Source organism: Ruditapes philippinarum, unplaced genomic scaffold (assembly GCF_026571515.1).
Source record: "Ruditapes philippinarum isolate M1 unplaced genomic scaffold, ASM2657151v2 ctg14378_1_1_1_1, whole genome shotgun sequence".
Taxonomy (NCBI): Eukaryota; Metazoa; Mollusca; class Bivalvia; order Venerida; family Veneridae; genus Ruditapes; species Ruditapes philippinarum.
The window spans coordinates 179-72,267 of NW_026858489.1; the positions used below are offsets into that span (position 1 = coordinate 179).

A 72,089-nucleotide genomic window follows, 5' to 3' on the forward strand; every position below is an offset into this window, starting at 1 on the left:
CTAGCAAAGAGCTCTCTACAAACAGTTCCGAGACAGACATTTTCTGACAAATGATCAAAAATTTCAATTAAATCATATTGAAAATGCAAGCACCTGTATGCAAGATGGTAGTAAAATAAAGTTTTGAGTCTTTGTAGAATTGTCCAAATTCGAAACTTTTTAAAACTGATAAAGAGAAATCATGACAAGACTCTCAAAACTTTACTGGGAAAAATTATCTAATTCTTCAAACCCAAAACTACAATGTCATGGTCAAACTCCTCACAGCGGTTACGTCACGCTTTGCTACTTTAACCACTGCCACCACTGAAATCACGTGATGATAGTTGTATCATGTGACAAAAACATGGCGGCCAGTTTCAGAACGCCAGGGATCACATATCAAACTGGCAGATTTATAATTACATCATTACCAGACAAAATAAGTTCAAGAATCACAATTTGTTATCACTTTAAAAACAAGTGCCGGATCAAATCTTTTTGTGCAATCGTTCAATAACTGTTTATATTCTTCCATTGTTTTTACTATGCATACGGTGTCACAGTGAAAATATCTTTCGTTATGTTTACAAAATAATTTTATACGTATATATTTTTTTACTTTCTTGTACATTAAGCATAACTATTTAACGAAAGAAAACTATAATGATATAAAGTATTATATTTTAAAATTAAAAGTGAAAAAAAATATATCCGGCTATATTCGACCGAATTTACTTGTGGTGGCAGTGGTTACTGTACAGATCAGGGGAAGTAACCGCTGCGAGGAGTTTGTGTCATGGTAATGAAAATAAAAATGCAAAGGTGTGAAACAATATATGAAAATAATCATGACATATTACATATTTTATAAGTGAAAAAAAAAAACAGCCCAAAGAAAGTAAGTTTATAAATAAAGAAAATAAGTCTTAAACAATGTAAAGGTAGTCATGCATTTAAGAAAAATAGAATTCAAACCATGTAAAAATAATACCTCAAATTTGAAGAGTTTCATAAGAGTACTATTTTCTATGTCTACAAGAGTTACTACCCTTTTGCTGGGTAGGGAACTTTCCTCAATGGTGGAGAGTGACTGGAACTCTCCAAAGATGAAGTACAATGTTTGTGATGACTCCAATAGAGCTTTCACTAGGGAGGAACAGAATCTGTTGAACTGTCTAACAATCTTTCTGGCGACTGACTTGTACGCTCGTATAAACTTTCTGATGTCATGTCATCACTTAAAGGTTCAACACCACTATCTAAATCTTCTTTTGCTTTTACTTCTTCACTAACATCAGGATTAGTAACATTTTCAGAATTGTCTTTAGCTGTCTCATTATTTCCACCAATCTCCTTTATTGCCAACTATATCTGCCACCTTTTCAACCACTGTCTTTAGGTTCCACTATTTTTGGTGTAGGCTTAAGAACACTAAATTCCAATTTTGGAGCGTTGCTCTTTGGTTTGTATTCTAAGAGAAGGAGGGGTGAAGTAACTTTGTCTTATAATCTTGTCTCTTTTCTACAGCAGACGTTGATCTCTGTAGGTCTGTCAGATTGGGGTCTCCTGAAAGTAAAGTACAAATGTATAAGATAACATCATGTTTTGAAAAAGCAAAGAAAAAAAACATCATAAAAATTTAGATACCTTTTTTTTTTTTTTTTTTCTGATTTTTAAGTCACATCATAATTGTAAAGGACATACAAGGATTATACAGGAAGATGTGAGATGCTTTCCAAGATACCAATTTTCGAAGTACGCTGTTTAACCATCGTGAGTAAAACTTATGACAAATAAACTATAATTGTAATTAACAAAAATATATACCATAATAAAATCATCCTTGCTTTTTTCTAAACATTCCTCAACACCTTTTAGTCTATTCCAAAAATCTCAACACAACATTGAGACTCTTCAATTAATTAAGTAGATATTTTAATCCGTATACATACTTCATATAGGATAGACACTTTAGAATATATTATCAATCAAATCATAGTTATAAGATTGACACAACTACAGAAATTCCTTTGCAACAATATTTTTTTCTATCCCGTCAATTTATTAAACACATAATAGTAATGAAGTTATAACATAAAGATTTTATATCGGCCCAACATGCAATTTTATTAATTTCCTTGTTACTAATTGTCAGACTTATTCCAAAGAATAATATGTTTTTTACACATTTATTTTGTAAAAGCCAAAAAAAAAAAAATGACTTTTTGTATAAATAAATATAATATACATGTACATGATCTATAAGTAATTGCACAATACATTAAAGGCTTGTCACAAGGATATCTTTTACATATAGGGAAAGAATATTCATTCACTGGCTTATCCAAACAATTCTACTTGAATATTTGAATAGTACTTTAAGAAAACTATGTTAAATTATATTTATTAAACAATTTACTATACTTCTAATAAAATAAGGAAGAAAATCAATTCACAAATTATATTCTTTTATCAATAACTACCACTCGTAAATTTTTTGACGATTTTTTAAAATGCCTGAATATTGTTTATATCAATGCAAAAACTAAGGAGTTATAAAAGCTTAGCCCAATATAAAAACGAAAGGCCAGTTCAAGCAAATGTATGCATGTTTTTAGGTGTCTAGAAAAAGAGGTGTAGAAAAAGACCTACCAGAAGGGGAGTTAATTATGATTTCATGAGGCATAACTCCTGATGCTGTTGCAATGGTGAAGGATTTTGGTCTGCTAGGTGTATCAATGTCCTCGATCACTAACAAAGGTCGTGAGAGTGTGGGGGAACCACCGCTCACTGTGGCACGCCGCTGTTTTGGGTCGGACTGGACCGGCAAAGTGAACTGTGTAAAAAATTGTGGAGATTCAGAACCGCCTGCGGAAAACATCATTGTCAGTATCGTTACATCATTTGTCTCTCTGAAAATATACAAACATATACATAATATACCATCAGAATGTAAAAGTCAAATCTTAATAGTTTTTTGTGATATAATATAAGAGCCTTCATATCAAATGGTACAATTCAGCATCATTCAAATAAGTTTTATATGCTAAGTTCTCTATTTAAAGATGTAACAGAGGATAGTCAACATCATTTCCATTAATCACCACAAATATTGGTATTCTTTTTAAAAAACACATGTACATTGTAAATTATTTTGTATCATTTGAATAACCTCTTCCTGGAAAAGCTGTGTAGGTTTGAAACTGCAGATTATTTGAAGATTTCAGGACATAACTGACTTTAACTAAAGAATCAACAGCAAATCAACGACATGGCTGGACTTCATGCTTAGTTTAACACTGCTGACAAAGGCCTGCCATGGCCTTAAAGATTTAAACCTCCTCATAATATACTTAAATTTTCAAATAACTCTTAAGAAAATATAGAACTTACAATTAAAGGTAGACTAGCAACACAATATTCAGCCTGTTAATAGGCATAAATTAATTTGAAAAGCATTCTCCTAGGGATTCTTAAGAATTTCAATCTTTTCAAAACTCTTGCCATTTATCTGGTTTGTTTAGACTTTATCAAAAGTTTTATAATTGCATTTTTTTGTATTATATATATATATATATATATATATATATATATATATATATATATATATATATATATATATATATATATATATATTATATATATATATATATATAAAAATGTATCCATCTATTGCAATTGTGGCATGTTTAATTAGTATAAAACCAGTTGCAATGAAACAGTAACTTTCTAAACAACATATTTAGAACAGTTTTATAGAATAAATTCACATATAATTTACGTTATCTTAAAAAGGGATATTGAATGTCAACACACTATTAATTTACACTTGTTTGAATAGTTAATGATAACGTCAACATAGCCCCTGTAAATATAAATGAGGAAGTTTATGAATAGATCAAAAAGATAAGATTATAGATGTGTAGCATAAATACAGCCAAGGTTCATCTGCTTTACATACTTTATAACACATAAAAGCTGCTATCCAAAGTACAGGACTAAAATAAATAATATCCCTTACAGACACAGATACAGGTTTTTTTACCAGACAGGGTCCCAAAATTTTAACAACCGGTAAATTAGCATATATGACAATACGGAACAATTCGGAACACAAATAAATATCAATAACTAGTTTTAAGTTTTGCAAAACATTTTCTACACACTTAGAAAGAAGAACTAGAAATGTGTCATCATGCCACGGATGCCCCCGCATGCAGCCAAAATTTCAGATGTTATAATATTTAGTTCCAAATTTGTTTGCACAAATTATTTTTTTCATTTTAAGTTCAAAGCCCTTAAAACTTTTCAATGTTAACACAAACCATTTCCATACAATGTTTAAGGCACTGAAATTATTCAGTCTTAACCTTTTAAAAATAGCATATTTCATATTTGTAGCCAAAATAATGGCTACATACATTTCCACAAAAGTATGAGTGCTGAAACTGAAAGTTCAAAATTTTTCCAACATTCAAGAAAGATAAGTTTGTCCAAAATCATTGAACCACGACCAAATTCAAACTTAAACTGCTTATTCCTAAGATGTATCTATATTATTTTCAAAGTGAAAGGGACATAACTCTGCCAAAAATCATCGAACCATGACCAAATTCCAACTTGACCTGCCCATTCCTTTGACATATCCATATGTCAAATTTGAGTTGAATATGTAACACTGTTGGGTAGATAATGAAAAGAAACTGTAAATTTCATATTATTTTCAAAGAGAAAGGGGCATTACTCTGCCAAAAATCATTGAACCATGACCAAATTCGAACTTGGCCTGGGCATTCGAAAAACATATCCATATGTCAAATTTGAGTTGAATGTGTTGTACCGGTGGGGAGATAATAAACGGAAACTGAAAATTTCATATTATTTTCAGTGAAATGTGAAAGGTGCATAACTCTGCCAAAAATCATTGAACCATGACCAAATTTGAACTTGACCTGCCCATTCCTTTGACATATCCATATGTCAAGTTTGAGTTGAATGTGTTGTACCGTTGGGGAGATAATGAACGGAAACTGAAAATTTCATATTATTTTCAAAGTGAAAGGGGCATAACTCTGCCAAAAATCATCGAACCATGACCAAATTCTAACTTTACATGTATTTTATTATGACATATCCATATGTCAAATTTGAGTTGAATGTGTTGTACCATTGGGGAGATAATGAACGGTAACTGAAAATTTCATTTTATTTTCAAAGTAAAAGGGGCATAACTCTGCCAAAAATCATTGAACCATGACCAAATTCGAACTTGACCTGTATTTTAGCATGACATATCCATATGTCAAATTTGAGTTGAATGTGTTGTACCGTTGGGGAGATAATGAACGGAAACTGAAAATTTCATATTATTTTCAAAGTAAAAGGGGCATAACTCTGCCAAAAATCATTGAACCATGACCAAATTCGAACTTGGCCTGGGCATTCCAAAAACATATCCATATGTCAAGTTTGAGTTGAATGTGTTGTACCGGTGGGGAGATAATAAACGGAAACTGAAAATTTCATATTATTTTCAGTGAAATGTGAAAGGTGCATAACTCTGCCAAAAATCATTGAACCATGACCAAATTTGAACTTGACCTGCCCATTCCTTTGACATATCCATATGTCAAGTTTGAGTTGAATGTGTTGTACCGTTGGGGAGATAATGAACGGAAACTGAAAATTTCATATTATTTTCAAAGTGAAAGGGGCATAACTCTGCCAAAAATCATCGAACCATGACCAAATTCTAACTTTACATGTATTTTATTATGACATATCCATATGTCAAATTTGAGTTGAATGTGTTGTACCATTGGGGAGATAATGAACGGAAACTGAAAATTTCATTTTATTTTCAAAGTAAAAGGGGCATAACTCTGCCAAAAATCATTGAACCATGACCAAATTCGAACTTGACCTGTATTTTAGCATGACATATCCATATGTCAAATTTGATTTGAATGTGTTGTACCGTTGGGGAGATAGTGAACGGAAACTGAAAATTTCATATTATTTTCAAAGTAAAAGGGGCATAACTCTGCCAAAAATCATCGAACCATGAACAAATTCGAACTTGACCTGTATTTTATCATGACATATCTATATGTCAAGTTTGAGTTGAATGTGTTGTACCGTTGGGGAGATAATGAACGGAAATTGAAAATTTCATATTATTTTCAAAGTAAAAGGGGCATAACTCTGCCAAAAATCATCGAACCATGACCAAATTCGAACTTGACCTGTATTTTCTCATGACATATCCATATGTCAAGTTTGAGTTGAATGTGTGCAACCGTTACTAAGATAATGAACGGAAACTGATGATGACGGAATGACAGAATGACGGAAGGACGGAACAGGGTAACACTATAATGCCCCGGCCATTACATGGCGGGGGCATAAAAATGGCAAGAACCCTATATTATGGTCCTTACCTGTTTTTTTATTGTAATTTTTCTTTAAGTTTCCTTATTTAAGTCTTATTAGCTAATGGTCATATGGCCCAAATTAATTGCGGAGGAAAACCTCAGGTGCAACATTTTACCCACAAATGTACTGGCACCAGAATAAATCTACTGACCTTCCCTATACTTATATGAATAAGATTTCTAAAATAAAAGAATTCAGCTTCTGCAGCGGGATTGATTTGAATTGTATTGTACTATAGTGTCAGCTTCTTTAACCAATCAGCCATTTTGTTTTTACTAATTAGTTACTTAAACCAATAGTAACTGTAAAACAAACTTAAACCTAGGCACCAAATCCAAAAAGAATACACATGTAAATATCATCCAGTAATCTATGAGGCAATAATTCTTCAACAAAATCACTTATAATAATTGCATTTAAATCATTTATTAAAAGCTTAAAATCCCATCTGTACAATAATGTACTAAAATTCCCTTTATTTTCATCATTCAAAAGTAATGTAAATAGAGAAATCCAAATGAGATGTATAAAATTTATCGAATATATTTCTATACTTATTTAAGATATAAGAAAGATGTATTTAAGATAACCACTATTAAGAGGTATATACCTATAAATCTCACATGCCTTCACTAAATATCAACAACCAATACATCCACCTTGCCCTTGTCAATTCACTACTGTTTCATACATATATAAACATATACGTCATATTGCTCTTGTTCTAATACATACATACCATTCACAATCTCAAAACAAAATGTACATCCAAATACCATTTTAGATCCGTAACCTAGATACCAGTATAAATCTCCAAATATTTCCTTTCCTGATACAGCATCTACTTGGTGAAAATACTCAATTTTACAAAAAATTCCCCCCCCCCTATATAATTTAGATTCTTAGAGTTTATAAACAACAACACTTAAAAGTAAAAACATGGTGGTATCAAAGATTGTGAATCTTGTTTGTACATTACTGGACTCAACTTCCTAGTCCCTGCACAGTATGTGAATATAGCCATCACCAATACCCATCATAAAAGTGAGGAATATACTGCAATGAATTATCAAGCTAGCTTTACCCTGTTATTTAAAGCAAGTCATTAATATTTCTAAAACAGTCAGCACTTAAAATGCCTTTTTTTTCTTATCTACCATAAAAATGTAAATAAATTTACAAGTTTTAGCTAATACAAGATGACAAGAGGATAGTTTATCTCCATCAGTTAATTACAAATTCCCCTTGCTATCAAACATGGCCAAATTAACTAATTTGATATAAACATATACCCTAACTTCCTGAATGGGGAAAATCCCTTACATCCCTTTACTTTAGCTGTGAAAAAGTTGTGATTCAATGGTTTTTTTAATAATATTGTTATTTATTCAGGCTCTTTTATGTCAAATACAATATGTAAACTACCAATACACTACAGTCTGATCTTTAAGTTTTGAAACTTTGCAAAATAAGTGCAAAAAAAAAATATAAAAAATAAATAAATAAATAACGTGAAGTGACATACTGGTACATATACTTTAAATACGCCTACTTTTAAGACCAAGAACATATAAACTATGAAGTATAATCTTAATTATTTTAGCCAAACTTTTTTGTCAAACATTCTAGCAAAACCTTATTAATTAATGCAGCCCACCTTCATTATTTCCTCACAAACGATCTCCAAACCAACTAGACCTATCACTGAAGGTGATTAATACCCCCACCAGCAACTTTTTGAAAAATAAGTAGTCTGAAGAAAAATTTCAACACAAACTATCAACTGTGTACAAAGAAATATTTCAATTAATTGTAATCCCAACTGGGGTCTCCAAATAAGCTTGCTTTGCACAAAGTTTGATTACAATATCTCATTCCGAACTCTAGTTATTGTCCCGGAAACCATTTTTCTATTTTTAGGAATGGTGACTTTGACCTTGACCCCAGGGGTCAAATGCAATACCAACCCAGGTCTTCATATAAGCTTGCTATACACAAAGTTTTGATAACAATATCTCATTCCTAACTCTAGTTATTGTCCGGAAAACCATTTTTTCTATTTTTTAGTAACGGTGACCTTGACCCCCAGGGGGTCAAAAACAATTACCCCAGGTCTTCATATAAGCTTGCTATACACCAAGTTTGATTACAATATCTCATTCCTAACTCAAGTTATTGTCCGGAAACCATTTTTCTATTTTTAGTAACGGTGACCTTGAACCTTGACCCCAGGGGTCCAAATGCAATACCAACCCAGGTCTTCATATAAGCTTTGCTATACACCAAGTTTGATAACAATATTCATTCCTAACTCTAGTTATTGTCCGGTAAACCATTTTTTCTATTTTTAGTAACGGTGACCTTGACCTTAGACCACAGGGGGTCCAAATACAATACCAACCCAGGTCTTCATATAAGCTTGCTATACACCAAGTTTGATTACAATATCTCATTCCTAACTCAAGTTATTGTCCGGGAAACCATTTTTCTCTATTTTTTAGTAACCATGACCTTGACCTTGACCCAAGGGGGCCCTAAATGCAATAACCAACCCAGGTCTTCATATAAGCTTGCTATATGCAAAGTTTGAATAACAATATCTCATTCCTAACTCTAGTTATTGTCCGGAAACCATTTTTCTATTTTTTAGTAACGGTGACCTTGACCTTGACCCCAGGGGGTCCAAATACAATACCAACCGGAGTTTCCACATAAGGTTTGCTATATACCAAGTTTGATTACAATACCTCATTCCAAACTCTAGTTATCGTCCGGAAACCATGATGTGGACCGACCGACGGACCGACCGACCGACCGACCAACCGACCGACCGACCGACCGACAAGCTGACTCCTATATACCCCCCCTAAACTTCGTTTGTGGGGGTATAATAAAGTACACAATGACCATGCCAAATATTGAATAATAACAAGTGTACAGGTTTATGGACTACTGAATGAACAAGCAAAATACATATCTTCTGAATAAGACAAACCATACTGTATAATTACCAATGGACAAGTAATAATTCCCACATAAAAATGTTAACTATTGACCTATCAACTATCAATCAGTCTGTTAGAAAGTGGTATAATAATATAGGTACACTGAATTAATGAATTGATTTGATACAATAGTATCATAAAATCACTTTTGTTTTTACTGAACTTCATAAAACAAGATGCCAAAGGGCAACATGTCGAGCCCACTGTCAAATCTGACCTTGAGGTATGACCTACTTAATCGGGCGCCCGGCATGCTATCTCATGATGTTGAACATTTGTGCCAGGTTATTTGAAATTCCACGTTATGATATAGACATTCTATTTGAGACAATTGTTTTGCATCTGACCTTAAAGTATGCCCTTGACCATTGACCTTGCTACAACGTAACACGGTTCTTGCACACAACATGCTATCTCATTATTTCATTACATGCTTTTCGGTGGTTTATAGAAATATATCAGTGATATAAAATGGTAATTTCACTGTTTGAAACAGTGAAATTACCACTTTGATAATTTCACTGTTTTGAATTTAAGCCCCTTACGTTTTTCGTAAATCCGGTGCACATACTGGGAAACCAATTAAAACGTGACGCGTAAATGACGTCACTTATTTTATTATTTGGCGCGCTTTTATTCAGTTTAGGTTTAAAATGTTTTTTAAAACTTTTCTTTCATATAAAAAAAAAGAAAATTTTTTTTTTTTGTAGATTGAAATATTTTACCTTGTGAACCAAAAAGTTATTTTTCACTCGGGGGCGGGCCCCACTCGAAAAAACCCCTTTTGGGGCTCACTCGGTGAAATATATTGGTTTAAACATATTTATTTAAGCTTGATTGCGAAACAAGTTCTTGCAACTTATATTAATCACTTTCGAGTCCGCTTCCTGGAACCAACCAGTACTGGTGTCATATGGAGAAACATGGTCGTGACCCGAGTATATTCCGATCTTACACTGAACTAAACAAATATCCTCTATATAAACATTGTGCTAACTTAGTTATTTGAAATTCTGCCTATCAAATATCAATGATAGAGCTATGACTCGGACAAGTATATATGGACAGATGCATTCACTAACACACATATGCATGTATATACACTGAACTGCTATTAAGACAACTATGTCAACATCCTCACAAGCAGGCTCCACAAAAATAAAACTGCATCACTTTCAAGTATGATGAAAAGGATTTTTTTGTTTGACATTTTAAGTGTGTCTTAAAAATAAACATTTTTTGTATCATTGCTATGCATATTTATTTTATGCATGTAAAGGAACACTTCCTGCTCTCCATTCCCTGTTTTAAACATTTCAGACTATAACAAAAATTCTAGTCATTATTTCTATAAAATAAAACAAGAGGGCCATGATGGCCCTGAGGTCGCTCACCTGTATATAGCCCCCCCCCCCCCGGGCCAATTTTTACCCAAGGGCTTTTTTTTGAACAGACTTGGTACACACCCATAAAAAGATGTTTCATGCTAAACATCTAAGTTCTAGCTCATTGGGTTTTTTAAAAGAAGATTTTTTAAGTTTTTACTATACACATATAGTTAAAAACAATGACACCCCAGTTTTGACCCCCGGGCTTTTATTTGAACAAACTTATTTACTTAAAGATGTTTCATGTATAATATCTAAACTCAAGCTATTTGGGTTTTTTCAAAGAAGATTTTTAAGTTTTTGCTATACACATATAAGGAAAATCAATGACCCCCGGGGCGGGCCAGTTTTGACCCCAGGGCTTTTATTTGAACAAACTTGGTATACATTCAATAGAAGATGTTTCATGCCAAATATCTAAGCTCTAGCTTTTACAGTTCTTTAAAAGAAGATTTTTTAAGTTTTTACTATATGCATATAGGGAAAATCAATGACCCCCCGGGCCGAGGCCAATTTTGACCCCAGGGCTTTTATTTGAACAAACTTGGTAGACACTCACTAGAAGATGTTTCATGCCAAATATCTTAGCTCTAGCTCTTTGGGTTCTTTAAAAGAAGATTTTTTAAGTTTTTACTATATGCATATAGGGAAAATCAATGACCCCCTGGGGCGGGGCCAATTTTGACCCTAGGGCTTTTATTTGAACAAACTTGGTAGACATTCACTAGAAGATGTTTCATGCCAAATATCTAAGCTTTAGCTCTTACGGTTCTTTAAAAGAAGATTTTTAAGTTTTTACAATATGCATATAGGGAAAATCAATGACCCCCCGGGGCGGGGCAAATTTTGACCCCAGGGCTTTTATTTGAACAAACTTGGTAGACACTCACTAGAAGATATTTCATGTCAAATATCTTAGCTCTAGCTCTTTGGGTTCTTTAAAAGAAGATTTTTTAAGGCTCATAGGGAAGACTGGGCATGCCCAACTATGTTGCCTCTTTAAATAAAGTCTTTATTATTATTATTATTATTATTACAATATGCATATAGGGAAATTCTATGACCCCCTGGGGCAGGGCAAATTTTGACCTCAGGGCTTTTATTTGAACAAACTTGGTAGACACTCATTAGAAGATGTTTCATGCTAAATATCTTAGCTCTAGCTCTTTGGGTTCTTTAAAAGAAGATTTTTTAAGTTTTTACTATATGCATATAGGGAAAATCAATGACCCCCTGGGGCGGGGCCAATTTTGACCCCTGGGCTTTTATTTGAACAAACTTGGTAGACATTCAATAGAAGATGTTTCATGCCAAATATCTAAGCTCTAGCTTTTACAGTTCTTTAAAAGAAGATTTTTTAAGTTTTTACTATATGCATATAGGGAAAATCAATGACCCCCGGGCCGGGGCCAATTTTGACCCCAGGGCTTTTATTTGAACAAACTTGGTAGACACTCACTAGAAGATGTTTCATGCCAATATCTTAGCTCTAGCTCTTCTTTGGGTTCTTTAAAAGAAGATTTTTTTAAGTTTTTACTATATGCATATAGGGAAAATCAATGACCCCCCTGGGGGGGGCCAATTTTGACCCTAGGGCTTTTATTTGAACAAACTTGGTAGACACTCATTAGAAGATGTTTCATGCCAAATATCTAAGCTCTAGCTCTTACGGTTCTTTAAAAGAAGATATTTAAAGATTTTTCTTTCGGTTGCCATGGCAACCTGAGTTCTGCATGAAATGGAATTCTTTGAACAATCTTGATAGAGCTTCATACAAAGAGTATTCCTGCCGAGTTTCATTAACATTGGCCTTGCGGTATCATAGAAGATGTCCTTAGAATATTTAAAATGTGGACGGACGACAGACGACGGACGCCATTTGGTTGGCCATCCTAAAAGCTCACCTGCACTTTGTGCAAGGTGAGCTAAAAACCCATTAAATTCTCTTTGTTATAGAAATTTAAGGTCCATGCCTCTGAATAAATACAATTTTGCAGTATAAAAATCAAAATTTTAACAATAAATTGTTTTATTTGAGTTTTAGTATCTTTCTTCACTTGTTGGTTTGTCTGTTAAGTCTCTATAGCAGGTGAAGAGCTACAGTGTTAATGTTACAGAACCAAGTAAGATCAATATATAAAATATCTTATATCACAACTGTTCAATTAGGCCTCAGGTGTTGTAAGTTAAACAGTGGGAGGTTAGTATATGAGATATTAAAATATTGTGTTTATTTCACTGAGATTATATCTTAAACATGAATAAATGATTATTCAAAATATACTCAGGTTTTGTTGAAAGTATTCTCGGCATTCTCCTTCTATTTTGGGGAACTGTGCCTAAGAAATTTGGGGCAATTTGAGTCACAATATAAGCCAACTCAGAGTAGAAAAAATGTTTTTTGACAGACAAAACATATAATTTGGGAAAATCCTCTTCATAAATGTTTTTTTTTTGTTGTTTTTTTTTTACAAAGTATCAACTTGGCAAATAAACAATCATTCTTATGGGGTTATCTTTATTAAATAAACTGTTTATATAAATAAATTGTTTATATAATAAAAACAGATAGCTCAATTTTTAACAGATGTTTTCATGTAGTGTGTAAATTTCTAATCTAGAATTGGGAATATTTGTCCTTTGATTAGGAAATTGAAATTTGCCATTGGAAATGAGCAAGGCAGTCTGAACTTTTACATAAGTAAAAAGAGGCCTGGTAATGTACTATTATTATGTAATGTTCATGAAATGGTGACAAATATACTTTTGCAAAGTAAACTACCTAACACTAGAACAAAATAAAAGAAATTTTATCTTTGCAAAATATTTCAGAATTCACACAGTATGACAGTAAATTTGTGAATTATGTTAGCAAAACTATATCTTGCATACCAGTAATTAAGTTAAGAATAAAACATGTTTACATATCCTAAATAATCACCTATTCATGTCAGTCACAGAATTTCAAGAAAACATTAACACTATAATTTTATTATAGTATATATTCCACTTATAACAATAACTCCTCCTGTGTCTTGCATTCACTTTTAGCATGCATTTTCTGCAGTCACAACAGGGCCGGCAAAATCTGATTTTGACTTACTTGTCTGTTTTTATGTGAAGCATTTTTTAACTTGTCCATATGATAATATTTACAAAAATATTTCTCAAAAATTTTCACTTGTCCATACAGGCTGTGGGACAACCTGGGCAATACTGACAAATGATTTTGCCGGCCCTGCACAACAAATAAAATCTCCTTACTGCAGCTATTCCTATTTTGAATTTATATCATTCAGCTTTAAGTACATTTATCTCCCATGTATATTTTACACTGCAATAGCATATTCTTTATATCTTTGCATTTAACTTAAGTAAATAATCTTTACAAAATACCTGTACAACTCCACTTAAGGTAAGTTGACAAAAATAAACATCCTAAACATTAATTTATTTTGATGTTAATTAATTAAGCTGCTTCAACCACTATTTAGCATATCTAACAACAAGGCTATGATGAAACTTTTAACCATCTTTCTTACACACAATCTTTAAATATATCTACTTCCTGTTATCTTGAGAAAGGTACAAGTAAATATTAATATAAAGGCTCCCAAAAAAAGGTTCAGTGATTGGAAATAACACATGTTTGAATTGTATCAGCTCACAACATGGGGTACAATGAATTTTGTTAACCTATTGATCTACTATGTAAAATGAATGACAGAATGAATGACAAAAAGTACAAATAAAAAGCACATATTTTAATATTGGTGAGCATTGCCTTGACGGAAGTGTACTCAATTCTAGCAAAGGTGCCAAATAAATTTCATATAATTATGGTCATCTTTAACAATTTCCATCTTAAATCTACCACTGCTTTTTTGTTCAAACATGATTTATATACAACATACACAGTTCTGGAGACCTCTTTCAAATCATAAGCATTTAGTTTGAAGCATTATAGTTTAAAGTCCTTTTACTTCAATGATAAATATAAATACATAACATTTACTCTATAGAAAAAGGTTTGTTCTTTTTTCAAAAGAAAAAGATTGATATTCGAGAAATCCATAAAAATAAAACATCTTACCTAAAGATTAAGGCTCTGAATTGCAACAGATAGTGATATTACATTGTAAGCTTCCTGTGTTATTAAAGTACATGTGTGTCAATGTCCATTCCTGTCACTACTAAGGTATTTTGGTACAATGTCAAACAAATTAATGAACTTATTACTGTTTATATTTCCCACTCATCATATAACAGTCATAAAAATGAGCACACTACATGCACTTCCCATAATACAAGGTATACATACCTTTTCTTTAAAAGATATGGTAAATTAATATATTCATATGTAAAAGTGAAATTTAAAATGCACAAATTCAATTGTAATGCTTAATATAGAAATAAATATTGCCTATACCAAGGAAGTTTATGTACTGACTTTGTATTTAAATATGATTAAAAGGGCGGACATAGTTTTTAATTCATGATTGAATGTATTGTGGGTAAAAAAATGAATTTATCCAGGTTAGGTACAAAAAATGAAAAAAGATATAAAAACTATAGGATGGATAAAAGGGTGTACAAAAATTGTAGAAAAAAATTATAACACCACCTTTTTTTTTTTTTCAGGGAATTTAGGAGGCGTGGATTGTTGGATAAAGTGCCCCTTCCCGACTTACGGGTCACAATAAATCACCCAAATTTTTTTTTAAAAAAATTGGGGTTTTTTCAGCAAATAGTTTTTTTAAGTTAGTGTTTCTTTTCTTACAAATTTTATAACCGAAAAGCCCTTATTCCCCCTTTTTTTAGAGTGATGCAATCGGTGAATAGATGTTAACAAAAAAATCGCTATCAACAATCTCGGATTTGACGAATACTCGTACTTGAATTGTTTAATTTAATTTGTGATTACCAGAGTAGTTGAATACTCGCCCCAGCCGTAGGTATTGATAAGGCAAAGAGGTTTTCTCAGGTCTCGGACTCCCAAAATGAGGGTAGGTAGGTAGATAGAAATTTATATTCACTTATACACTTTTCTTTATATAATTTCATATATATAATGTAAAGAAAAGATTTTGAAAAAGTAGAAAGGCAGGCCAAACATGCATCGTTTTCAAATTAATATAAAACTTTTTAACAAACTTTCTTGTTTGTACCTTCATTAAATTTTGTATCCTTTTCAGTAAAACATCTTACTGTAGAATGACACATCTTTATGCTTATTTTTCTTTTTTTTTATTGCTTCTTCACAATTTTAGAATTCACAGTTTCAAAAGTAATAAAAAAATTTACAAAGAGAAATTTTTGTAAACCTCCCATTTATGTTTGTGCAAAATCTACATGGCAAGAAAGATAAACAGACATACCAGTACATATTATAGTGTGAACCACTTTAAATATAATGACTTTTGTACAAATATTACAGGCAAAATTTAGGTGCATGTGAACATTTACAACTTTACTCACTGTTAAGTCAATGTTCTTAATATCAAAAGTAACAGTAACTATTTGTTTAAACTTGGTTTTGAACACCTTAGTAACTATCATGTTTGCGCTGCAAGTATTGTCTGAAAATGTTAAGAAGTCCATTGAGCAAACATATTTCAGTGCTTCGTTGTATTATTTTTATCTATATCACTAGTACAAATCAATTGCTAATTACATTGTATCAAAATTATTTAAATGTTGTTTTTACCATGCACCAATGATAAGACAGAATAGCTCAGTGGAGTGCAGAGAGTTAACAAGCAGAAAGTTTGTGATTCAAGCCCACATTTTATTAAAAATGGGTCAAAGACAGAAAAGGCCGGGTTGCATATGTATACAAAATATCATGAGGCTGTGATGTTACTTAAATTTTCTACCACTGACCATTGATGTTGAAAATTTAACCAAGTCGGTAAACCTGAAGTGGATGAGCATCAGACCTCAAATGGAATCCCACAACATGGGACCACATGTCAATGCTGTGAACCACATATCAAGAGGCTGTGGTAAGTAGTTGCTGAGAAAACTGTTATGAAAATTCCTACTATTGATCATTTAAATGTCAAAAATTTAACTAAGTCGGCAAACAGGAAGTGGATAAGCGACAGACCTGAAATCGAATCCCACAGTATGGGACCATGTGTTGGTGCTGTATACCAAATATCAAAAGGATGTAATAAGTAGTTGCTAAGAAAACTATTACAAAAATTTCCTACTATTGACCATTAATTTTGAAAATTTAACTAATTTTAGTCTGCAAACAGGAAGTGGATGAGCGACAGACCTGAAATCAAATCCCACAGTATGGGACCATGTGTTGATGCTGTATACCAAAAATCAAAAGGTTGGATTAGTAGATGCTGAGAAAACTGTTACGAAAATTTCCTACCATTGACCATTAATGTCGAAAATTTAACTAAGTTGGCAAACAGGAAGTGGATGAGCGACAGACCTGAAATCGAATTCCACGTATGGGACCACATGTTAATGCTGTATGCCAAATATCAAGAGGCTGTGATAAGTAGCTGCTGAGAAAACTTTTACGAAAGTTTTTTCATTAAACAATGAATTTAATTAAATATTTATAAAAAAAAAATTTAACAGCAGCATTTATTTGTAGTCATTTACTAAAATAAACACAATTACAAGTATCATTCTATAGATATTCACGTTACATGCACTACGGCAGTAATTAAAGCCGTCCGGGTAAACGTCATCTATTTATTGACTTGCACATTTCACTTATTTCACAAGTTATTTTCTTTTTATCTTTAATAAAGACAGCAAATAAACAAACAAAATCGGTTACAACACCTCTAATGTTGCATCAATTAACCTTAATTGCCTTTATCACGATCACGAGGTGTAAAAAACATGTGTCGCTGGCTGTCACTTATTTAGAACATGTCGACCAGTGTTTGACCGAAAAGGTGTGATTTTAACTATATTTCTACCGAAGGGACCAGAGATCAGGTTCGAGAGTTCAAGCGATCGGTGTTCGAGCGATCAGAGGTAGACCAATATATATTATATAGAAATTTTGCCAGGACTGGGCAATGTGTTCCAGCGAAGGGAGGTATTTGGGCGATCCGAGTTCAAGCAAACGAAGTTTACCTGTAGTTAGTATATACATACACCCACAATGGAATAATAAAGGAACAGATAAATAGCAGGGATGATCCAGTTTTAAAATAGTATGTTCAACCAAGAGACAACATACGCAAAATAGGCATGTTAATATTTTCAGACAATAACAGTATTTGTTAGACATGGGTGATGACAGTCGGGCAAACCAATGATTCATCTTGATTAAGGGATAAGAATAACATTTGTAAAAAAATTCCTTTAGAGAGGTTTTTTGATCAGTAAAGAATTTAAAATGATGAAATAGATGCAGTCCCTCCCCCCACCCCCAGGATTTTTATTAAGTTGCCAAAATTGCCAGCATTAAAATGTTGCAAACCATTCCACTTTAACAATACGTTTTTAGATAATTTTGACATACCCTCTGTTTAATAACCAACACCAGTTATATGGTTTCAATTAAACAGTAGTAATGCAAACGTTTCAACATACAACATCACTACTGATTAGTTTAAGAAGCATGTGAATGACTTAAGTGTCAAGCTTTTGTTACAATCAAGCTTAAATAAATGAGCCACGCCATGACAAAACCAAAATAATGCATTTGTGACCAGCATGGTTCCAGACCAGCCTGCGCATCTGATCAGGATCCATGCTGTTTGCTATCAGTTTCTCTACTTGTTATAGGGTTTGTAAGCGAACAGCATGGATCCTTATCAGACTGCGCAGGCTGGTATGGATCCATGCTGATCGCAAACGCATTATGTTGGTTTTGTTATGACGCGGCTCAAATAGTAAATAAAACATTTAACACATATTTTATTCAAATAAGCTACTTAATAAAATAAGCAGCTCACTCGTAAGGGGAACAGTGGTCTCATGGTAGAACAAAGACACAGAAGTCCAAGGTCAAGTTTTAGTATATCAGCACTGTTAGTTTACTAAACAAACTTTCTTCACATCCCTTCTCTTTATCCAAGTATAAATACCATACGTGGTAGTCTGTTTTATAACTGTATTTACATAATGCTGACTATTGATAAGCAAACTGACTGAATTTCAAGGAATATTGATAGAGGGATACTTGATGTCTGATCACCAAAGATGAAGCTGTTTAGTTGGTGAATATGCCCAAGTCATGATTATTATTTTTCTAGACTATTAAATGCCTCTACTTATTGAACGATTTTATGAATGGCCATCACAAACAAATTTACACCCTTTTTTACCTAGCATTCTGCGATATTTACTCTTCAATGATCAATACACATTATGCAATAAAATGTTAGCTATGAAATTATATGCACAAAATAGAAAAGTATTAAGGTGAATATTTTTATTATAAGAAAAAATTGTGATTTTTCATTTCCATGAAGAAATTGTAATTATTCTTTATGAATAGGGTACTCTGCTTGTCTAACTTGTCAAAGATTTTGAGCCTGGTGATAGTTGTTGACTAGATGACAATATTAGCCCAACAAAAAGATGAGGATTTAAATAACAGAAGAGGGCCATGATGCTCATATGTTTATCATTGGCTAAATCAATGCTTCTGAGGGATCACACTTTATCCAGATTTAAGTTGTGTTATAAAGTTACTGTTACACAACTTTGATGTTGATACTGCAAACAATTTCTATCTAATTCAGGAATCTTTTAGGGGATCAGATTGGTTGACATATCATTGACAGCAGCTTTACATGATGTTAGGATGAATAGTTTATCCACATATACCTTAGCTTTAAGGACCTCAATGCCCCCTTTTTTTTATTCAAATTACTTTAATACCAATTACCTAAGAGTCTAGCTGGTCTAGGGCATTAAAATGTTCAGTTAAAATTTGAAAAAGAGTAAGGTTTTGTGCTAAGTGTTATTTTGTCCAAGTGTTAACCATCTTCATTAACAATTCTGATAACAATGAAGTCTAGTACTTAGTCATTATTCCAATCTAGAACTCAACAAGAACTTTACATTAACTGTCACTGTGACCTTGACTTTTGACTTAAAAATCCATAGGGGTCATCTACTGACTGTGGGCAATGCCAATATTAACAGAACTTATGACCTATTCTTTCTCAAGTTATTGATCATATAAAGATTTTACATAAATATCACTATGACCTTGACCTTTGGCCTTATTGACCCTAAATTCAGTATGGGTAATCTACTAGCCATGGGCAATGTCCATACAACGTAGCATAACATAACATACAGCCTATTCCTTCTAAAGTGATTGGTCCAACAATGACAACATGATGTACATAGAATGATCTTCTGGTGATATAAGCTGTTTGCATGACTGTTCAAATCAAATAAAACATATATAATATATAAACAAGAAACATGGCAATGCCATGAAACCAGGTTTTCAATTATCACCATTGTAGATAAATATGTTGTATTTGAAATACAAATACAAGCAACAAACAATGTAACTATGTGCGATGTAAAACATGAATAATGTAGGAGGAATTGCCACAGAAGAAGTGTTCACTATATATTCTGTATAAGGAAAAAAAACAAAGGGCCATAATGAGGTCAAAAATAATCCAATCACAAAACCCTGACAATATGCGCCAGGGAACTTGATGACAAAGCTTCTGTGAAAGTTTGAAAAAAATTCATTGAGAAATGTATGACGAGTTCAACACAGAAGAATTTGTTCACTTTATGTATAGTGATAATTCTGTATAAGGAAAAAAACAAACGGCCATAATTAGGTCAAATATTATCCAAATCACAAAACCCCGACAATATGCGCCAGGGTACTTGATAACAAAGCTTCTGTGAAAGTTTGAACAAAATCCATTGAGAAATGTAGCAGAAGTTCGTTAGTGCACAGTAGAAATTGTTCACTATATGTTCTGTATAAGGAAAAAAAAAAACAAAGGGCCATAATTAGGTCAAATTTTATCCAATCGCAAAACCCCCACAATAAGCCCCATGGGCACTTGATGACAAAATTTCTGTGGGAAAGTTTGCGTCAAAATCCATTGAGAAATGTAGGATGAGTTGCGCACAGAAGAAATTGTTTCATTATATATTCTATATATCAGGAAAAAAAAACAAAGGGCCATAATGTAGGTCAAATATTATCCCAATTGCAAAAACCCCCATAATATGCACCAGGGCACTTGATGAAAAAGCTTTCTGTGAAAGTTTGGTCCAAAATCTGTTGAGAAATGTAGGAGGAGTTGCGCAAAGAAGAAAATTATTCACTTATATTCTATATGAGGAAAAAAAAACAAAGGGCCATAATTAGGTCAAATATTATCCAATCGCAAACCCCGACAATATGCGCCAGGGCACTTGATGACAAAGCTTCTGTGAAAGTTTGGTCAAAAATCCGTTGAGAAATGTAGAAGGAGTTGCGCACAGAAGAAATTGTTTACGGCCCGCCTGCCCGCCCGCCTGCCGACATACCTCAATCTAAAACCAGTTTTTTCCTTCGTAAAACCTGGTTAAAAACCAAAGTAATTTAACACTATAATTCAAACGTACAAATGGGATTTTTACTCCTGAAGTATACCAAATATGCCATTTTCCCATGCAAATCCATACTGCTTACATAATATACTGCTAGTGAGTGGACATGAAAATTACTGTACAGATGGACCCATTATCCTTCAGACAACATGCCATCACAAAAGCTCACCCCATTACAGTCTGTCAGTCTGAAAAATCACTGACTCTGACCAAAAATCTGTTTTTTGACTAAATGTCAGAATGTATCTCAGTAGTTTGCCATGGATTTGGCAAAGGAAAAAAAACAGTTTGTAGTATTAGAATAAAATATAACATACTTTGGTGAATCCAGTTCCTCTGTCTCTTCATTACTAGGTACTGTGTTGACAAACTCTTGTAGAGAGGGTCGTAGTTGTTTTGCCTCGCCATTCTGTGACCTTCTCTTCTTTATTGACTTAGGTAGAGTGGAGAAATCTGTTGTATGTTTGTTTATCATGTTTGGCCTCTTCATCTGTCCGTAAGGGCTAATATGACGTGGACGCTTCTTCAATAATAAAATGACCTCCTTAGGATTTTCTTTCAACAGACTAACAAGTTTTGTCAGTGACCACCCTGCCTAAAATGTCAAATATAAATAGTTATAAAATAATTATTGATAGCTCTTTTAATTGAGTTAATTTATAGACAAAGCATTCTAGTAGATAATTCAAACAAAAAACATCTGTAAGCTGAACACTTAAGATGATTACAACTAGTATTATCTTCTGACAACAAAGGCACTATTTCTTAACTGAAACATGGACATCATAATGTTAGATTAGATAAACAAGAGGGCCATGATGGCCCTGAAGTCGCTCACCTGTATATAGGCCCCCAGAGTGGGGCCAGTTTAAACCCCAGGGCTTTTATTTGAACAAACTTGGTAGACACCCATTACAAGATGTTTCATGCTAAACATCTAAGGTCTACCTCGTTGAGTTTTTTAAAAAATGATTTTTTTTAAGTTTTAAACTATACACATATAGTTCAAAGCAATGACACCCTAGGGCGGGGCCAGTTTTGCCCCAGGATTTTTTTTTAACAAACTTGAAGACACTCACTAGAAGATGTTTTATGCATAATATCTAAACTCTAGCTATTTGGTTTTTTTCGAAAGAAGATTTTAAAAGTTTTTGCTATACACATATAAGGAAAATCAAATGTCCCCCTCGGCAGGGCCAATTTTAAACCCTAGGGCGTTTATTTGAACAAACTTTGAAGACACTAACTGGAAGATGTTTCATGCTATATATCTTAACTCTAGCTATTTGGGTTTTTTTCAAAGAAGATTTTTTTTTTTTTTGCTATACACATAAATAAAATCAATGACCCCCGGGGCAGGGCCAATTTTGACCCCAGGGCTCTTATTTGAACAAATTTGGTAGACAACCATTAGAACATGTTTCATGCTAAATATCTAAGCTCTAGATCTTAAGGTTCTTTAAAAGAAGATTTTATAAGTTTTTACTATATGCATATAGGGAAAATCAATGACCCCTGGGGCCGGGCCAATTTTGACCCCAGGGCTTTTATTTGAACAAACTTGTTAGACACCCATTAGAAGATGTTTCATGCTTAATATTTTAGCTCTAGCTCTTTGGGTTCTTTAAAAGAAGATTTTTTAAAGTTTTTACTATATGCATATAGGGAAAAACAATGACCCCCGGGGTGGGGCCAATTTTGACCCCAGGGCTTTTATTTGAACAAACTTGATAGACACTCACTAGAAGATGTTTCATGCCAAATATCTTAGCTCTACCTCTTTGGCTTTTTTAAAAGAAGATATTTTAAGTTTTTTCTATCTGTTGCCATGGCAACCAGAGTTTTGCATGGAATTAAATTCTATGAACAATTTTTAAAGGTGACCACCAAAGGAACATTCCTGTGAAGTTTGGATGAAATTGGCTCAGCGGTTTATGAGGAGATGTCATTTTAAAGTAAAAGTTTACGACGCCGGACGGACGAAAACGCGATCACAAAAGCCTCACCCTCCGTCACTTTGTGACAGGTGAGCTTAAAACAAGAGCTGTCCGTAACAGCGCGCTCGACTTTTTTATGCCTTGCCAATAAAAAAAAGTTTTTGCAAGTAAAAGCAATACAAGAATCTCTGTATTTTTAAAGTGAACAATGGCCATGAGCATTAAGATATTTAGTGACAGTTAAGGGCCATAATTCAAATAAAATCTTTGACAGAAAATTACCTTCTCCTGGACATGTTTGGGAATCATGATTGTAAACAAGTATTCCAACTTTCAAATTAATATCTCAAACAGTTCAGTCAAAAAAGTGGACTGGTACTAAAAACTTAACCAAGATTCTAAGTCGATAAAAGGCCTTAATTTTTAAAACAAATCCTTGACAGAGTTACCTTCTCTTGCGTACAGATGGGGGTAATGATGTGAAATAGCATTAAAAGTTTCAAAGCAATATCTCAAAGGGTTAAGGCAATAAGTGGATTTACCCATATTCAATGTATTTTCTAAGTCAAAAAGGGGCATAATTCTGTCAAAAAACCTTGACAGAGTTATGGTCCTCTTGTCTGTTGATGAAGGTCGTGATGGTAAACAAGTATGGTCAGTTTCAAAGCAATACCTCCAATGGTTTTGAAATAAAGTGAGGTGGTACAAAAAACTTAACCAAGCTCAAAATACACTTTCATAAGTCAAAAAGGGCCATAATTCTGTCAAAAACCTTGACAGAGTTATGTACTACTTGTCTGATAGATAATGGAGTAATATGATGGTGAACAATATGGTTAAGTTTCAAAGCCATACTTGTAATACTTCTGAAATAAAGTGGGGTGGTACGAAAAACTTAACCAAGGTGTGACGCCAACGCCGACGCCGACGCCGGGGCGAGTAGGATAGCTCCCCTTTTCATAGAAAAGTCGAGCTAAAAAGGAACAAGTATGGTAATACTTTGAGCAAATGCAATTTATGAACGTTAACTAGTTTTTCTATTGAACTGTTCTTAACCAGTAAACTTTAATATGCAGTCTAATGCTATATCTGTCCAGATTAAAGGGAGATAACTTACCACAATTTGACTATTGACCTGTATCACCTCGTCTCCTTTCTCATTTTACCACATAAATACTGCTTGGTGACTGAAAATAATCAAGTTAATTACTTATCATAAGAATATGAATTTAATAAAATTTTAATTTGCTTACAAACTTGAATGTTGCCTTCTGATGTTGGCCAAAATTCAAACTTCTTAAATATGTTTCTAATACTTCTTGATATAGTTAAATCCTGAAGTTATGACTGTTTTGTAATAAAACTTCAACCAGTTTTTCAGAATATGTAGGCTCTTGACCTCAGCAAGAAGCTCCGAATACTAATGTTGTATAAACCTGTTTCGCTGCCAATTCTGCCAGTTTCTCAGATTGAAACAATAAAGATGCTTATAAGCCATTTTGTCATCAAACAAAGGTCTCAGAAAAAGCAAATGCAGGAGGTCATGGACGCCAGTCGAAGATCGTTGGACCTTATATTACACCTATAGGATCAACCACTTGTTAGCAATAATAATAAATAATCATTTTCATCAACTTACCATATCTTTTATTCTACTGATCACTATGGACCACATAGTATGATGATTGTAATGACTGCACCAAACTCCCCTGAATAAAAACAAACATTAATTTAATTTACTACTAATTAACCCGCATAAATTATAATTGAACCATTGTTATCGAATAAAAATAGACAATTTATTTTGGGTCCAATATGTAACACAATCACAGAACAAAATAAATTCAAAAGCCCAGAGTACCAATACCTCCAGATACGCTATAGAGCATATGACAAATACTAGACAGAGAGAGATACTATTTGAATCTACCTAATAGATAAAACTCATCCAAGAGAAAACAAAAAATATCGAGCTCAAAACAAAAAAACGAATAAAACCAACAAATAACAAAACATTTTAATAAATATCATACTTTCAATCACAAATGCTATTACTCGACCATATCCGTCTAATTCTTATAATCAAATATAACATTCCTATCAAAAGATAAAATTCACTTTACAAATAATAACGTACATGCCGAACTAATCATACAAGCTAAGCCACATTGTTAAAATAACTATGAACTTTGAAATGTCAACTGTTTTACATAAAACAAGGCATATAAACCTATCAAAATCCAACTACACACCACACATGTTACACCTAGTCCACTGTTATGTATATATGTCCCTTTACTACCAGTATTATAATATCCAGTCAAACAGATAACGCCAAAATTAAGGAAATTACACAACTTATTAAATACAGTGCGCCAGAAGACAAGTATTATATTGCAGAAAACACAAACGAGATTCAGTAGACTTATGTACTTACCACTTACCCTGCAGGACAACTATAATCTTTCTAATTAATTTCTCCTCACTAAGTCCATGCAATTCAAGACAATAAAATGTTAATCCTACCACCCACAGGATCGTTCTCCTGCTTTTCCTGATGGTTGCCACCTTTCCAAGATGATCTGCAGATAGAATACAGGGACACACACAGGTCCAGGTCCACTTTCTGGGAAAAAAAACCAAATCAACATCTTACCTACACAAATAATAACTAGATAATGTAATTTAGACAGAAAGTAACAAATAAAATGACCATATCAACATATAAACATATTACTTTAGAGAATCTACCCATTATTGGCCTTGAAGCATAATAAACTTATTTAAAAAATCTTTGATAATCACAACAAAAAATTATTTAATCTAACATCAACCACATGTCTATGTTAAGAATTATCTTCCATACAAATGACTTATAATTAAACCTCACTATGACAAATAAAACTCTAATTGACAGTTTCTGAACACAAAAACCATTTACATTTAAGAAAACTTTTAAAATCCAAAACAACTAGACGCTGATACAAGAAAAAACGAAAAGTAGCAAACAGTCCAGCACTCATATCAGCACCTAGGGCCAATCGGTGAAAGACCGAAAAGTAGGTAAGACTCCTTGTTCTAACACTATTTCACATAAAGTAGAAGCAGTAGGAAACATGCCAGCAGATAAAAACACTTTATACACGCCACTAAAACTCTTAAAACCAAATGAATATAAAGTGTACACTCTAAAATTTCCTATCCAACACCTATAACGAAAGCCCGCCCGCTCAAACAACAAAACCAACAATAAGTCGCAATCTGCAACCACGCACTGCGACTCCAGAGCAGCCTGCGCAATCACGCCCGTACTGATCATCAGGAATAACTGTCTCAGCTAATCAGAATCTTCAATTCTACTAATGAAATAATAGATTCCGTAAACGACACAGCAATGGAAAATCCCTGATACACAGCGACCTGCACATGCGGCGCCAGCATGGTCTGAATCCCCTGTGGTCGCAAAACCACATATAGTCGATTGGGTTTTGTCAGACCGAGACGACATTCAAACATACAATACAAAATATACCTATTTTTCTTCATACAGTAAACCAAAACATAACTTACATATACTAATATATACCTAATCAAAACAACAATAATACATTCAAGGACCTTGATAAAGAAGTGGATAAAACTAATACACGTTGTAGTCAGGTTATAAACTCCTAATTCAGATACCTAAGATCTCCCTTCCTGACACATGTATACAGTCAAGCTTCACGTTTCAACATATGTAGATGTTCTACAGAGCAAATACAATGAACAAACACTAAATCAACAACAAAACAGAAGTAGCCTAAAAAAGCAAATAAAGAATATATAATGAAATATAACATAATTTAAATTATTTTTTAGCAAGTTCCTTATGCACTCATTAAAATTTCAAAATCCAACCAAAGTCAAATTAAATTTTAATTCTCTAGCATAAAATTGAAGAGAACTATCAATTAACTATCGTTTCTATAATAATTAACCAACGATAATTTACGTGATAGACTACACATATTACAAAAGGAAAATAATAGAATTGAAATACGTTCAAAGAAATATAATGCTATCCACATATTAATTACTAGTTTACATTGACATATCAGATGTATCTAAAAATATCTCGAATTAATACAAATGCACTGTATCCATAAATTTGACTAGAAGTCAAAAACATGAATCCAAATCTTGAACAGATGTAAACCAACATTTACAATATGAACTAATCAAATCGAACTTAATACAATCAATAACAAATAACACAATACACAATAGGAAACCATAGTAGACAATAATCAGGTAATAATAATGATAAGAGCAACTTTGTTAAATGTTCAAATAAGTGATAAATAGTATTTAGAAATATTTTGATTTGACAATAGGAACAATCATTTAACTATTAAGAAACACCTACTATCCATTCCAGCCCACCAAGCTTATTAATGATAACCACAAGAGAATCAGCAAACAGATAGACAATCACACCACATGAACAACAACGTTAAATCGACTGTCACCAGAAGATGAATATGTTTTAGCAGCGATTACCAAGGTCATTACTCAGACCAGTACGAGCACGTACATCCACCATTCAGACTGCGAGCTTTACAAACACCAACTGCAGACCAACAAGATAAGCGTCTAAATTCTCAGTCTCAGTAAACCATCCAATCTCTAGCAACAAAAATCACAGATAACAACTTTCTCATAACAGACAAATTTAACTTTCAATATTCAATTGTAAAGCTAGAGCAAGCTAAACAACTTCATTAGCCTAAGCCCTGAACAGATGACGACTTTAGAATATATTTAAAAGATAGATCACCAATAACATGTATTAATTGAAACTACTCCTATTATAAATTATTTTTTTAATTTTTTGCTTACAAACATAGAAATAAAATGTAACCCAAAATAAACAAATAATTTTACACCACAAAAGTCAAAAGAGGTAATAAAATCAAAATAAATCACCATCGACAAAATAAACCCTAAACATCCGCAAATAGAACTAATTCAAAATTGGCATAAACAAATAAAAGATAGACACACAAATTTATAATTTTACATAATGTGTGCAAGACAAACCAAAAAAGTTACATATGAACAAGATTAACTTTATAAACTTTCATTTACAAAATGTAATAGATGTGATGCAATGTGTTACAATTCCAATACACTATCCTTGTTTACAATTATGACTATTTGATAATCATTAGACCTAATCAACCTTGACAAGACCAAACATCAATATAATTATGATATCGAAATAGGATTTTATTAGAAATTAACACTATCACCAGACCTAGGAGATAGAACAATCCAAATTAACTAGATAAAATACATTGATAAATTATAAATTCAGAAACAACAATAACCACATATCCGAATTACACTGCATAAATCATCACACTATTAATGGAATATACCCTTGCCAATTGTTACATTAACTCGTAATTAATCCAATTGACCGGAGCTCAATTCAAGTCAAGTAAATATAATGATTACAATTTCTGATTGACATTGATTACTTTCACAATTCCACTATTTCTAAATTCGAGAGAGTAACTAATGCCTTTATTTTACATTATACAGTTTAACTTTGTGTTTTTTTTTTATACAGTAAAAAGTCCCTCAATTAAGACCAACCATTTAGACTGAAACAAAGTAGAAAGTATTCTTATCATTGCTTTACAGACTTTAAGACCATGGCTACTTTAGTCATTTTCGTATGAATAAACTATATGTATATTTACATGTACCTACAATACATTATAAAAGAAATATCAAAGAATGCTTTGATATTTAATCTGATAAAAGGAAAACACATTTCTGGAGAAATTTAACGTTCATTTTTAACAGTTTAATCGCTTATTATGATAATACATAAATCAATTGAAAATTTTAATTTTTCAAAAAAATAAATGTTGCTGAAAGCAAACAAATTGTACCACTCTAAAATTGAACCTCTCACCAATTAATTTCACATAAAAAACCCAATAATAACAATAAGTTTTTTCACACCTTGTGAAAATCAAGTGTCATGCTAAAGAGCATTCAAGCAGATCATAACAGTAACAAATTTTAAGATCTAGATAGGTGTTTGACTTTAATATCAGTGGTCTCAATAGTCACATTAAAATTAAAAACAAAAATTTGGACTGAATAATTATGGTGGGTCTGAAAAGTGAATAAGCAGGGTACCGTGATTAAATACTGGAGTTGAGTTAAAGAATCTCGTTAAAAATGGTCTTAATAGCGGGTGGTTCTTAATTCTGGGTGGTCTATGTATATTCAATGTAAATCAATTATCAATCAATTACTCTCTTAAAGTAATTGTAATTCAATTGATTACAGAGGCAAGTGTGAGTAATCAGTCTTAATCAATTACAATAAAATCTTAAAGTAATTGTAATTTAATCAATTACTGATCAATGTAATCATCCCCAGGTCTGTCAACTTACAAGGTTTCTTAGTAGATCAATAGCTTCAAGTATGAGCTCTTGGTGACCAAACTTTGTCACGTTTAATTTCTCCAAATCAGCATGCGTCATTAACATCAACTTCTTGCCATCCACTCCACTGTTGAGGAAATAGTGCATGTATGGAATCATGGCATCATCCATATCCAGACCTGAAACATAGAGATTTTACCTAGTGTCCTTTCAAGCTGGGTGCCACCATTTTTAAATGTAACTCAATGATAATCAGTGTATCCAATAAACAGTGATAAAGGTACAATCACAACTTTTTGCCTTGAAAAAATTACCGAGGTGTTTTGATTGAAAACGGAAGTGATGCATGAAATACAGAATGATGCCTCTAAAACAAAAAATGTAAAATCATTTTTCTTTTATCTGATTTCCCCATAATTTCATAGGCTACTTTCATCAGTGTTCATGTAATTATACTGAGAAGTCAAAGGTCGGTGCCGCTAAGCAGTTCATAGGCTTTGCCTACGTTCAATTTAAATGTCGAACTAAAAAAACACATAACTTTTACCTTTGAGAAGTTACAGAGAGGTGTTTATCTTACAAACATTGGTACGAAAAATAATGGGGACGGTTCTTGACAAGGAAGCAAAGTATCGGTATACATTATACGCGCATCTTTGTTTACCTCGTAACCATTCTGCAACTTGGTCGGCTGTCCATCTCTCAAACTGGATGTTAGCAGCCATCTTCTGGTTGTCTAGAAGCATTTTAAAGTCAAATAATAACTAATTTATTCCAATTTGACAAGCATCTGTCATTATAACGGTGCACCGTTGTAAATACTACCTGTAATAATTACAATTTCAGGTGTGGCGGAAGTAAATTATGTTAATACCAATTAGTAGGTGATTTCCTTCACGCCTATAAAACTAGTCTGAAATACCTTAGAATTTAATGTGTTGTAGAAACTAGGGTTCCAAAATACTCAAATCTTCTAGTTCCAGATTACACAATATCTTCTTGGAAAATTATTGAATGTTATATGTTCTGAATAAGTGAATACTCATTGCCGTAGTGACAAATGACGCTAAAAAAGAGTAAAAAGTCAGAAAGTATTTAGCCTAATATATTGCTCTCAACACGTACAGTGCCCAACGCCTTATTTGTAGGAATAATAAAGAAGGTATGACTATTTGAAACACTTGATGTGTCATTATACAGTGTACATATTGTTAAAACAGAATTTAATTGTATTTTTATAAAACTCATTTTTTTGTGATTTCTTTTTCTGTTTAAGAAAGAGAGAAGAATATCAAAATTACGAAGAAGATAAAAAGAGTTATTCAAAGAAAGTAATGTGTAGGTTCTATATATAGCTAGTGTAAGGGAGCCCGGGGACATGCTCCCACGATTTTTTTTTTTTTTGAAAATCTACATTGCCACAGCTGAATTCTAGAGTATTTTAAAGCATGTATAAAATGAAGAGAATACATAATTTTGCTGCATTTTGGTAACACTGAATTTTTTTTACCATCAATATAAATATGTTCATACTTTTAACTAACGCAGAGCAAAACTATTGTAAGAGACATTTTGGTCAGAAAATTTTTTTTTCGGTATAACGTTGGAGTAATGACATAAATAAACAAATTTCTAGAATAACATTATGCTGTTTTGAGGCAAACATTAAAACTTATTCGCATGTCGATAAAAATGATTATATTACCAAATTTAAGTGAAAAATAAGGGTGCCTAAATATATGATTAGAAACTAGTGAAAACAAAGATCAACAAGACATAGCATCATAAATTAAACCCAGCCCCAGCTACACAGGACAATCGTTAAGACACCAAGCAGTCAAAGAAACACACAGTCAAATATCAAGTTATGATAAGAATATTTATTGTCACTCAAACAGCGTCGAATGTATTTTCTCAATAGGATATTATGCTCTCATAATAATCTTATTAATGAAATCATCTTTATAATGTTTATGGTGAAACATAATACATAGAATTGACTGTTTACGTAAAGTCAATCATATAAAAAATTTTTAAAGAAAAAGCAAACTTATATCTCCAGTAATTCAATCAGTATGGCTCCTACTCAAATGAAACAGCTAGTTATTCTGAACGCAATGTCAACATAAGAATTCCTGAGAACTATTCACTCGCAAATATATTTGCAATTGGAAAAAAAGAAAGAAAAATGAATCGCATCGTTAGTTCAAAAAGCAAACGATCTACCACTACGCTAATATTTACGTGTACATAACACAGAATATGTTTAACGTTTATTTTAAATCGACCATATGAACTTGTTTGCTTTCGACTCTACTTTTTGTTTTGTTCAACCTTAGATATAGGAGATATGAGGGAGATACAGTTTAAACTGAATAACCGTACAAATGAAAAAATCCTGAATAATCCTGGTTTGCTATATCTGCAGTATTATCATTTTGAATTCTACACACCGTATTACCGGCGGCAGTGATGGCAGATCACTGCAGTGATGGCAGATATCTGAAAATTACCGATCGGTACAGGTAGGTTATAAATTTGGTTGGTTTAATTATATTACACAAATACGGCCCATATCATTGCTATAAAACTATTGTCCATTGAATGGAGATACTGTAAGGTAATTCTGGACTCGTTTTTTCCTGTTTTAAGACTATTTTGAGCAGGTTAAAAGTGACAGCCTTGGAAAAAATCCGTGAAAATGTCTGTTTTCTGTTCAAAATATCTCAAGTTTTAAGTAAATGGCAGGATTTCCTGTTATCAATATAGACGTTCATCCATTGGGGTCACGCAAGCCAAATATCTACCCCGTTAGTCTTTTCTTGAAAGTTTTACAGACGCTCAATCTTGTCCGGTCGAAGAAAAAATGCTGCTGTTGTAGGCAGATACATATTATAAATGCTGCCGTCGATGGCAGAAATACCATGAAAGTGGCTAACATTCTGACAGAAAATCAAGTTCAATCTTTTATCAATTCCTCTTTTCTTTGCGTCCTTTTAGTCGGAATTGAGACGTTAAACTATCATTTCTAATATTTTCTCAAGATAGAAAAGTTATTAATGCGGTGTGTGCATCGAAAAAAGCTTTTTAGCAACATGCAGTTACAATACAAAAAGTGATGATTTAGTACGACAAAATTTTACTATAAATAGAGAAATGAACATGAAAAACTTCATTTTTCTATATTCATGCATGTGTGCTTGAACTGTTCATATGAATTGAAAGGTAAAAAAAGAGAAAAAGAATATAACAAATCAAAAAATTCTAGTTTTTTTCCTATAAATACAGGATTTATTTTTATCAAGTGATATGAATCATCGAAAGGTTCATCTTAATAAGTTGTCATGGTTACAACTAAAATGAATAAAAAAACATATAGTTAGATGGGAGCACGTGATGTTAGAACTGTTGTTAATAGTTTAGCATAGTAAATGTAATTCAAAGGCAAACTACAATTAACGCTATTACAGACATGAAAATTTAAAGAAATGAATCCACATTGTCGTGTTTTTCAAGAACTTGATAATATAGGAAAATATTTGAACTGTCAATAATATTATCTTTCCATTTTACATTAACATACATTGTTTTATGATACACTGATGCCAGTTGCGAGGTTAATAGTCTCCCCTTTATTACATCAATTTTATAATTTATAATCTGCGCCGATTAAGTAAATTTCAGCCTTTATTTGTCATAAAGCTATGAACATTATTACCTCGAGAAAATAATGTCATATGCTAGCAAATGAATATCCACTTAAAGAAATTACTTGCTGTAATATGCAATTGGCGTTATGTCTTAAAAAGGGAGTGCGCTGCTAAACTTAAGATACATACAGTATTGTATACATATAGTATTGTATGCATGTAACTGACAGACACACATGCATGAATATAGAATCAAAGCACAGAAGGCGCTGAATTTGTTTGGGTCTCAGAATGTAAGAAAGGTGCAGGTTGTGAGATTATATGTTTAGTGCCACCAATGCTTTCCAGCGTTTTAGTTGTAGTAAATTGGCTATAAGACTAATTGCAACACTGATATTCAATCCAATGTTTATTTGACTTTAACAATTTTAAAAAAATGAGTTACCTTTACTGGGATTTGAACTCCAGACCTCTCGCTCCTAAGCGAGCCCGAAAACCCTTCAGCCACGGTTAAATTTATATGTGAACGGCCTGAAGAAAACCATATTATTCTAAATTAGGGCTTGTAACGACTTTTAACTGTTGTTTAACACAGATGTAAATAATCCTGAAGCTTACTATAAGCATGTATATTTATAAAGAATCAAAGGGCTGCAAGTTCTGTGGTATTTTCTGATCTTTGCAATCTAAATCGTACTGTATATCTGTATGCATTTTCCTGTATAAGTTTATTTTTATGTATTATAATTCATTTTGTAAGGCACATACGGAATTCTGCATAACTAGAGTTGCATCAAAAAATCATTTATGTACTTTTTTTACGACAGCCACACTTTATCCTTGTATATCATGGCTACTTCCTTAACAAAAACACTTAAAAAAAGAATTTAACAAAAAAAAAAAATTCCTCGACTGGGATTCGAACTCGAGACCTATCACTCACTAAGCGAGCGCGTTACCACTGTACCACGGAGAAGTTATACACAGGATGTCTGAATAATATCAAGTCATTCTAAATTTAGAACTTCCATTGCATTCAGGTTTGTAATCCTTATTAATTTCGAGGTATTTTGTTCAGGATAAACCTGTTGTTTAAAATTGAAGTAAATATTTTTAGCGAAAAACCTCTCGCCCAAACAGTCCGACATGTAGAATCTATATATTCCACTACTCGGTTTGTGTAGTATTCGGTAATCTACATGGCTAAAAATAGTATTTTCATTGATAAAAATCATATTCATCCGCGTAATTTGTGATTGTGCATTTATTGACAATTCTATAAGCCAACGCTATTGTTTAACTTTAAATGCGTTGTAATTTGTTGGATACTTGTAACAAAATAAAATATTTCTTTCTGTTAAATCGCTAGTTTTAAGCTGTTTTGAGAACTACTTGTTGTTAGGTTTGTCGTAAACTTCTGTGTCAGAGATTGAATGTCCGCTTTGTATTTAGTTATTTTCGATCAGAAAATACAATAAAACAATATTAGAAATCTTCGACCATTCGGGAATGACTTTGCTTGAAAATTGATGCGCCTGTCTTTGACCATCTTTACGCAGTGATCTCCCCTGAATTTTTCGGCTTTAGTGTACATACAAAAGGGAAGTAACCGCTCAAAAAAGTGGACTACTTTCGGCATTTGCAATTAGCAACATTAGACTCTGAAATTTCGCTACCATTATTTGTTTGGTCTGACGACCCAAACAAATAAAAATGAAGTTTTTCATGTTCATTTCTCTATTTATAGTGAAATTTTGTGATACTAAATCATAACTTTTTGTATTGTAGCTGCATGTTGCTAATAAGCTTTTTTTCGATGCACATACCGCATTAATGAAAAAAATCAAAATCTACAAAACAGCAATTTTTCTTCAAAATTATATGTGAGGCCTTGTTTTAACATGGAAAAACGCGTTTTTGGGTAATTTCGTTTTTTTTTCATCAGTTTCTATTAACCCATTACCAGATATATACGCCTTTCTACGCCTTTTTCACCCCCCCCCCCCCCTTTTATGCTTTCTCAAATGGTGAAAAAATGCCTTATTTAGGCCCTAAAACACTTGTTTTTGTTTGATAAATGTTGTTTAAAAAATTGACCACTTTTTCGGCGCGGCCACCCACTCCCATCCAAAAGATACATCAGGGGGTTGCCAGATGGGGGATGTGCCCCCTTCTGTTTGGGGGGTTTGAAGGGGGACTGAGTCCCCCTCATCGCCAAGAAAACTTTGGACGACTTGTGGGAGGCTAAAAATGGCCCCAGGTCGATCATAAGGTAACGTGTAACCAATGCTGAAAAGCCATTGACTCTATCTCAATCCATTGAGAAGTGGCAGCACTTTGAAATCAATTTTGATGGAAAAAATCAACTAAAAATAGTGATTTTTGGCAATTTTGAGATGTCCCCTAGTTGCTATGGTAACAGGAAATTTCAGACTGAACATGTTGTTACAAAGGCAATGGTCCAGTCAACATTTGTGCCAAGTTTGATTAGTATTGAAGCAGTTTTTATAGTTTTATAGCAACTTGAACTTGTAACGGGAGACCTTTCAATGAAAACAGCCATTTTTCACAAGATGCTCATGGGGTAATGGGTTAATAACTTTTCTATCTTGATAAAATATTAGAAATGATAGTTTAACGTCTCAATTCTGACTAAAAGGGCGCAAAGAAAAGAGGAATTGATAAAAGATTGAACTTGATTTTCTGTCAGAATGTTAGCCACTTTCATGGTATTTCTGCCATCGACGGCAGCATTTATAATATGTATCTGCCTACAACGGCAGCATTTTTTCTTCGACCGGACAAGATTGAGCGTCTGTAAAACTTTTAAGAAAAGACTCACGGGGTAGATATTTGGCTTGCGTGACCCCAATGGATGAACGTCTATATTGATAACAGGAAATCCTGCCAGTTACTTAAAACTTGAGATATTTTGAACAGAAAACAGACATTTTCACGGATTTTTCCAAGGCTGTCACTTTTAACCTGCTCAAACTAGTCTGAAACAGGAAAAAAACGAGTCCAAAATTACCTTACAGTATCTCCATTCAATGGACAATAGTTTTATAGCAATGAAATGGGCCGTATTTGTGTCATATAATTAAACCAACCAAATTTATAACCTACCTGTATCGATCGGTAATTTTCAGATATCTGCCATCACTGCAGTGATCTGCCATCACTGCCGCCGGTAATACGGTGTGTTCTACCCGCTCAAAAACTTTTACATGGTGAACAACGTCATTCGTTGCTAATAACTTTTGTTACCGCTGCAGTGCGTAACAGAAAGGGCCACATAAGATAAAACTTGATTGCGGACTTATTTTCAAGATGATTGATCATTTTCTACATATTCGAACCTATACACCTCTATCGGCCTTACCCTTACTAATTTTTGTGTCTATTATATTTTTCATTTCTGAGAAAAAAGTTAAGGCACGTGCCTACAGTGCCTGTAGGAATATACGTCACTTTCATTAAATGTGTAACCGATGCGCTTCAATTCTAAGTGATTGTATGAATCAAATGGGAAATAAATTGTGGCCATTTAAAGAGGAAGTGAACACGAAACATGCGAAAAATGGAGCAAATTTACACTCTTTCTGGCAATATTACTGCGAGTTCAATGAAAACATAATTAAATTTCGAAATAATGGCTTATATGTAGAAATTCTAGTGAGTTAAAAATATCAGCTCCACAATGACATATATATGAAATATAATGTCAGATACGTAGTACTTAATTAGTATGTGGTGTCTTAAAGGAGGAGAAAAGATAACCCTGTCCCTTTACCCGTGTAAAAATGGCCGAACGTCTTCTTTAAAAAGCTACAAAAATTGTGACAAAGGTAGATTTTCTGAAATGCTTAGTAGTGATTTGACTTGATTTTATTTATTTTATTGAGCCCAAGAGAAACATTTCAATTATAATCAGTGGGAGCGTTAAGACCAAGACGGACCATAGGTGTTCGGCGCGTTGATTGGTCACCAACCCCTGGCACCCTCCCCAACACTACAACCCTCCTACCTCTCAAAACCATGTAAAATTTAGCATTTTTCATTTGAAACATGTTTTAATATTTGGTACATGCTTTTAATTCAATTACCTTCATTTCCCACAAAAAAATTGATACATGTAAATATATATTCATGAGATGGACCAGTCACTGACGAAAACGGTGCAAGTTTTACACTAGTATGTCCATCTTGTTGGCCATTTGTTTGCTGAATGGAGCATGTGTCGAATCAGCCTTCTTTAAGATTAAACTATGGAGAATGATTGCTATCATGGCTTTACATAGCAGCAGTAGTATGACAGTATGTTGCGCCATATACATAATACTTTATAATAATGCAATTAAATTTCTCGAATTCTGATTGGCGTAAACACTTTAAAGAATCGCAACGCGCACATATAACAATGTATTTCTACATCGTAGACATGTGCATACAATTAATTATTGCGTTTTTATGTTTATGGTATATGTCATTAATTAAAAAAAAAGTTAAAAAGTACCCCGCTATGAAGACTTTATACTTGAATTACTTTTTATTGCACAGCGTTCGCGCAGCCTTGAACGTCATATATATATATATATAATTACATGCGCCTTTTTCCCGCGCTTCTAAAAAAGCGGGTTTTCTTATGAACTTGCGTTATTATAAATTGACTGATATACAGGAGAAAAAAGCCTTAATCGCTTATGCCGTTTTTCATGGAATGGCACGAAAGTGTCGCATTTAAAGTTCCACATCACATGCACCGCTGTATGAACACATCTGCGGAAGTTTCTTAAAGCAAAATGTTTCGATGCTGAAAGTTGCATAAATATGTGCTAGGGGCGTGGGCAGTATGCACTGCAGTTTACAACCTTCAAGGTTTCTATTTTGATTATTTTAGTAAAATATATCAATGTGTTATAGAGATAATATCTGAAGAATTAGCCTAAAACGACCAAAAATCTCTTGTAATTTTAAACTTCCGTTATTGTATGTCATAAAACAGATTATGTTCCGTGTATCGTGAAGTATGTAATTGTCAACATAACGATATTTAAGTCACTTAGTGTTTAATGCAGCGAAAACACTTAATGCCCATTGGACACTAAATAATACACAATTTCATTGAAACTGTTATATCTGATAAAAATTACATGACAGAGCTGTGAAATGTCATCGAAATACTTGTCTATCTGTCAGGGTGCATTCAAGATACCATCAAATGAGGTTTTGTCTCCGCAAATTGAAAATTTGTAAAATTTAGGTTCAGCGGATATTTAAATACAGGTCCCGCGGCAAAGGTAAACAACATAGGTGACAGTCTGTTACCCAGCATGCAATGGGCTGCCCACTTCCTGAGTACCGATGAGAAGCAATACGGAATTGGACATAATTAAGTTAATCGGGTATTGCCGACAGGTGTGAGCCGGTAATCAAGCGGCAACAATCGTCTTGTTTCGACATTAAAATTGAGGGTTTACTCTTCATAGGATACTTGAAAGAAAGGGTGTGCAAATCATGTTGAACTAATTTGTAGGACAGCCACCAATTTCCACATGCATTTGATACCATCTATGTTTTCATAGAAATCTCAGTATGAGAATATTCTATATTTCCCAGGTTTTTAGCCTTTAAAGGTATAACACGAACACCAAATGATGATTTTCTTATGCTTTCAATTATAAACCTGTCAAAAAAATGTCTTCATATTTTTAGTACAGACCAGAGCAGTTCATTACGAGTTGTACAACAAGTACATAATCATTTTACTCGTACAATTCACACATACGTAGAATCATACACATATCTGAAGTCACTATGGAAAATATGCAATTATTACTGGTGTACAGTTGTTAGAGAATGAACTGTTGATCGACAAAGACAAAGCTTCTCAAACGTAATGTGAATGCAGGAGTAAGAAAATAAATACACCACTGTGTTCACCTTTAAATATTAGTATAATTAGTTATATAATTTTAAAATTTATTGTTTTGACTGGAACTTTATTGCTTATAAATATTCACTGCAGAAAATATAGATTAAGCAGATGCGCATGTAAATTGTGAGATATGCCTGCAAATGGTTCAGAGGCAACAGCATTTTTGTGGTGTCTTCCCAATGTCATCTATAGTAAAAGACTTTTCTGTGAATTTCTTTAACAATCACGTTGTCAATAAAGTTTTGGATGAGCTTTTTTATTGACATGTTCAAAGTTTTATTTTTCTGGTTCTTTGGTTTCTTTGAATTCAAATATTTTTTTTTTCTCAGAAAATTGTATAAATACACATTTGAATATCTGTGAGAATTTTTATCTTTATCACAATGTGTGTTATATATACTGAACACAGATTTGGTTTTCAACTATTCTTCACAGGAGGTCTTTTTTGTCGTCATAAGCGAATAAAATGAAATTGATGGAACTTTTCCGGCAAGTATCTTTTAAGTCTTTAGTGTCATTATCTACGCTGAAATTATTTTTTTGCAAAGCTATTAGAGCACAAGCTATAGTGGTAAAGTATACCAGTCTTATAGCTGTGGGATCAGAAATACTGTCAGAATCTTCTAGCAGTAACTAATAGCATAAATACTGATGCCACTACTTTCACTGCTAACTTCATGTACATTGTAATATTCTCAAATAGACATAACATTTTTCACAATATTTACCATTGCCCTTTTATTATCCCTTTTGTGCAGACTCAATCAAACCGAATCTGCAATATTCATGACATTTGTAATTTTGTTGTAATTAATGCTACTGAGGGATCACACTTTATCCAGATTTTTACCATTCAATCTTAAAATTTATGATTAATATGTAATTTTATCTATTTAAGACGTGTACAAAATGCAAATGGTCACAAAATGCATACATTAAAAACGAATTTAATTTAAATAAGTAGTCAGATATACCAAAACTAAGTTTTAAATGCATTTGTTTCATTTTTTATCATCAAAACGTGTCTGTATAGCACATTACTGTTTTCTTTCACAAATTTTCAGGATCTTTAAGATATATGACCACTATTATAAAAAAAAAAAAACATAAAAAGCGACTGAAACATTTATAAGCCTATTACTTTTATACTTGAAAATACAAATTTAACCAATATGCATGTATCTTTGAGTAATTTTAAGATCTACACCCTTTTGGAATTATTGGTATTAATATGCACAATCAACCAAGCAAGGAGTTTCTTTCATTTTTTTTAAATATTTTTTTTTGCTGAACATGTAAGTGCGTTATGTTCACTCGGAAGAACGAGAAAAGAGAAATTGTTGATAAAACTAGTGAAACAGTTTGAGATGATTTAAAATATGGCAGCTTATTATAAAGATACAGAAAAAAATCAACAAATTAAGAACAAGTTTTGCAGAAGTCACTCAATAATTTGAATCATATATTTCCAGAAAGGAAACATAAATTGATATGTAACTTTTAAATCATTTAGCAAAATCATGCTTTTTTATTATTTTTAATTCACTGCAAGAAATCAGCGGAAGTTATACAAATTTACACATTTTTATCGCCGATGATTATTGCAACACTTAAGATAAAAAGATAAGACCATTAAAAATCACTTGATTTTATCGTAACCGTTTAAATTTAATGCTGTAATTACTAGCGATAATTACGTTAACACATTTTTATCTCTGGTCCATCTAAAATATTTTATCGCTCCAAAAATATTTCTAAAACTTAAATTATGAATTTGTAAAATGAATATTATACAAGCAATAAACATTTATAAAATGATCAACAAAATTATTGCAAAACTTTGACATTCTTATACGTCATTGACTGATTTTCTTCAATAAAAGCTAGCATACAAGTCAGATATTTCACATATAGCACCACCAATAGAATTTCTATGTAATATCATTAACATTATAATACTATATATAAATATATTGCCCATACGACCATAACAAACTTATGGAAGACAAAATGCAATTTTAAATTTTGTTTAAGATTTTGTACTTTTATGACAATTCCATAGCTATTTTAATATCAAAACAAAACACAGGTTTGCCTTTTCTTCAGGGGAAGAATCTATTTATATTGGGGCTAAATGAAACCGGTTTATTTGGAAAAAACAGATTACAAAATATGAAATTCTGCAATAACATGTGTACACATGGTCAATTATTCCTTTAAAAATTGGGAAATAATAATCATAACATATAGATTGTCTTAATGGACATGCACTCTTTGCAATCAAAACATAGGCGACGAATTTCATTTTCTATTAGACTGCCAGAATCAAAATGGATAGAGAAAATATATGTCTCTGAAATCTATTAGTTGAAAGAATATATATGTAGAAAGAATATTATAAGATGACGTGTATGATTTGTGTACTATTGACCTCGTCAACTTTTTTTGTAATTTGTTATTTATCTCGTATTTACATGTATTGTGTATTGAATGAATAATAATATCTTGAAATCTAGAAATTTGTGAAAAAGTTTAACCTCTAATATATATTTAACTGGGGAAAAAAGAAATATTTAAGAGTAAAAATATTTAGTTTATGTGGTAATGATGTATGTTAAGCAAAAAAAATGAATAACATATGAAAATCACTGCATAGTATCTCATTGTCTTTGACAACATGAGACAACTTGGCTTGGCTTTCAATATTCGCAATGAAATGCAATTACCCTTATAAATCAAAATATATATTTAAATTTAACTTAAAACAAAAAAGTATCTAATCGTTCACCTTCAGTATTCACATTATAACAGAATTCTCTACTTATAGAACTGTCATCCCGCATCAGCATATCCTTTAAAATTATATTACATGAGAATCTTTGAGGGTCCACTACTATTATTCATCGAAAAAATTAAAACTTTATTTTTCCCCTTTTTAAATATTCTAACATTGTTTTTATTTGATTTCAGAACAGAAGTTTTTAATAATTAAGCATACAGCATCGTCATATAAATGCATTCCTACATACAAATCATACATTATAAGAATTTACATTGCAACATTTACGAAAAGTATCTACACTGTAAAGAAAAGATTTTTTTTTTAAATTGTCTGTCCCACATTCGTTTAAGAAAAATTATTTTGTTAATCTTCCCGTTTACTGAATATTTATTTTTGGCATTATTCTATAATTTTCTGTCAACTTATTCGGGTACAATACATTTGTATTTAATTAAGGCTCAACATAGAAGTATTTCATGTAGCATATCTGTTAGAACTGACAGTTGCTTCATAAAAAAGAGATTTCTGTTGAAAACAACTTTATTTTTTATATAATCATTTAGTTCATACAAATATGTTCATTTGTTTATCCATTTATTTTGAGATATAAGGAGGACAATTACAACACAACTTGACTAATATTTCACACACTTCTATTCCCAGTGTTGTAAATTAGTTCATCAAACAGTACTAAACACATGTCAGTATTTTGACATTTACATATGTTCCACCATTTTTGATCATTATTTTAAAAATCTTTAAATAATCTTTTAATAATCAAGATGAATCAAAGAGATACGGTTCCCAGAAGAGTAACTTCTGTTCAAAATTAAAGAATAAAAAGAAGCGCAAAATTTGACCCTCAGGCGCAGACGAGAAAATTAACGCAGATGAAATGTTGATACGTTATTGTCGTCTGCTGGCCAATGATGGGGTTGAGGCGATTATGCGAGATAAGCTTTCCTAAACTGAGGAAATCACACCATTGGTCGGTGATTTGAAAGGAGGTTGGATATAAGGCACTGATGATCTTTTGACCGGTAGATTTTGGAGGTGCGATCTCTCATTAAAACATCTGTCATACCTAAAAAGAAACACGGGATTTGATTTGTTTGATGAAATATTTTATTGCTTTCTTCAGTTTGTAACAGAAGATCGACAGTGATACACTTAACTGTGATCTCTATATAAATCAGTAAAAGGTAAGTGTCTTTTAATATTTATTATAACATGTTTTTAAAATATTTATCTTTGATCAAATTTGTGTTTTGACAAATAGTTCATTATTATATTGCGTATATATGTTTGATTGAGATAAAATATTGTTTAAACTAAAAAAATATTTAGAAAATTAAGATGGAAACAGTGCAGTAATGCAAATGTTCTTTTAGTGAAAGAAAAAAGTTTGATATACTGAACTTTAATGATAGTAATAACACAAGATTGTTTATTTTTAGTTATTTCCCATCTCATTTCTTTATGTTTTTGATAATTGAATACAAACGAAAAAGGATTAATGTTAACTAAATGAAAAATGTAGCTTTTTTCAATCAATATATTTGTAATTAGGAAATGGGGAAATATAATTATTTTTAATGCCGTTTACAACTAAATGGACTAAAATGTTGATGATAAAATGAAAATAGTTAAAGAAATGGAATCTGCTAATGTTTTGTTTGGACAACATTTGATTATACTTTATTTTAGCTATTTTAATTCTTAATTAATAAATATATTTTTACCCTGTTAAACAAAGCAAACAAATACATACATGTTTTATCATGTGATTCAATTGTATGTACGATTAGATTTCTTGATTATAACTAAAAGATGTTCTTTATTTTTATTTTTATAGTTACATAGTTTAATTTTAGAATAAACTTACAAAAATCAGTTTCATATTATTTTCATTTAAGAAATGTTATCTATAACTTGTTCATTTTGATTTCAGGAAGCGCAAGAAAAGATTGAACGATGTCTCTATCCTACAACATTGATAAATTGCTAGAAAAGAATATCGAAGCAGACGACACACTGGAGACAATTGATGTTGAATCCACTTCGAATCAAAGCTTCAGTGGATATGACGATAATGACAATTCAGACGATGATAAATCTATCAGTCCGCCGTACATTCGTAAATATAACAGACGTCACAAGTCATGTGTCCCGGAAGACGTTCGTCTGCGCGTGAACTGTAGAGAACGCCAAAGAATGCACGATTTAAATTCCGCGTTGGACAGTTTACGTCAAACTTTACCGTATTCTCACGGTCCTTCTGTGAAGAAAATTTCAAAAATGGCAACACTGATTCTTGCAAGGAACTATATTGTGATGTTAAACAAATCTCTCGATGAAATGAAAAGATTAGTGACGGACATGTCAATGAAGCAAATTTCTCAACCTAACAACGCTATTGCGCCGGTACCAAACAGTATATCACCTGAGCGGATATCTCCGGCGTCTATTTCAGTTTCCCCGCTTACACCATACAGTGCCAGTGTAACGTTACCTGGCCCTGTGCCAAGTTCTGACATTCAAAAACAACTTCCGGCATTGGCTCACGTGCATTCGTTATATTCACCCTATAGAGCACATATGATACCACAGACGAGCAGCGGACACGGACACCTTTCGCCATTATGTCCTTGTAACTTTTGTCAAGTTTCACTTGCATCATTACCGAAACCAGACTGGAAGAAGTCTTGTTGATAAATTGACAGTTTTGTGCTTCTTGTTTATGACATGGGCAGATATTATTGCCTCTTCGTGCATTTTACATGATTTCTTTTGTTGTATCTATCGATTCCATTTCCCTTTCTTTCTCAAAATCTCTTGCTTTTCTTGTATTCTTTCCTTCTTTTGTATTTCTGACAATCACTGAAAATATCATGGTTTTATTTTGTTACTGAGTTTGTTTTTAGAAGAATGTTACAATAAAATTTAATAGTTATACAAATGAAATTTTTTATTTATTATTATTTTATAATTTATTTTATTTTCTTTGACATGAAAATGTATCGTATCATCAATTAAGTATATAAAATTGTCAAACTCGTAATAAAACGCTTGCAATAGCATATGATGTGAACCATAAATACTTGTACAATTAAATACATGTAAATCATCAAATGAAATCAGCTTCGGAATTTTACCAATTAAAAAATACTTTAACACCGGAATTAAAAACTTGCGGTATGTGGAATTTAGAAAGAAAAAAAACAACATGAAATTAAAACTGATTAAGGAACATATTTTATGGTTTCAATGCAAAAGAACAAATATTTTATTCGCTCTTAAATGTGACGATTTATATCTTATCATTATTGATGTAAGTGTTCTTTTTGCTGTGCGTCATATCGTTTAGCAACCAATCTTTACGTTAAAAAGAGTATTTTAATTAACTATTTTCGGTTGTAGAAAATGATTAATTTTTATCATATTATTTATTATTTCCCCTCTAAATGCTTACAGAAGAGTTCAAATTGATAGACTAATATTTCTGTGTAAATAAATAAGAATGTTACACAGTCTCGTTACGGGAAAAGCGACACAGTGCGCATGGCATGCACTTATAAAGGAATCCAAATACAAATACATGTACCAGTATTTTAAGATAATGCCCCGTGTTGGAAGAAGTTACAAATTAGGTGTTTTACGAAACTCCTATGCAAATAAGTTTTATGGAGCAATAAGTTTCATTGATTCCACAATTCCAATGAATTTGAGTCAACAGTCACATGCTCAGTTGTAAATGAAAAGAACTATAAAAATATTCTCAGACAATGTGATCACACAAGAAAACTGATGGACATCAAAAGTATTTCAATAAAAAAAATGCATATCGATATATGTGTATAGGATGTACTTAAATCCAGCTGCCAAGGCATAAAACACTTCTGTATAATATATTTTATTATTTCTTCCTTTAAGGGTTCTAAGATTCAATTTCTATTGCATAGAATTAAATTTATCTGACTTTTAGCGCTCAATCCTTAAAGCAATTTATAAACAAAATAACTGATTGGATATTATCTTTTAATATAGTTCTTTAAAAAAGAACTATCATAACACGTTTTGGTCATTTTAAAATGTTTTAACAAACACTTATACGCTTTTGATTATGAAATTTTTGTAAGAGTTTTTATCTATTATCGCATTATGAAGTTAAATGATATGTTAATCATTCTGGGACAGCAATCGAAAATATCGTGTATTTTTTTTCGCGTATTTATTATAAAGAAAATGGAAAGCACATTGAAACAATCTGAACATACTGATATATGCCATGATATCGGAAATATGTTTCATTCATGATTATTTTCATCCAGACTGCACTACAATTGAAAGAACCCTTTCTTATTTGCGTGAAATTTAATTTAAAACGTTTCGCCTCTGGTGTATCGACTACATTCAAATGCGTAACTCCTTTAAATTCACGTGACAAAGTTCCAGATTTTTATCATACGAGTTCAGATGAAGCGTAAATGCTTCTTGCTGGGTGTCGTAATGTGTATTGTCCGAGAATAATGACAGTTGCATCTGTTGTGACGGATAATTCGGATACAAAGAGCGCCTTTGCATATAATTATACGGCACTATCAAATTATCTATGGGGCAAAAACTTGCAAATAAGCATTGTTGATGCAATCTTTTAATAAGATGTTTACCCGTGTCACTATGAATGAAGATGCATGTATTGATGTCCTCTTAACACGCTATATTATCAAAGAATATTTCCAGTATTCTTAAACAGTTTCAAGCTCTTTAGAATCTTTAGAATATGATAAGTTTAAAACAACAACAACAAAACAATATGACAATTTTCTTTATTTCCATTATGTTTAAACCCTAGAGGACGTCATAATGCTGTAAATGTATGAAGCAGATAGTGATTTGAAAGGCTACCCCATTAACACATGCATAATCAATAGAAGGTACATATCTACAGTATCATAATTAATAATATATTTAAACATGCACACAATGAAAATAAAAAATACAAGAGAAAAAAACCCGCTGAAATATAATAACTATTTATAAAGTAAAACAGCTATTTATAAAGTAAAATAACTATTTATAAAACTAAACATATCTGACAAAAGATGTCCTGTACTAACAATAAATTTTCACATATTTGTTATATTATATTATATATTATATTATATTATATTATTATATTATATTTATATTATATTATATTATATTATATTATATTATATTATATTATATTATATTATATTATATTATATTATATTATATTATATTATATTATATTATATTATATTATATTATATTATATTATATTATATTATATTATATTATATATATTATATTATATTATATTATATTATGAATAACCTATTTTAATAAGTACTACATATCTGTCAGCATGGTAAAGATTTGAACTATTTTCACTATTTATTTGAGCATTTATTTCATATTTCATCCGTTCTGCAAACGAGTTTAATCCAAATTTGGAGAGTTGAAAGGTTTGCATAATATTGACCAATTTCTTAATCATTTTAGTTTAGTTTTCTTCTGACCAGGAATCAAAAAGATATTTCATATACAGGTATACATATATTTTAATTACTAGCAATTTAACAGATTATGAAATTCTTTAGTTTTTGAGACAGAATGAACAAAATACAAAAATTTACAATTTTACACACTTAAAACGGGTTATGTGACAGACAAAAGTATTGTATGCTTAGTGTTCAAGTTTCCTATGTTTACAGTATACACAGGCCTGATATTATACAAATCGATACATTTATTATACGTTTTTAGGTTTTGTTGAATTAGCATTTAGTAATATTTAGTAATGCCCAGCGATCTGCCTCGATCTGCAACCTATGAGACGTAACGTTTAACTAAAGAAGCGAGTGACAAAATATATTCACCGAAACTTATTCTAAGTTTGGCTGAAATATTTAAAAAAGTTCCATAACATTAACAATGTAATTGGTAATCGATTCTTTTTTTACAATACAGTTAAATACACGTATAAGCATATGTAAGTTTCAATGACTCGAAGCATAGGAAGTGTCTTAGAAAATGAGCGCCAGTTCACATTATTAGGTTAAAACGTTAAAGTGTGTTCCTTCTGATACAGAAATAGTAGTCAGTATCAAATTAACTTCCAATTCGGCCTTGTATATTTACACATTTGTAGTGACAATTTGGTTGCGATTTCAATTTAAATTGATTGAAAACAAATTTAGATTTAAACGAGATTTGAAGTATAGCACAATATGACACGCAGCGTTCGCCCCATTGCGCGTTTTCAATATGTGAATTGACAATTGCTTGAAACTGTTTGATACATAAAACCGCATTACGCCAACTATTTGTATTAATGTTACAAATCAATGGTGACCACATTGGTACAATCTTGTTACGTGAAGGGCTTCTTGACCTCATGGATAATATGATATCATGGCACGCGCCGTATGTAAAGCAGACGACAGATTGCTAGAGCAGAATTTTCTTCCTAGGCTAATCAAAGTCGATGGACCTGAAATTATGACACATTATGTTAACTGCTTGAACTAACTGAATCCAGTGAAGAAGTGTCAATTTTACAATAATAATTATTTCATACTAATTCTGAACATATTAGGAAGAGGAAAGTATGCAAATTCAGTATACAGAAAAGAATTCAGAAATATTTAGGCCTACTGTAAGTAAAAGATAATATGAAATAATTTAATTATTCATATATTACGTGAAAGTTGTGCACCACGGATATTACAACTTTTCGTGATCAATATCTTCGAATAATTTAAAAAAAGTATAAACACAAAGGTTACAGAATATGCAGAACAAAATTTTATTTTGACTTGTACATGGTACATAATCATATAAAATGATAGAATACAATAATCAATACAATATATTTACAATACATACTTGCTGAGATTTTTTTTTGTCCCAGATACCTGTAATACATTAGTGATATATTGTAAATACAATACAAATACAAAACTGGAGATCAATTAGACAAGTTCAAACATATCATGATATCAAATATATTTAATATTGTTAATTGTATTGTCATTTTATGCCAAATAAAGAATATTATATGTTATATGCTATGCTATGCTATGCTATGCTATGCTATGTACATGTATTAAAACAATGGCGTACACGTTGTTAAGCATTTTAACAAACTGACAAGTAAAAACAGTTGTTATTACTGTGACATCATTGCTAAGTTATCTCAAGCAGAGTTTTGTCTGCATTCAGAGGAGAAAACGGCTGTAAATGTTTTCCTTCATAAATGTAAATAATTATAATATTGTAATTGTTACCCTATTTTCATGGAAAACCGTTAGAATTAATTAACTTTTTTGCTATGAAATATAAACTTTCTGCCAAAAGATATATAAGTAATGCGTAAAGAATTTGTGATATCAACAAATATCAATATTCTAAATAAATGATGTTTTCACTCTTCATACCCCCGCTGGTACCTAAGGGTAAAGCGCTTGTCCCTACGAACTCAAGTGACATTATGGAATGAATATCCTTGTTCATTCCCTACAGACTTGTGGGAAAAACGTTCCTAATGAGTTTTTAGAGATTAAAGAAGATCAAAGAAAAAAAAACAAACAAAAAACAAACCCAAAACCTCAACCCAGGGAGTACGGACGGACGTCCGTCTGTCGGTTCGTTGGCAATGTCAATGTCCGCTCAAAAACTTGACAACTATGTAGTGCGCTGTCTTCTTACTTAGTTATAAGATTGGGCATGGCCAGTAGATGACGATTAATCACATATTGATATTGGAGTCATTATCACGGTAGGGAATCACGTGCCACCTGCTGCAGCCTACGCGGAATAAAGAATTGTTGTCTCCTGTTCCTTTTTTTCTGTCCGTCTGCTTATAGCTTTTACAAAATCTCAAAAATTCAACCGGAATTTTAAATGTCGACAATTATTTTACGGGTAACATATTCACGCAAAATTTGTATTTTTTAAGAAATTGATGAAACAATGTCGAGTTTGTAAAGAGAAAAAGGTCATACAATTTCTTTATTTGGAAATATGAATATTAGGCATGTTGAATGTTGGCTGGTCATTTTCTTTTCCAGGACAAGAGAGAGAAATGATTTGGGTAACGGACACGGTTTCTTGTTTTGTTGATAACTCCCACGCAATATTTTATGTACAGGCAATATCTTTGGAAGGTATGATAGCTTGTAGTATATTTTCCGGGTGCAGATTTTATAATACTCGTCCCTAGCTACAATTCCCAGGAAAATTCAGACATGAAAATTGTTTAATACTTACTTTTTACGCGTTTAAACTTACGTTTTAAGCGTTATGCATAAAAACATAAAAGTTTCTGATCAACTTTCGCTTAAATTAATTCTTTTTTTAATAAACTTTGCAGGGTGTGTAATTTTCTTCAAGAAATATTGAGTCCAACTAAATATTTAAAGCTGTCAAAGTTAGCAACGATATTCTGATTGCTGGCACATATATACACATAGAAAGAAAACTGTCTGCATTGTATTAAATAGTAAGTGGGTTGTGCGCGATGGGCGACCATCGTCTATATAATAAAAAGCCCTGGGGCACAATTTGTTGGACTAGTTTTTGATCAATAATGTAAGGAATATATTTAGCGGTGTTGAATCTCTTGGAGTCAGTACATTTAGTTATGTTCTTACAAACGCTTTGAACTCAAATTCAAGCGTTGGGTGATAAAAAATGTCCTTCACGTTGGTGAAGCATTTTAGACCTTTTAAGTCTCTGTTAATAAGCAATAAGGATGCTGATATCTTAACCAAGGTAAAAATTATATGTTTTTTAATTGTTTTAAGCGCTTGATTCTATTTTGCTTCTGAAGATGTAAACCTGAAATTTCATAAAAGAACCTTTTCGGATACGACGAATTTCGGTCAAATAAGATTTGTTTACATACAGAATTTATTTAAGTTCGATTGTGTAGGAAGGTAAAAGCTAATAACCGCACTATCAAATCCATTCCTGTAATTACCCAGTCCTGAGCAGTGAGCATAAAGTTTCTTGCCAATGGTAATTATGGGTCGTAGGACAGGGCGTACCCTGAGACAGGACGGACCACAGGGGGCCCACACAGTGTTTGGATGGTATAAACTGACTAAAATCTCATTTTAAGGTCACCATCAAGCAGTTTATACCATCCAAACACTGTGTGGGCCCCCTGTGGGGTGGACCATACCAGGGCGCCGAGGGTGGACCTTATGTATGGACAGGGTGGATCTTATTTTGGGACAGGTTGGACGGTGACTCGAGACAAGGCGGACCGTGCTTAATTTCAAATTTAATATTGCTTTTGATCCATCTTTAAGCACTGAAGTCACAGTTTGTACTTTCAGTGCAGTTACAGTAAAAGAGACACACTTAATGGCTAATGACAGCAGACTGTCTTACACATGGGCGGATTCGATTCACTTATTGACACGTCTGGCGTCACGTTTTGGAATATAAATTTTTCAGGCAAAATTGACTTCTATTTAATCTCAGCTTAATGGGATAAACAAGACCATTGCCACATTAAACAAGAGCCAGCCCATGTCATAATTATGTTATTATGTGACAGGTTCATTGAACTGTGAAAGGAATTATGCATAATGAAAAAGTCTTGCATGGCAAATTTACTCTTGAGTAGAGTATGTCATGAGTCAAATGCATGTATTTCCTGATTTTCATGAGTCAAGACTCTGACACCAGTGTCTGTTACGAGCCCTGCCAGTGTTTTTTTTTTCACCAAAATATTCGGCGAAATTCGGCCCCATTCCACCCTTAAAATAGTATGTATTTCCCCTCCTCAAAGCTGAAATTTTTCCCCATACGGAAGCCAGAATTTGCCTGCATGAATATCATTTTTTGCAACTAAATGCCAAAAAATGTTTTATTTTATGCCTGTAAGACCTACTGTTAACCCATTACTTCATTAGCATTTTGTGAAAAATGGCTGTTTTCATTGAAAAGTCTCCCATTAAAGTTCAAATTGCTATAAGACTATAAAAACTGCTTCAATACTAATCAAACTTGGCACAAATGTTGACTGGACCATTGCCTTTGTAACAACATGCCCAGGCTTAAATTTCCTGTTACCATGGCAAGGAGGGGACATCTCAAAATTGCCAAAAATCACTATTTTGCGCTGATTTTTTCCATCAAAATTAATTTCAAAGTGCTGCAACTTCTCAATGAATTGTGATAGAGTCAAATGCTTTTCAGCCTTGGTTAAACGTTACCTTATGATCGATCTGGGGTCATTTTTAGCCTCTCACAAGTCCAAAATATTCTTGGCGAAGAGGGGGACTACTGCCCCCCTTCAAAGGCATGTATATCGGGTAATGGGTTAAGCAAGGTCATTTACAAATTGTTTCCAGGTAGGTAAAGGGAGCTACACCTGGCGTCCAAACAAGTTTAACATGCGACGCTTTAAATTCTGCTGTCAATATTTTAGATCAGTATATTAAGAAAAAGGAATGTATTTTAATCTTGTTTTGCAAGAGTTTCTTCCATAAAAAAACAATGTCACACAATAGTAAATCTTACAGGGAAAAAAACAAAACTTTCTACAGGGAATAGTTGAAACAAAAATGATATTCTATTCAAACAAAACTCCCTAAGAAAATCTGAAACAATTGGTTCAGCTACCTCAGGTGAAAGGAGAGGGACATTGCATTGTAATATGTTATCAGGACAGCAAAGTTAGAAGTGGTATATAAAAATATGCACTGGATTCTTTTTCGTTTCTCCTCATTTGTGAAGAAATGAAATTCCCTCTCCTATTGCATTTTCCCCCCCTCCGAAGGCCACCAACCCCCATCCCCCAAAAGTGAAAAAAAAACACTGCCTGCATAAGTATCCATAAACTTTGTTTTACATGTATCTCCATTTTGCTTAAATGTTAAAAACTTTCAAGTAAAAATCAGTAAAAGCAGAGATGCCCCTAGAGTTTGAGTCTGTTCATGAGGGAGGTGCAAAATTTCAAAACCTCCAGCCCTGACTTAAACAGTACATGTATTCAATCTACAAAATTAAGGCAATATATAAAGACAGTGCATTGTATTTGCATAGTCACAGTGAACACTTTGCTGTTCAAAGAAAGCAAATATGACTTTTTATGGGAATAGGGGTGAGAAATCATAATTTTTTTGGAAAATATAGAAAGAAAAAAAAATGGGAATACCATTTCATGTGTGTGTGTGTAGTGTAATGATGTTTTGTTAATGTAGTGTTTTTAAATTCTATTTCAGCTTTGCATTCACTGCACAGCAGTTCATAGACAACCTGATGATAAACCATTATCAGGGAAGTATGATAAACAAGGGAATTTGATTGGTCCACCCCAAGCTTTGAAAAGTATGCCAACAGAAAATATGATAAGTAGGGCTATGATAAGTTACCTTGAGAGGAAACGAAAGACAGGTTAGAAAGACTTTTATTAACTATATCCTTTAAAAAAAAAGAACAACAAAATTCTTTTATCATTATATTATGTAATTTGAGTCAAAGAGAGTTACTGCAGAGCTCTAGATTCTGTCTTCGGCCTGAAAGATGCACAGAAAAAATCAGTTTTAGAATGTTGAATATTTATTAAGGGATTGTTCCAGGCTGCTATTTTGCTTACTTTTGGAAGGTAGGTGGTTCTACTCAGCTGGTTGATTATACCTGAAGCAAAGCAATGTACTATGGGCACTTTTATGTTTGTTCTTTTGTTGTGAAAGGACATTAAATCTGTTGCAGAAATATTAATCCTATTAAGAAGATGCTCAAAGTACATATATATATATATATATTGGGTTTCCTTAGATTAATCTTAGGTTGTTTTTCGTCATTCAAAATTATAATTGAAGTGTATATATGATTGTATGTCAAAGGGACAAAAGTTTAAAATGAAAGTGATGATAAGCAGTAAGATAATTATTTACATGTGCAAACAAATGGAATATAAGTCAAGTGAGAAAAAAAGGAATACTTGGACGATATCCGTTAAAAATTATTAAAGCAGCATGACTCACGATTTATGCCACTTTTCATGAAAACTTTGAAATGTATTAAAAGTAAAATATTGTTAAGTGAACAAAGACAGTAATTTACTAGTTATATATAACAGCTCTTGCAATCCAGGAAATTACCTAAAAGAAGTAAAAAAAATATTCAAGAATAGGCCCATGCTCTGCTAGTCACACAGTAAAAATATAGTGATAAATACTGAATTATCAATCATATAAAATGTAACTTAATACTTGAATCTTACTTTTCTTAAAATCTTGAAATATTTTTTCTCAAGATTGAATTTCTTTAAATATTTTTGTTCATCTGAAGGCATGCAGCTATAAGTTTATTATATACATGTATTGTAGAAAAGAGGATGGAGGATCTAGCAGCAGAATATGATCTAGGTCGGAGACATTTAGCTAACATAATGAGTCTGGATGAGGATGAACTAACACCTGCCAGAGTTAGAGTAGGCTTTCTTTCTTATATTTATAATCATATTTTACAGCTCACCATTCATATTTACAGCTTACCATTCATATTTACAGCTCACCATTCATATTTAAAGCTTGCCATTCATATTTACAGCTCACCATTCATACATTTACAGCTCACCATTAATATATTTACAGCTCACCGGTCATATATTTACTGCTCACCATTCATATACTTAAAGGCCACCAGTCATAAATTTACAGCCCACCATTCATATTTACAGCTCACCATTCATATTTACAGCTCACCTTCATATTTACAGCCCACCATTCATATTTACAGCCCACCATTCATATTTACGGCTCACCATTTATATTTTCAGCTCACCTCTCACCATTCATACTTACAGCTCACCATTCACATTTACAGCTCACCATTGATATTTACAGCTCACCATTGATATTTACAGCCCACCATTCATATTTACAGCTGACCATTCATATTTACAGCTGACCATTCATATTTACAGCTCACCATTCATATTTACAGCTCAACATTCAATTCATATTTACAGCTCAACATTCATATTTACAGCTCAACATTCACATATTTACAGCTCAAAATTCATATTTACAGATCACCATAGTAAAACATTGATCTTTTTTATATCCCCGAAACGAAGTTTGGGGGGTATATAGGAGTCACTCTGTGGTCGGTCGGTTGGTCCAGCCGTCCGTTGCATTTTCTTTGTCCGGAGCATAACTTGAAGACTAATGGTAGGAATTCAGTACAACTTAATACAATGTTCTCGCACATTGAGAGGAAGTGCAGTGCACAAGAACCATAACTCCTTCTTCACTAATTACAGAGTTATTGCCCTTTGTTACTTTTCCTTGTCCGGAGCATAACATGAAAACTATTGGTTGGAATTCAAAACAACTTCATAGTTACAATGGTCAAGTATATTGAGAGAAAGCGCAGTGCACAGACTCATTTAAGTGTCTTTGCCCTTTGTTACTTTTTATTGTCCAGTGCATAACTTGAAGATGAATGGTTTGTAATTCAATGAAACTTCATACAATGGTCAAGGGCAGTGAGATGAAGTGCAGTGCACAAGAACCATAACTCTATTTGGATTAATTACAGTTGTTGCCCTTTGTTACTTTTTTGTCCAGTGCATAACTTGAAAACTAGTTGTTGGAATTCAATACAACTTCATACAATGGTCAAGGGCAATGAAAAGAAGTGCAGTGCTCAAGAAGCGTAACTCATTCTAGACTTATGACAGAGTAATTTTATAAAACTTCGTCAATGGTCAACACATTAAAAGGAAATGCAACATACAAGAACCACAACTGTCTTTAATTGCGCACAGGCACAACCATAACTCTATTTTAATTTCTTTGCAAGGTTTTCATTTCCGAAGCAGTCTTGCGGGGGTATTAATCACATTTAGTGATAGTTCTAGTTAAGTTTTGTTAAATTTATCAATTTTCTATCACTTACTTTGTTAAATTATTCCAAGTAAAAGGGATCTGATTTTGTGTACAAAAACTTGCAAATATTTGTTTAATAGTCTTGTTTAGGGTTGCTATAATCAAGGAAGTACTTTACAAAGATTGCAGTCTGAGAAAAAGTTACATAAATTATTTGTGGCACCAATTCAGGGATTATTTCATATGGTACATCTACCAGTATGTTATGTGTCATGGAAGTAGTATAATCACTAGATAACTGCGAAGTGTAGTACTAAGTGTATAAAGCTATACATCTACTCACTGCAAAAATTATTGTTTGAATTTTAAAGAAGAATTCTTTAAAAATGCTTGTATGAAAGAAATATGAAAGTAAATTGCCTGAATAGAATGCAAGAAATCATTACTCATTTATAAAATCCTACTTTAAATGTCAAAGTTATATATTGTTCTGGCACATATTATACAGTCTACATACAATGATCATGTTTGTTAAATAATAGAGGCATTCTGTGTTACAATTCTTTCAAGGATTGACCATCAGATTATGGAAATAACACAGTTTTCATGTTGGTAATTTTTTTTATTTTTAATTTTTTTTATTTCTAGCCGATTTGCTTTATTCCAATTTTGTGTATATCTAAGCATTACCTCTTTTTATTTATTTTATTTACAGGAGGCCATTGCCTATCTCTTACCATCAGGACTTCATAACAAAAATGCCAGACCGTTGATGGAGGTCAGTTTAGCATTAAATTATTAAGTGTTTACATCAATATTATGTTTCTTTATATTTATTTTGAAACTATTTTGCATCAAACAATGTTTATTCAATGTCTTTATTTTGCAACTTGTTGATGTGCCAAATAAAAGAAAAAAAAATTAAAGATTACTTTTTAGCTCCAATTTTTTGAAGCACTGAGAAAAGTGGAGCACACTGTCTATGGACAGGTCTTATTTTATCATGTTAAATTGGACTCAGTTTATTAGTCCCCTACCAGTTTACTGGAGGGGACTTTAGGTTTACCCTCTGTCCGTCTTTCCTTCCGTCAGTCCGTCCACAAAACTGGATACCGCGATAACTTGAAAAGTACTGAAAATATTTTTATGAAACTTGATATATAAATAGATGGCAGTATGGAGATTATGCATGTCTTTTTCTTTTCTTCCTATGTTGAAAATTCTGGTTGCTATGGCAACAAATAGGCTAAAAATATGGCAAATTTTACACATAAACTGGATCCAGTGATAACTCAAAATGTACTGGAAATATTTTTATGAAACTTGAAATATGGGTAGATGGCAGTCTGGAGATTATGCACGTCTTTTTCTTTTCTTCCTATGTTGAAAATTCTGGTTGCTATGGCAACAAATAACTGAAAATATGGCAAATTTTACACATAAACTGAATCCAGTGATAACTCAAAAAGTATATAGGTAGATAAAGTACAGCTCTTGATTTATTATAAACCACCTATACTATATTTGAATTGAACTTTTTAACCTAGATTATGAATGTTGAATTTATAGCCATGGATAATTATTTTGTTATTGACATCCAGGTTTCTTTATTTTTCAGCATCCTTCATTTTACATCCCTCACCTGAAAGGTCAGTTATAATATTTAAATATCTATTCTGTGTTTAATTTACATGTATATTTTTAACCAATGCTTAAAATTCTAAGGATTGGATTGTTAACCACCCATTTATAAGCCCTTTTCGAAATTTTTAAATAAAAAAATTGTAAAATTTCTAACCCCAGTTTTTATAACATTGTAGATAACAACAGTAAATAATATGAGAGGAACACACGACATTGCCAGAACAAGTCTAAAATCTTATTTAAAACCTATTAGTCCTTGGTACTCACTACTTTTTTTCAAGGTCAACATTAGTCAAAGATTATAGGTGTATTTTGTTATAGCTGCTGTGACACTCTAACATTGATTGTTGGAACTTCAGTTTCTATTTACCGTGGTTTTAGTTTTATAATTAAGCTATATAGAATCTGGTCAGAGTGATTAGGTGATGCAAACTGACCGGAGTCTGCCTGACTTTATACTGGTGGCCAGGGCAAGTCATTGTTCCTTTTTAAAAGTCAAGGGTTGATAAAAATCACACCAATGTAAATGAAGATATTGACTGACACAAGTCTGAAAAGCTATATTAATTTTCTTACAGACCCACTCTGTTTATGTTCATTTTCAGTCTCTCAATAATTATCCCCCACCGATGGAATCGGGAGGGGGATATAGTTTTGGCATTGTCCGTCCGTCTGTCCGAATTTCGTTTCCGGAGTAGTTCTCTGCAACTACTGGCTGGAATTCAACGAAACTTTATGGGAATCATCAATATCAAGAGGAGATGCGCATATCGTCGGCTTGTTCTGGTCTGACACTTTAACTCAAGAGTTATGGCCCTTGATTAGTTATGCAGTATGCATATAGAGTAAAAATCGTTTCCGCGCTACTTCTCTGCAACTACTGGCTGGAATTCAACGAAACTTTATGGGAACCTTCGATATCAAGAGGGGATGCGCATATCGTTGGCTTGTTCCGGTCCGACACTTAAACTTAGAGTTATGGCCCTTGATTAGTTATGCAGTATGCATATAGAGTAAAAATCGTTTCCGTACTACTTCTCTGCAACTACTGGCTGGAATTCAACGAAACTTTATGGGAACCTTCAATATCAAGAGGGGATGCGCATATCGTCAGCTTGTTCCGGTCCGACACTTTAACTCAGTGTTATGGCCCTTGATTAGTTATGCAGTATGCATATAGAGTAAAAATTGTTTCCGCGCTACTTCTCTGCAACTACTGGCTGGAATTCAACGAAACTTTATGGGACCCTTCGAAACCAAGAGGAGATGCGCATATCATCGCCTTGTTAGGGTCAGACACTTTAACTCAGAGTTATGGCCCTTGATTAGTTATGCAGTATGCATATAGATCAAAAATCATTTCCGCCCTACTTCTCTGCAACTACTGGCTGGAATTCAACAAAACTTTATGGGAACCTTCAATACCAAGAGGAGATGCGCATATCATTACCTTGTTTGGGTCAGACACTTTAACTCAGAGTTATGGCTCTTGATTAGTTATGCAGTGCATATAAAGCAAAAATCATTTCCGCGCTACTTCTCTGCAACTACTGGTTGGAATTCAACAAAACTTTATGGGAACCTTCAATATCAAGAGAAGATGTGCATATCATTGCCTTGTTGGGGTCTTACATTTTAACTCAGAGTTATGGCCCTTGATTAGTTATGCAGTATGCATATAGAAAAATATTGCTTCTCTGCAACTACTTGCTGGAATTCAATGCAACTTTATTGGAACCTTCAATACCAAGAGGAGATGTGCATATCGTCGCCTTGTTCAGGTCAGACATTTTAACTTTGAGATATGGCCCTTGATAACTTATGCAGTATACAACCAGAGCAATAATCGTTTCCGTGCTACTTCTCTGTAACTACTGGCTGGAATTCAATGAAACTTTATGGGATACAAATAGGAGATGTGCATATAGTCGCCTTGTTCCAGTCAGACACTTATAACTTAGATTTATGGCCCTTGATTAGTTATGCAGTATGCATACATCTCATTGGCATTTTCAGATATTACTATTTAACACAGAGTTATGGCTCTGTTATTGCCCTGAATATTTATCAAGTTCAAAGAATATTACTGTTTATGCCATGATAAATATATAAATAAAGCCTTATGTCTTCAGTTGTTGTGTTTGTAATAACCAGTACTCGGCGGGGGATATAAATTCAACGAATTTGCTTGTTTAGATTTCATTTCATAGCTCTTTTTGCTACACCGTAGTAGGGAGAAAGTTCCTCCAGTACTGTAGATTATATTACTTTAAAAAACTTTGATCAGTACATCATACATGGTTACTAATATTGTTATGCCATATATTTTAAAACCAGATTTAATTTCAAACCTTGCATACTTTCAGTTACGATTCCAGTATGATTTTATAAATCCATTTGTATGTGTCACTGTCATAAAAAGTTGAACCTCTAAAGTTCAATTTGAATTTTAACTGTCTTTTCTTCATCATCGTGTTGTTGTTCATTACAGGAGAGGAGTTTGATATGACAGGAAGACCTCATCACTACTTGTATTATACACTTAAACCTAACTACTTTGAACTAATGCATGTAAGTAAAATGATATAATGAATATACTTGAAGTAATGCATGTAAGTTAAATATTGAAAATATATATGAAAACAAATAAACATTTCTCCTTTACTTAGTAAAATCTATGCTGTAGTGTAATTTATGCTGTAGGGTTTGAGTTTTTAGCATACATGGCATAATTTGTCAATGTTTTTTTCCCCCAGATTTTGTGTCAGTCTCGTTGGCAAAGTGTGAAAGATCACAAATGAAAATATATCTTGCACTTTTTAGCTCGACTATTCGATAAGAATAAGTAGAGCAATTGAAGTCACCCTAGCGTCGGCATCAGTGTCGGCGTAACCACTTATGTTAAAGTTTTTGTAATACCTCAAATATTTTCAAAGTCCATTGACATATGGCTTTGAAACTTTGTACACTTGTTCACCATCATGACCCCAACCTGTAGACAGGGGGAGGTAACTGAATCAAGCATTTTTACAGAATTATGCCCCTTTTTCGACTTAGAATTTACGTTAAAGTTTTTGTAATACCTCAAATATTTTCAAAGTCCATTGACATATGGCTTTGAAACTTTGCACACTTGTTCACCATCATGACCCCAACCTGTAGACAGAGGGAGGTAACTGTATCAAGCATTTTGACAGAATTATGCCCCTTTTTGACTTAGAATTTTCGTTAAAGTTTTTGTAATACTTCAAATATTTTCAAAGTCCATTGACATATGGCTTTGAAACTTTGCATACTTGTTCACCATCATGACCCCAAACTGTAGACAGGTGGAGGTAACTGTATCAAGCATTTTGACAGAATTATGCCCCTTTTTCGACTTAGAATTTACGTTAAAAGTTTTTGTAATACCTTAAATATTTTCAAAGTCCATTGACATATGGCTTTGAAACTTTGCACACTTGTTCACCATCATGACCCAAACCTGTAGACAGGAGGAGGTAACTCTATCATGCATTTTGACAGAATTATGCCCCTTTTTCGACTTAGAATTTTCGTTAAAGTTTTTGTAATACCTCAAAAAAAAGTCCATTGACATATGGCTTTGAAACAAGATGAAATTTTATACTCTTTGAGAGCATAATAGGACTCTCTCCAAGGCCTATAACTGTAACATGGATTTAAAGAAAAAAAATCCCTTTTGTTAACTTAGGAAATTTTACATTATCAAGGCTTTCTTACTATCAAGCACTAAGAATAGTCGAGCGTTGCTGTCCTACCGACAGCTCTTGTTGAATAAAGGTCAAATAATAAATGACCAGCAAAAATTGGCCTGTCTAAATAGATTCTCAGGGAATCAATTTTGCAAGTACACTGCCGATTTACAACAGTGCAGCGTATAACTCTTACACATGGAAGTAAATAATATACTTGTTATAATCCCTTTAAGGTTGACTTTTTTTTTCGAAGAAGAAAATAGAGGTGTTATTACAGTCATGGTGGCGTTCCCATTGCGGTGGGCTAACTTAAACCTTGATCATAACTTTACATCTCTGAATGGTGGGGAATTTTTGCCATTTTTGGGGAAAAAAGGTGGCAAATGAGGCCGAATATTTTGGCCAAAAAACACTGTTTTCTATGGGTTTGAATATTTAGTGCAGTTTATGCTATGGGTTGGAATTGTTAATGGACTAGTAATTCATGCTGTAGGTTTGAATTGTTTGCTTTGAGTTTTAATAAGTGAGACTATAATGTCCCTCGGCATTTGTTTTGTGCATGTTCAAAATAGTCACCATGACTCCATGTCCTAAGGTGTTGATGGGGTCCTTACAGTGACTTAAGTCGTTCTCAACTCGACCTTACAGCGTCCATGACATTTCTACTGCGTCCTAAGTCACCCTGAGAATGTAGTAAGGTGGATAGTCCGATGTGACGGGGGTATAAAACTATAAACTATATATCTATTTCTTCCAGACATTGGCAGTGAAACATGAATCTATGAAGAGATCTGTCAGCCAGAAAGAAGAAAGAGAACATGTTATACAGTAAGTCTTATTCTTTCTCTCTTTTATTTTTTTTCTCAGAAAAATCTTTATTTGGTGTTAGCTGTTAAAATAAAGTACTTTATTTTTTTCTCAGACTTCGTGATTTCAACTAACAGCAATATACTTGTTTGGCCTTCATTGAAGTTTGTTCAACTTTATAGTACTTATTAGGGTAGGCTTATTGGGGTAACAAAAGGGAAAAATATGAAAATTTATAAAAAAATTTTTATTTATATTAATACATAGAGGATATTCAAGTTTTTACTATAAATACATGATTTATTTTCATCGAGTGGTATGAAAATAAATATTTCATGAGTGGCGGTAGCCACGAGTGAAATATGGTAATTTTCATGCCACAAGATGAAAATAAAACATGTATTTATAGAAAAAACTTGAATTTTCTGTTTATTATATACATTTTTCTCTTTTTTGACATTAAAATTTGAAAGACTTTCCCTTAAATTTTGTGAACTGGCAGAATTTAAAAGAAAGTAGTCCGGCAAGACACCAGTGAAAATACGGAAAATATGTTTCACTGCAGTGAAAAATAAATTTTTACAGTGAAAATACGGAAAATGAAAATACGCATTTTATTTCATCAATATTTCTCAATATTTCATTTATAAGTATATAATAAATTATATTAATGTAAGATATAATTAAATTACAGAGAACAAAAGCGTGTAATATGGATAGATTATGAAAAATTTAAAGATTTGTTTCCAACAGAAAGATTGAATGAGCATCATGTAAGTATTTGATTGTATAAAATGATACCACCTTTCCAACATGCACAATGTGTAATTGACTGCATTATGAAGAAAGTGATATGTATGTACAAAAAAAAACAATAACAAAAAACAAAAACAAAAAAAACCCACATAATCAAACATAATCTGACATTGAGTTTTTGTCATAATAATGTAGATTTATAAAACTGATCAACATCTTATTAAATTGAGAAAAGTAATTTTATGTCAGCTAATTTTTCATATGATTTTCTTGTTCCTGCACTTTTTATTGTTTATGTTATATATATGTAAACATAAACAATATATATATATTCATAGGTTTGTCCCAGCACCATTAGAGCTTGTTTTTTTTTCCGCACACCTAAACATATGAGATATGGAGATTAGCCTTGGTGTGTCATATGTGACAGTGTTATACAGAATCTTCCTAATGCACTAAGCCAGTTGTGAGGATTTGATACAGGAAGAACAAAATTTCCAGAAAAATGAGAGATGTTTTCTGTATTAGAGATTCCTGGCATTACCGTTTTAATGATTTTAATGTTACACAGTTCATTCTCAATATCTCAAATTTCAAGGGACCAGGCTTTTTGCTTTGAGATAACTGTTGTAGTTTTGGTCCTAAGTAGAATTAAAATATATAGGTCGAAAATGATTTTTGAGAGGCTGTAAAAATTCTTTCAGTTGCGTAGAAGTTCAAAGTAAGTGAGTTTGAGTTAATGAAAGTCAACCGAATATTCTGAATAAGGGTGTCCAAATGCTGAAATTTAGGTTTTCTTTATGAACTGTTGCTGACAGTTAAATGTTTATAAATTAAATGACGAATATTCTGTACTGTAAGTACCTCACATAATTGTTTTTATCTGTTTATTTTCAGCATAAGCGTTTTGTAGCATTATTACAGAGAATGTATGACCACCCACTTGCATCGCGTAATCAACAATTTTTTGATAAATATTTGAAAGGAGGATCTTCATTATCAGCAACTCCCAGAAAACCTAGAGAAGCACCAGTATGTCAATTTTCCTTACAATATATATACATTTGGATTTATATATAATTATAAAATTGATATGAAATTTGTTATTAAGAAATCAGTATGTCAAATTTCCTCACAATATACATACACTTGGATTTATATATAATTGATATGTTATCATTTGTTATCAAGAAAACAGTATGTCCATTTTCCTTACAATATACACTTGGATTTATATATAATTGATATGTAATCATTTGTTATCAAGAAATCAGTATGTCAATTTTCCTTACAATATACACTTGGATTTGTATATACTGTGAAATCATTTGTATTCGTGGGCATGAAATTTCGTGGTTTTATCAAAACTGGCATTTTCGTGGGTTCTTAAATTCGTGGATTTTCATTTTCTTGTAAAAAAAAGCAATGGAAAGTAATCTTTCACTTAATCACCGCGCTGTTTTACTTACTGCGTGTTTATAACACAATTTTTTTCAATAAATTTAATCCTTGCCTATGGCAGCGGATAATTGACAGCAATTAACACGTTTGTGTGACATGATATGCAGCTCCATTGGTAACACTGCCTCTTTATTACATGCTTTTCGGTGGTTTATAGAAATATATCAGTGATATAAAACTGGTAATTTCACTGTTTGAAACAGTGAAATTACCACTTTGATAATTTCACTGTTTTGAATTTAAGCCCCTTACGTTGTTTCAGTGAAATACCAGCGTACACAGTACTGGGTACCAACTTAATGACGTGACGTCGTAAATGACGTCACGTCGTATTATTATTTGGCGCGCTTTTCATTCAGTATTAGGTTTAATGTCTTTTTAAAACGTTTCTTTGCATGAATTAAAAAGAAAATTTGTTTAGTTTAGTGTAAGATCGAAATATATTTCACCTTGTGAACACCAAAAGATCATATTTCACTCGTGGCTGCGCCACTCGTGAAATATACCTTTTGGTGCTCACTCGGTGAAATATATTCCGATCTTACACTGAACTAAACAAATATCCTCTATATAATTCGCCAATGTAAACATTGCATAAATTATACGACATCTGCCACAGAGAGTAAAAAAGTTTACACCCTGAATCGGTCCAAAACTACACACTACGTCACATCGACTGTGTAAATTTATTATATGCATATAAATCAATACGAGTAAGTGGCTCAATACAGTTAGATATGTATATATTGTATGCATCTAGTAAAATGACGGCAGCTTTTTTGATATTTTCGGAATAGCAGTCACACAAATACATATTGAAATTTATTTAAATGGATCATATAAACACAAGTCATGTAAAGTTTTATGGGCGCTAATTAATGCACTGGGTTCCCATATTTACTTGATTATGTCACGTATTCTAGCTAATACAATCAAGTAGCCTCAAATAGTCCCCCCTGATGTTTATATGCGATGAAAATTTGTGATATACAATCGATATTTTTTTCAAGTTTCTTAAATATTGCAAAACTAAACTTAATGGATCTGCTTATTCACTGACCTGATTATTAAAGTATACATTCATACCACAAAAATCGGCCGGAAAAACGCCGATGCATGTTGTGATATATGGAACAGAAAAATGGTAATAAATATTTGTTGAGATAAAATTTCGTTGGGTCCTAATTTAGTGGATTGACCTATCCTCGAAAATTCGTGCCCAACGAATAATAATGATTTCACAGTAATTGATATGTAATCATTTGTTGTCAAGAAATCAGTATGTCAATTTTCCTTACAATATACACTTGGATTTGTATATAATTGATATGTAATCATTTGTTATCAAGAAATCAGTATGTCAATTTTCCTTACTATAATTATATACACTTGGATTTATATATAATTGATATGAAATCTTTTGTTCTCAAGAATCAGTGTGTCAACTTTCCTTACTATATACACTTGGATTTATATATAATTATGCCCCCATTTCAAAGAAGAGGGGGTATATTGCTTTGCATTTGTCGGTCCGTCGGTCCGTAGACCAAATGGTTTCCGAGTGATAACTAAAGAACCCTTAGGCCTAGGAACTTCAAACTTGGTATGGTGATTGGTCATAACCAGTAGATGACCCCTATTGATTTTGGGGTCAAAGGTCAAGGTCACATTGACCTTTTAAGTAAAAACGGTTTCCGATCAATAACTAAAGAACGCTTAGGCCTAGGAACTTCAAATTTGGTATGGTGATTGGTCATGACCAGCAGATGACCCCTATTGATTTTGGGATCAAGGGGTCCAAGGATCAAGGTCACATTGACCTTGTAGGTAAAAACGGTTTCCGATCAATAACTAAAGAACGCTTAGGCCTAGGAACTTCAAACTTGGTATGGTGATTGGTCATGACCAGCAGATGACCCCTATTGATTTGGGGTCAAGGGGTCAAAGGTCAAGGTCACATTGACCTTGTAGGTAAAAACGGTTTCTGATCAATAACTAAAGAACGCTTAGGCCTAGGAACTTCAAACTTGGTATGATGATTGGTCATGACCAGTAGATGACCCCTATTGATTTTGGGGAACAAGGGGTCAATGTCATATTGACCTTGTACTTAATGGCGGTTTCTGACCAATAACTCAACAACTCAAGTTGCCTTGGTTGATATTTTTATATTTAACTAAAAATGCTTTTGGTATACACATTTGAAGGTCTTATGTAATATAACAACTTGGCTGTCATTAATGAGGCCTACATGATTCATAAAATTTTATGCATATATTATTTGGTAAGATTTGTAATAACTTAAATTGCTGCACACAACCTATGGGGTCACAATAATTATTACCTTGTGACTAGTCATGACCAGTAGATACTAGATAACCCTTATTAATTGTTTGTTCACTGGGGCAGAAGACATGCATAATAACCTGATCACATGACTAATTGGCTGCTGATAGGGGGCATACATGTTTTACAAACATATCTTGTTATATAATTGATATGAAATTTATTATCAGGAAGTAATATGTCAATTTTCCTTACAACATACACTTGAATTTATATATAATTATAAAATTGATATGAAATTTGTTATCAAGAAATCTGTATGTCATATACACTTGGATTTATATATAATTTGTATGAAATCAATAGTTATCAGAAAATCAGAATATTATCATGTTCTTTGTTACTACTAGAGCCAACAGTTTCTACCCATGGTTCCAGTGCAGACCAAAATCAGCTGACACTTTTGTGCCCAGGGATTTTAATCTGCACTGTTTGCTAATTCAGTCAATACATATTTCAAAATATTTCCCTAAAAATAATGAATGGTTTTGTACAGATTGAAAGATTGACTAGCAAATGTAAGATATATTTTGAATGGAAATGGTTTGAGATGAAAATTAATGATGTACATGTTTATTTTCAGCTGTATCAAGATAAAGATGGGAGAGACTATTCCCTTGCAAAAGGTTTCTTTTTTATTATTTTAATCATATTTCAATTTTACAAACGTATTTTCCACAGTCCATTTATTAAAAGCATAACACTTAGTAAGTTCAGGTAATTGGATAGAAACCACAGAAAGTAAAAAAAGATAACATATGCTGAAAATGAATATATATGAACAATAATGGTTTTTATATACAAAGCTTGAGGCACATTGCTAGTATTTAGAGGACACTTGTAGTAACTATTTGTATGAAAAGAGCTTGTTATATTTTTCTGATCCTTTGTGATCATTGATTCCAGCATTTTTAAGTGATAAAAATTGAGTACCGCTCAAGCCGGTGCTAGGGGAAATGAAGGATGTTGCTTTTTTTTTTCATGATCCCTCATGTACAGACTAAATTAAACAGAGTCTGCAATTTTCATGTACTTTTGTTGTGATTAATGCTTCCGAGGGATCACCTGTTTCCAGCTTTTTTTTATTGAATGATTACAGGCACTAGAAAAACTGCGAGGGCGTCAGTCAAACTCATCAGTCAAGGTCATGGACATGTCAACATTAATGGAAAAGACATCACTTACTTTGATGAAGTTGTACATAGGTAAGAAAATATATTATATAACTGTACATAAATATATATATCTTTCTGTATTAAATGCATATATCACTTGCTGAAATATAGGGGCATCGGTGTCTGAGTGGTTAAGGTCGTTGACCTAAAACCACTTGCCGTGCGTCCTTGGATTTTTCATGTGAGATAACTATCCAGCTAGCTTTTCATTATACCCCCACCACATAATGTGGAGGGGGCTTTACTGAAAATATTTTGTCATGCATGTCGGTCAAGCAGTCTGTAGATCTTTTGGAATGTCTGTTTCCATTGTGTCCACTCTATAACTCGTATTCCTTTTGAAGGCTTTTTCTTCAAAGGTTAGCTCAAATATTCACCTCAACAAGACAATGTGCAGAACACACACCATACCATGTGTTCTGAACATTGTCTTGTTGAATCCTGTACTCACTGATGGATTTTCTTTAAACTTTACTCAGTTGTTCACCTCAACAAGGCAATGTACAGAAGTTATGCCACAGCTGTGCCAGCTCAAAGTCAAGGTCACTTGAAGGTCGAATTTCAGACAATTTTGTGTCTGCTCTATAAATCCATTTTGAAGGCTTTCTTCAAACTTGGCACAAATGTTCAAAGTCACCATTGAAGGTCAAAGATCAGACATTTTTGTGTTTACTTAGTAAATCCTGTGTCTATTGAGGCATTTTCTTCAAACTTGGTTCAACCTCAACCAGTTTGTGTTTGCACTTTTAAAAAAAACCGTTTTAAATGACTCCTATTGTAACTCAATTATATTTTCATTTATCCTATGATTGTAGTCTGCACTTTAAATAGGCTACTTTCCTTGTAGTAATTACTAAATCAGTCAGTTTTTCTTCTTGAAAATTTTTCTCCTGGAGAATTACTTCTGAAAAATGGTATTATTCCTTGAAAGCAATGAAAACTTGTTGAGTGACTTGATTTATTGAGTCTATTCATAAGAGAAAATGAAAAGTGCAACACGCCTCCCGGCATCTGCATAATAGTATTCAATCTTCAACACTGGAATGAAAAATCTTGGAGAAACAGATATAGAAACACTGAGATGAAGTGAGATGAAGGACTTCTGTTTTTCAAACATATTCAGAAATGATACTTCTTACAATGCTATCTGATACTATTCATTGTTGATTCAGTTCATCATGATTGTGGCTGCATTGTCTCCCCCCCTCCTCCACCAAAAAAATAAAATAATAATCCAGCGGGCAATTACCTTAAATGAAATTTAGGACATTCGGGAAATATTAGTTAAGCCATTTGACGGCAAATTTCATGTTCTATTCTTTGAGATATCTTTCTCTGGCAACTTTTCCATCAAGTTGATGAGATTTATTATGCCCCCATCATAAATGCCTGGAGTTACAACACATTTCTAGTATTATTCAAGATGTATATTGTGTGTATTTCAGAAAAGCTATATTAGCTCCCCTACAGTTGTGTGAATGTATTGACAAGTTTGATATTGAAGTAAGGCTTGCTCCTGCTGGACCGTCTGCTGATGCTGGGGCTATCAGACTCGCCATCGCTAGAACACTCCTAGCTTTTATCACACCTGAAATGAGACAAAAACTAAGATTTGGTAAGTTCTTTGTATGGTTTTATAATTTTGATTTTATGTCAGAGCAGCAATGGTTTGGTCATATGTTGTCATATAAAGGTGTACTAGGAACTCTGTGTACTCATTATTATTTGGCACTTTTATATAGCCACCATCTTGTCATGTTGCAAGATAGCTTTCCACATTGAAAGGCACATACATTTATCAAATCTTACTAAATTCAAACCTATTGTATTAATTAAGAAAAAAAGAAATTAAGATAACATACCTCAGTATTGTGCATCTTGCCTAAGATAGACTTGTTCTGGTCTCACGGTTATAAAACTTTTTATTCTGAGTTCTGTCTCGAATCTCAGGATTTTCATTGGTCAGTGTACATCATTTGGCAGTTTCTAACCAATGAAATCCAGAGATTTGAGTTTGATGTTAGAGAATTTTTTAAACCTCAGACCCAGGTCTGTGTAATGAATTATGTCTTTAAATGTTTACTGTTTTACAAATCAATTTTATACTCAACTTCAGTACATTGTTTTTTTGAATTACATGTATACTGAACCAAAAAAGAAACTTTCGCAAAGTATGTGCCAGTTGTTCAAGGGTACCACTTAGATGTACACACTTATATACATGTAGTAGCTTGTAAAACTCGTTTTATTTGCAAAATCGGTCAGCTAATCCCCGTATAAAAGCCCGATATGTTTATTCATGGTAAAAATCGAGTTTCAAAAGGATTGAAAAAACTGTACTAACATAATCTACATTCAAACTTGGAGAAAGTTTCTTTTTTGTTTCAGTATATTTGTCTTCATAATGATATGAATCAGATTTTTAAGTGTTTCTCTAAAACATGCTAAATAAATGATTGTAATTATAAGCAAAATCAGATTTTAATCATTTTGTTTATGGTTCAGGTTCTTTTATTGTTTACATTCTCACTATGAATTACCAAGTATTTACTTTATCCAGCTGGATTCCTCACTAGAGATCCCAGAGTCAAGGAAAGAAAAAAGCCAGGTCAGGAAAAAGCCAGAAAGAAATTCACATGGTAATTTATATTAAACACTTCTAAAGTTTTGAATTAAATGCTCTGGCTATTGTATTAAAATTATTTATGAATTGCTCTTGCTCTATCAATTCAACATATTATTTTTTTTGTTCCTTAAAGGGACCTGAATTTTGTTTTTTAATCAATGTCAGTGTTTTAGTTAATAACCAAAAAACAACTCTTAATTTATATGAAAGAAGTTTTTCAGCATTCTTTGTTTGGATATTTATAGCCAAAGGGTATTTTTTTTCTCAATTGAGAAGATGCCCAAGTCTCTTGTTATAGGGAAAAATTATTGCTATAAATGCTAATTTGGGAATTAAAAAAACAGTGATGTAGGTTAAGATGTTTGTGAAACTGCATGATTTTAAAAAATTTTTGATTGGGAAGTGGCCTTTGCTAGGAAAACTGCATGAATTTTAAAGAAAATTTTGATTGGGAAGTGGCCTTTGCTAGGAAAACTGCATGATTTTAAAGAAAATTTTGATTGGGAAGTGGCCTTTGCTAGGAAAAAACTGCATGATTTTAAAGAAAATTTCAATTGGGAAGAGGCCTTTGCTAGGAAAACTGCATGATTTTAAAGAAAATTTTGATTGGGAAGTGGCCTTTGCTAGGAAAACTGCATGATTTTAAAGAAAATTTTGATTTGGAAGTGGCCTTTGCGAGGAAAACTGCATGATTTTAAAGAAAATTTCAATTGGGAAGTGGCCTTTGCTAGGAAAACTGCATGATTTTAAAGAAAATTTCAATTGGGAAGTGGCCTTTGCTAGGAAAACTGCATGATTTTAAAGAAAATTTCAATTGGGAAGTGGCCTTTGCTAGGAAAACTGCATGATTTTAAAGAAAATTTCAATTGGGAAGTGGCCTTTGCTAGGAAAACTGCATGATTTTAAAGAAAATTTCAATTGGGAAGTGGCCTTTGATAAGCTTCTGTTTTAAAAGGTGCAAAATCACTGAAGGGGCGCATTAAATGTACCATTTTTCAAGTTAGTATTTTACATCAAAATAAATATATGAAGTGTGTCATTCAGTTCATTGTAATAATTGATGACAATTCCCATGCTAATGTGGACTGTTCATTCATTGATTGTGAAATCTAATTGATTTTTTTTCTGTATTTCAGGAAAAGAAGATAAATTCACTATCTCACTTGTATGTGGATATACATTCGCCTCAAATTATCATGTACAAATGATACTGCAGACAGATTTTTAATAGAACAATAAACTAAGCATTTTGAAAACGTCAATGAAGAAAAATCTTAAAGTGGATTGAAAACTTTGTTTCATAAGAAACTTCACAGAGGAAATCATGCTGAAATTATTTGAGAAGAAAAATTTATCTGTTAGTATACAGACCTGCCAAATTTTAGCAAACCATGTGGCGTGAAATTTTTTAATTGTAACACTGAATATGCAACTGTTAAAATTTTGGATGAAAGATATGAATTATTCGTTCAATGTTTTTAAAATAATTCAACTGATGCTCAAAAGATAGTTTGTACTGACAGTAAATTACATTTGAAAC

At 32.6% G+C, this 72,089-nt stretch overlaps 3 protein-coding genes across 3 annotated transcripts in view; 1 reads left to right on the plus strand and 2 right to left on the minus strand.

The window, feature by feature from the left end:
• Window positions 1-1,128: 1,128 nt before the first annotated feature.
• On the minus strand, window positions 1,129-24,474 carry LOC132753322 (uncharacterized). The gene is made up of 5 exons (XM_060743763.1): window positions 24,434-24,474; window positions 21,697-21,974; window positions 2,635-2,894; window positions 1,479-1,548; window positions 1,129-1,270 (listed from the first exon to the last, which is right to left on the minus strand). Exons 2-5 carry the CDS (start codon window positions 21,867-21,869, stop codon window positions 1,129-1,131), a joined length of 645 nt encoding a protein of 214 aa, XP_060599746.1. The 5' UTR covers window positions 21,870-21,974; window positions 24,434-24,474.
• Window positions 24,475-24,978: 504 nt separating this feature from the next.
• On the minus strand, window positions 24,979-30,579 carry LOC132753320 (connector enhancer of kinase suppressor of ras 3-like). Its single transcript, XM_060743760.1, has 4 exons — window positions 30,430-30,579; window positions 29,775-29,944; window positions 25,843-25,942; window positions 24,979-25,025 (listed from the first exon to the last, which is right to left on the minus strand). The coding sequence occupies exons 1-4, from the start codon at window positions 30,509-30,511 to the stop codon at window positions 24,979-24,981; spliced, it is 399 nt and encodes a 132-aa protein (XP_060599743.1). The 5' UTR covers window positions 30,512-30,579.
• Window positions 30,580-50,779: 20,200 nt separating this feature from the next.
• LOC132753321 (small ribosomal subunit protein uS9m-like) overlaps window positions 50,780-72,089 on the plus strand; it is a 21,503-nt gene continuing 193 nt past the window's right edge. The window contains exons 1-14 of the mRNA XM_060743761.1: window positions 50,780-50,937; window positions 53,403-53,574; window positions 54,513-54,616; window positions 56,734-56,796; window positions 57,637-57,667; window positions 60,154-60,233; window positions 62,136-62,206; window positions 62,880-62,958; window positions 63,839-63,973; window positions 67,332-67,374; window positions 67,848-67,953; window positions 69,369-69,538; window positions 70,484-70,562; window positions 71,686-72,089. The exon at window positions 71,686-72,089 is cut by the window's right edge and continues 193 nt beyond it. Of these exons, the coding sequence (XP_060599744.1) occupies window positions 50,857-50,937; window positions 53,403-53,574; window positions 54,513-54,616; window positions 56,734-56,796; window positions 57,637-57,667; window positions 60,154-60,233; window positions 62,136-62,206; window positions 62,880-62,958; window positions 63,839-63,973; window positions 67,332-67,374; window positions 67,848-67,953; window positions 69,369-69,538; window positions 70,484-70,562; window positions 71,686-71,698 (1,227 nt within the window). The 5' untranslated portion in view covers window positions 50,780-50,856 and the 3' untranslated portion in view covers window positions 71,699-72,089. The remainder of the gene's footprint in view (window positions 50,938-53,402; window positions 53,575-54,512; window positions 54,617-56,733; window positions 56,797-57,636; window positions 57,668-60,153; window positions 60,234-62,135; window positions 62,207-62,879; window positions 62,959-63,838; window positions 63,974-67,331; window positions 67,375-67,847; window positions 67,954-69,368; window positions 69,539-70,483; window positions 70,563-71,685) is intronic.

Excerpts from the sequence above, each read along its gene's own strand:
- LOC132753322 (XM_060743763.1), bottom strand. The coding sequence starts at position 21,869 with ATGAAGAGGCCAAACATGATAAACAAACATACAACAGATTTCTCCACT. Across the intron at positions 2,895-21,696 it reads GAGGAACTGGATTCACCAAA|AGAGACAAATGATGTAACGA; the intron begins GTATGTTATATT and ends GTATATTTTCAG. Across the intron at positions 1,271-1,478 it reads AGACAAGATTATAAGACAAA|TGAAGAAGTAAAAGCAAAAG; the intron begins GTTACTTCACCC and ends TCCTGATGTTAG.
- LOC132753320 (XM_060743760.1), bottom strand. The coding sequence starts at position 30,511 with ATGCTTCTAGACAACCAGAAGATGGCTGCTAACATCCAGTTTGAGAGA. Across the intron at positions 25,943-29,774 it reads TTGATCTACTAAGAAACCTT|AAAGTGGACCTGGACCTGTG; the intron begins GTAAGTTGACAG and ends TTTTTTTCCCAG. Across the intron at positions 25,026-25,842 it reads GGAGAACGATCCTGTGGGTG|GGGAGTTTGGTGCAGTCATT; the intron begins GTAGGATTAACA and ends GTTTTTATTCAG.